The sequence below is a fragment of the Phascolarctos cinereus genome, unplaced genomic scaffold (genome assembly GCF_003287225.1).
Source record: "Phascolarctos cinereus isolate Bilbo 61053 unplaced genomic scaffold, phaCin_HiC Scaffold_5;HRSCAF=322, whole genome shotgun sequence".
NCBI classification, from domain to species: Eukaryota; Metazoa; Chordata; class Mammalia; order Diprotodontia; family Phascolarctidae; genus Phascolarctos; species Phascolarctos cinereus.
Genome location: NW_027555958.1, coordinates 242,132,242 through 242,204,330, shown reverse-complemented (window position 1 = coordinate 242,204,330; position 72,089 = coordinate 242,132,242). Strand labels below are relative to the sequence as shown.

General features: G+C 41.6%; 2 protein-coding genes across 3 annotated transcripts in view; one reads left to right on the top strand and one right to left on the bottom strand.

Annotated features, from left to right (window-relative positions):
• The window catches only part of ANKS1A (ankyrin repeat and sterile alpha motif domain containing 1A), a 244,726-nt gene extending 236,691 nt beyond the window's left edge, over positions 1 to 8,035 (top strand). Inside the window, 3 exon segments of the mRNA XM_078155409.1 lie at positions 1,394 to 1,531; positions 2,331 to 2,501; positions 3,337 to 8,035. Of these exon segments, the coding sequence (XP_078011535.1) occupies positions 1,394 to 1,531; positions 2,331 to 2,501; positions 3,337 to 3,456 (429 nt within the window). The 3' untranslated portion in view covers positions 3,457 to 8,035.
• A 4,452-nt stretch (positions 8,036 to 12,487) lies between these two features.
• Positions 12,488 to 56,412, bottom strand: TCP11 (t-complex 11). 2 transcript variants are annotated; one of them, XM_020999600.2, is made up of 10 exons: positions 56,189 to 56,412; positions 55,436 to 55,576; positions 24,056 to 24,188; positions 22,053 to 22,173; positions 20,098 to 20,318; positions 18,524 to 18,660; positions 18,071 to 18,282; positions 17,790 to 17,971; positions 16,805 to 16,968; positions 12,488 to 13,737 (listed from the first exon to the last, which is right to left on the bottom strand). In XM_020999600.2, exons 2-10 carry the CDS (start codon positions 55,560 to 55,562, stop codon positions 13,505 to 13,507), a joined length of 1,530 nt encoding a protein of 509 aa, XP_020855259.1. In that variant the 5' UTR covers positions 55,563 to 55,576; positions 56,189 to 56,412; the 3' UTR covers positions 12,488 to 13,504. The 2 variants fall into 2 exon arrangements, with proteins under 2 accessions (XP_020855259.1, XP_020855261.1); XM_020999602.2 differs by lacking the exons at positions 24,056 to 24,188; positions 56,189 to 56,412 and having other exon boundaries at positions 12,489 to 13,737; positions 55,436 to 55,516.
• Between the last annotated feature and the right edge of the window lie 15,677 nt (positions 56,413 to 72,089).

Sequence of the window (72,089 nt, the reverse complement as noted above, 5' to 3'; positions counted from 1 at the left end):
GCCCTCGGGAAGAGGTTCTGGGTTTTCCAGACATTTCTCTCATCTGAGCACCGTTGCCAGGCCTAGATCTTCTAAGAGAACACAGTTCCAAACCATCAGTTTGCCTTCTGTTGCCAGAGAAGTAGTAAAGTGGAAAGAATGCTAGATTTGAAGTCAGAAGACCTGAGTTTGAATCCTGGCTTTCTCAGGACCCATTTGGCTCTGAATCTAAAATGCTATCTAAACAGTCCCTGAGGTTGTGTGTTATTAAATTGCCAAGATTTACCCCTACAAGCGAAGCTTTGATTTGTTTTCCTTTCCTAGTAGATACATAATCTAATTTGATTTCCTTAGTGAAAGATGTGCAGTTGCAGATAGCTACTCTGATTTTCTCTAGAAGTCCTTTAGACAGGTATGTAGGTCTCAGACTTCTTGTGTGAATCAGGATATTTGGCTGGTAAGGGGGAATAAACCATATATAATAAACCATGTAATAAATTCATGGAATCCTAGAGGGTCAAACTAGAAGGGGCCCAGAATTCACCCAGTCCATCCTCTTATTGTATAAAGGAAACTGAAGTCCAAAAGGAGAAGTAATGTGCCTTGTCCCAGTCAGCAAGTGAGCAGTGGGAGTTGGACTAAGGTTTGGACTCCCAGTACTTCACTATTTCCACTTTTCCATTGCTAGAGGAAAGAACATCTTTGTGTTGAGGGAGATGTGTGTGCCAGCGCACACACTCCTTGCCCCTTGCTGCTTCGTGACAATACATCTTGTTCCTTTATTCTTGATCTACTCCTTCGTGTCCTGTCTTGGAGCTGAGAAGACTGGGCTGAAGAAGGTTGTGAGGCTAATTGTAGTGAGGAGGGAAGAGATGGGACAGCTTCCCAGGCCAGTCCACTCAGGCCAGGGTATCGGGGAGGCCATTAGGCCCAAGCAGGATCAGCCTCATGAGCCCTTTGGAGCTTCCCTGCCCCAGCCCCAGGATGGCAGAGTCAGAGGTCTTTTCTCCCATCAGAGACAAGCAAACAGTTCCATCTCCCCATGTGGGATCCTCGTTTAAAGGCACAGGAACCCTTCTGCCGCTTTCTTGATCCGTCACGGCTCAGCCTACTTTCCCTCCCTAAGGGTGTGTGTCTGTGTGAGTAAATTAAGATCTCATGTCCTCAGGCCCCGTGACTGAGACAGAAGTGCCCTTTTAAACTTTGGCACCCATCCCGTCCCTGTTGAGGGTGCCAACGATACCGTGGAAAAGGGCAGGTGTGGTCTAGGAGGAGAGGTTCTGGTGAGGGGTAGACAAAGAAAGGTGGTGGTGAGGAGGGAAAACCCAATTCCCCTCTGCCCCAGGGGGAGGTCAGGGTTCCTGAGGAAAGGCAGCAGGCAACTCAGCCGGACTTGTCGCTTCCTTCTTGACAGAACATCATTGCAGAACATGAGATTCGGAACATCTCCTGCGCAGCCCAGGACCCCGAGGACCTCTGCACCTTTGCCTACATCACCAAGGACCTGCAGACTAGCCGCCACTACTGCCACGTGTTCAGCACTGTAGATGTGGTAAGTAGGGGGGGCGGAGGGGCCGGGGCTCCTTGGCCGGGGCGTCCGGTGGGGAGCTTGCCTTAGCATCATAGAATCTGAAAAGTTTAGAGCTAAGGGAGAACTTGGAGCTCATCTCTCTGGCCCCTTTGTTTCATGCACAGAAGAGCGCCATCATTTGTCTAGTCGTACAGCAAAGCAATGGTGCACAGCTGGAGAAGAACCAGGTCTCCAGGCCCTCTCTTCTTTACCCCCGGGTGCCTTTGGGGCACCATGTCCAGCTGGACGTGACCAAAGCTCAAGCCAGACCTTTGTCCTCAGCAGCAGATTCCCTGTTATCTACCAACAGATCCATTTCTGTGCTCCAGGATACTCTTCTGATCTCTGGTGCTCTCCTTGGTTCTAGTGACATTTAATTAGGAATGAAACGTAATGCCTTGCAAAATTGACCGTGCCCAGGGAAGGGAGAAAAATGGGGGGAATGAGTTAAACCAGGGAGAGCTGGACCACATGGCTTCCCCCAAGGTCCTGGTACCCAGTAGTAGGGGCCTGCTCATGCCAGGAACTCTGAAGAGCTGCCTCTGTCCTGAATCCTGAGCTCTTCGTTCTGTCTGTGCTGAGGGACTGTGGCTATTCCACCTTCTCAAAAGCCTTGTGACTCCTAGGAGACCCAGAGATTTCTGGAATTGGGAAGCCACTAAGGACATCCAGGTTTCCTAAACCTTCTCTGCCCTGATCCTTAGCATCTAGATGCTCCCTGCATGGAAAACTTTTCCATTCCAAAGCGTTCACGTGTTTGTTATGCTTGGTTGCCTCCCAGAACCTGACCTATGAGATCATCCTGACCCTGGGACAGGCCTTCGAGGTGGCCTATCAGCTGGCCCTGCAGGCTCAGAAAGCCAAGCCAGGTGGGGCATCAGCAGCTGAGATGATAGAAACAAAAGCTTCCAAACCGGTGCCTAAGCCTCGAGTTGGCATGAGGAAATCTGCAGTATGTATGGCCTGGTTCCTGGGTTCCCTAGCCCCTGTCTGACTCCGGAAGGGGGGTCCTTTCCGTGCACCACCCTGTTCACCTGGTCCTCAGTAGAAACTACCGTCTTAAGGGGACAGATGTCCTCGCCCCGAGAGGGCCAGCGTCCCCTTGTCCAGCAGTGGCTCGGGCAGTCTGTCAGCTGCAGTGTTGGGCAGGATCAGCAGAGAAACCTCTCCCCGCTCCCCCCCATCGTTAATGTTGCCTCCTGTCTGTATCTGCTTTGCCTCCACCTCCCCAGGGGCCGCTGCCACCTGATAACCGCTGTTGTTACTGTCACACCTGCACTACCCACCGTCCTTCTTACCTACCGCTGCCGGCCGTTAGTCCCGGAGTCAAGGTCTTTACATTTCTTGCCATCTTGTGTCTCTTTTCCCCTCCTCCTGGAGCCTGTTATCGCCTGTCTGTGGTGCAGCCTTTGTCGTTCGCTTTGCTAAGTGTTCACCGCTCCTTCGTTGCCACTGTTCTCAGGGAACGTCCCCCGGCTTCCAGGTCAGGCAGCTCCAGTCTAGATGGGTGGGGTGCACTTTTGGCTGAGGGTCCACGCCAGGTCCCCTGCTAGCAATGAGCTGTTCTAGCAGGGCTTTCTGCACTGCCTCCCCATCACGCCCCCAAAAGGAGGGAGAGTTTCCCTCTTGGATCTCCCTTCTGACTCTCAGGCCTTCCCCGATTCAGGTGATGAGGTCACCAGCATGGCCCAGGGGAGGTGATCTGAGGCTTATCCTGGACTCCCTTCAGCCCTGGCCTTGGCATGCAATTGCTCTGATGCTTTGCCTTTCCTCCTCTTGTTCTCCAGTTGGAATCGTCTGACATGGACCAAGATACCCAGTCTCATGGCAGCGTCTCCTGGGTAGTGGACCCAAAACCGGATTCCAAAAGGAGCCTCAGCACTAAGTATGAGACCACTATCTTCTAAAACCAACCCAGCCCCTGCCTCCACTAGTCTCACTGTGCCTTTACCATCTGATCTGTCTGCTGTTTTCAGCTCTCTCCTTCCAGCTGCTGATGGTGAGCCCCCCACCCTCCCAGGGGCCTGCTCTCCTCCCTGGCAGCAGCACTGAGACGCTGTACGCTAACAACTCTTGTACCTTATACCACCAAACACTGTGAATTCTCCTCTCTTTGGCCGGGGACGGTGCAGTGGAGGGGGGGAGGTGCCTTCGAGGTGGGCACCAAGAGGGCTGAAGGGGGCCTCTGAATGGATGGGCACTACAGATCCCTGGGGGATTGGCCTTAAAGCCAACTCAGTGATGGTAATGTCACCCTGGGCTCAGGCGCAGGACACGTGATCTGCTCTGGCCCATCCTTCCATCTGAGCCATGGCTGGGGACTATTGCCAAGAACTAACTAACTCACCTTTCTCAACACTAACCACTGTGACCACCCGGTGTGCCAGGAAACCTACTCCCCATTCTAAACTCAAGTCCTGCCTGCCAGCTCTACCCCATCACCTCTCTGATGTACGGTGCTGGACTCTTTGTCAGCTGACAGCCTACCCATGGCTTCCATGGTTCGGTATTGAGAGGACTGAGCCACTGCAGATGGCCAGAGGCAGGAGATGGAAAGGCATTAATACTGTTTGGTGGTTTGGACTGGTCAGAATTGCATTCTCTGTGTGTCCAGGCTGCATGCCAATTCTTCACATCTGTAGCTGACTCTCAGGAGGAGCTTTTGAAGGGTTGACCTCAGGGGTGACCGGAGTGTTAGGGATTTGATAGTTATCATTTAGAAGGTCTTGTGGCTTACTCCAGCAAACAGGTTCCTTGCCTCATATAGTTTATAACAAATAGAATGGAGGCTCTATCTGTGTGGTCCATCATCCCTGTCAGTCCCATATTTATTAGAGTCCCAGAAGGTTGGGCAGCACCAGCCTCGGGTTCCAAAGTCCAGGTCACTGAATGGAAGGCTCCCTTCTTGCAGGAGTGAGGAGTGAGGCCTGTCCTCTTCCCATATGGTGCATAGTCATACTGTCTGAGAAAGGGGCTGCCATAAGCTAGGGGCTGGTACCCGAGCTTTCTATGGTAACTGCTATCATTTCCCAAGGCATTCTGAAGTCTGCTTCCTTCTCCATAATGTGAGAATTCAAAGATTAAGCATCGGCCTGCTTTGACCTCCTTCTTCCAAGGCCTGTAGTGTGGTAGATGATAGAAGGCTGGACACTGTCATTTCCTATGAGTTCAAGAACCTTCAAAACCTTTAAGAACTGAGATGAGAAAGGAGATGGGGCTGTAGACAAGCAGAATCCACTCTGGTGTGGGGAAGTTAGCTTAGTTGACAGCATATGGGAAGGAAGCAATTTCATTAGGAAATGGTTCAAATGTAATACGGTCCAGTGGGATACAGCAGTTTTAGGGAGTTTTACTGTAAGTTAATATCACCAGGGTAGGCCTCCCTGCCTGCCTGGTTCTTGTGCCTTTTAAGAGCAGATTCCCTGTACCTGAGCTCTGCTGGGCTTTCCCTCTTATCAGGCAGCCCAGGGAGCCCTGGGGATTCTGTGAGGCACCTTCCCCTTCGACTTCAGTCCTCCTCTCTGTGCAATTTGCCTTTGGTTAACCCTTTCCCCTCCCCATTCTGTTTGCTTCTGCCAAGCTGAGCCACTGGGAAACCACACTGCTGCGGAAAAATAGTCCTGGGGGCACAGACTGCTGCCACCACTGCCTCACCTGCCATCCTGAAGATCCAGGCTCAGCCTCTGCTTTCGGGATCGCCTTCCTGCTGTTCAGCACAGGCTTTCCACAACCAGGCCTCGAAAATAGATCCTCCCCCCATCCCTCCCTGCCCCTGGCTGGAGAGCAGCAACTCGGGGTCTCTCTCTGGCAGATGAGATTGGGATTCCACGGGGCCAAGAAGTGACTCTGGGTTTTTTAGCTTGTCCAGAAACACTTTTTTTTTTAATAGAAAAAAATGACTGCCAATAGCTTGGGCCCATAGGGAAGATTGCCAGTCTTCATCCAGAAAGTCATGGGGATGAAGATCTTTGAGAAACTAGAACTGGCCAAAAGGACAATCAATCCATCTAGGCCTTCCTTCCTCAGAATGAGACCTTGGACTAGCATAGCAGGTTTGAAAGGAAAGCAGTTGCTTATGGGAGACAGGTGAGTATAAGAGAACAGAATCAACAGGCTGATCTGAAAATAGCTTGGATTCTGATGTTCAGACCCAGCTGAGTTCCTGTGTTTTGTTAAAGTGCACAAACTCCCCTTAGAACAAAACCATTTGAAGACAAACAAAAACAAAAACAAAAACAAAAAACCAACCCTGGAGACACCTGAAAAGCAGGAGCTCTGGAGCCATTGCTAGGATTTTAGATGTGAAGAGATGATGGTTGTTTCCATACGTTGCTGCCTCTGGTGGATTCCTAGAGCTTTGGTCCCCTCAGTGCCCCCCAACTCCACCTCGTTAGTGACCACGGGTTTTGGTCTTCTTGTTCCCACCAGCTCTCCCGTAGCTCCATATTTTCTAAGTTCCACAGGAAAAACAGAAAAAAAAAAGCTTCATTTGGGGCATGAAGTAACAGAGAGACCAACTGAGGCTGATGCCCAGTGACTGGAGGTCTGTCTAAACAGGTCTCTGCAGTTCGGTCTCATTGTTGACTCTGAGTTGTGACTATGCCTGTTTTGTTCCCTTGCTCACCCCTGGTCGCCGACTTGATTTTTATCATTCAGACAGTGCCCTTTATCCTGCACCAGGTTGGCTTACTAGAGCACTGCTGTTTCTTACAACTCCCTAGTTTGCTTCTCCCTTTAACTTCAGTTTTGTTTCTGGATTTAAAACAGGGACTTCTTCCATTTGAGATGGAAAGGCCGAGCCCTTGTGGGATAGGGAGCAAAGAGGACCATGCCTTCCCATGTGTGCTTTAGCAAACCTAGTATTCTTACGGTGCGGTTTATTCCTGTCCAAGTGCAAATATTCTAGGCTTTGGCAACACTGCTCTTTCCCAGTGAAAGGTGTCAGTTGGAATTACATATTTATATGTATGCAGGGAGGGTCCTTTTAGAAATGCACAAACTCTCTGGTTGGCCAGAAGTTGCAGGCAGTGGTTTCGTACCTTGGGCTGATTTGAGGCTTGGCTTTGTGGGCTTCCTCTCTGTTTATCCATCATAGACTACTGTGGTTCTTCACCCAACCCTGGGAGCAGTTAATCCTGGTCATTCTGGCCCCAGCAGAGCTACTCTGGGAAGAGGGGGTTAGCTCTAGCTTCTCTGTCCTAATAAGGACCATGATTCTCCTGGGCCTGCGAAGGACTCCTAGCCCTTGTGCAGTATTCAGCCTCTGTTTTCCAAAAAAGTTTCCCAAGAAAAATTAAGTTTTCTTCAGTAAAATTGTGCTGTTCCTGCCACGCTACTGGGTCTTTATGTGTGGGGCCCAGTAGCAGCATTTCTCCATCTTCCAGAGCTCCACTTTCTTCCTTTTTTTTCAAGGAAGGTTGTTTCCTTTCCAAGTAGGTATCTGTGGGTAAGATGGTAGGTCCAAAAAGAAAATTCTTTGTAGACACTAAGATGAATTTCTCAGATTTTTAAAAATCACACTTAGGTGTTTTTGTTTTTCTTAAAGCTGCTATGTCCTCTTTATTTATTCAGGGTGTTTTCAGATTGGGAAGTTGGCTGGTCAGCTCTGGTTCTCAGTTATGTTTTTAGATTGGTATATTTTTGGATATTGGAGAAAGGAAAGTGACTGGATTTTTTTTTAAATGGGGATCAGGTACTCTCCCTTCCCTAGAAAGGGATATTACAACTTTAAGAACAGGCTTTGAGTGGGAAAGCCACGGCTATCATACTGTTCTCAGTGCAGTCCATGTAGCATGGTTGAACACATCCACTGTGTTTTTTGAACTGTGAAGGAGCCCATTTAGGTGTGAAACTGCAGCTTTCTTGGAATGGGTTCAGTTACATTAAGCTGTCATCAGTTCCCAGCTCTCTGCTTGAATTTCCCCATGTGCTTGCTAACTGTTCTTAGGCAATAGGATTCTTCTTCCTAACAAGGCTCTACATTCGCAACTCTCCAGGCCCCTAGTGGGCCCTCTAGTACTAAAGATCAGGGGTAGTTTCTCAGAGACAGGTTGGAACAGTAAAGCAAGCACATCTGTGGTTTGTGAAAGTTAATCTGAGTTTAGTCGGGCTTGAAGGCTCATCTAATACTGCCCAGACTGGCAGAATGACTGTCAAATTCAGTTTGCAAAAGGGTGATTTTGCTAATTGTGGTGTGTGGCAATGGGACTGATTTGTAATAAAAATGTTATTTAATCTTTGTCTCTGTATTTTGATACTTGAATGGTTTCCCTTTTTATTTTCCTGTATATATAATTGTTAATCTGTCCAATTTTGTCAGAATTATAAACACCTTGTGGTACCAAACATAACCAATCTGTGCAACAAAATAGACTGACCTCACTACACAGAGAGATTGTAAATATTCCTGGGCTTCCAGCATTGGTTTTGTTATTTTCATAACTGTGCAACTTAGAACAGACTGAATAAATGAGAAGTGACTTAGAACCCTGACTCCAGCTTCATTTCTACATTGGTAAACTCTCTCAGGTCTTGAATTGAATTGGAAAAGGCTTGGTTGGACCTGGAATGGGGCCTTGTCATTTCTGAAAAGTCTGCTGTGTGTTTTGCTCAAACCAATGGCAATGTTTGAAAATTGTGCTGCCTGTATCTACCACACTTTAAGGCCAAAGTGCTATCTTGGTGCTTGTAAACAGATGTTCCTTGTAATAGAGACTGTGCCTTGTATATAGATGTTTGCACATTATTCCTTTATAATTTCCTATATTGAACACCTGTATTAAATCATCAGCCTAGGCGCTCTCATTTTTTTCCTTCTACCTCTTTTGCTTTATACCTAGATGTGTCAGTCAGCAGAGGAATACCTGAATGCCTACTCCATACAAGATGCTGCGCTAGGTATTGTAGGATATCAGATGGATCAAAAGGCACTCCAGGGGCAGCTAGGTGGTACAGTGGATAGAACACCAGCCCTGGAGTCAGGAGGACCTGAGTTCAAATCCGGCCCCAGACACATAATACTAACTGTGTGACCCTGGGCAAGTCGCTTAACTCTGATTGCCTTGCCCCCCCCCAAAAAAAAAAGGCAGTCCACATGTGAGATAAGACTTACATACATGAAAAAGGAACCACACAAGGCAGTACAGGGTAAGCAGCAAAAGAAAGACTGGAACAAATGCTAAGTGCTATTGGTATTAAAAAGAGGGAGGTTCTCTGTGGTCGCTTGCCATCTTTGATGGCTGACAAAGAAAAGGCAGGACCTGAAGTGGGCGATGAAGAATGGGGAGATGGGTCTGGGGCATGGGGGGAATTTTCTGCACTTGGAAGTATCTCCCAGCTGCTGGTGCTCAGTGAGGACAGAATTGTTGCTTTCAAATATTTGAAAGAAGGACTGTCATTTGAAAGAGATTTATTTTGGGTTCACACCAGAGGGAAGAATGCATAGCAATTATATGGAGACTGGATTCAGCTCAGTGTAAGACCTTTCTAATAATCAGAGCTGACCAGTGGTGGGATACGCTATTATTTGAAATAGCTGCCTGCCCTATCACTGAAGTGTTTAAGCAGTGTGAGGATGTAAAGGCAATTCCACCTTGAGGCAGAAGATTGGGCTAGCTAGCTTCCAAAGCCCCTTCTAATTTTCAGCCTCTAGAGCTCCAACCCCTAAGTCTGGAGTCTTACTGGACTTTAGTAATCTGGAAAGGGATCTTAGAAGCCTTAGACCAATGCCTTCATTTTACAGATGAGGAAATTGAGGTCCAGTGTGGTTAAGTGACTCACCTAGGAACACACACATAATAAACCATAGTGGGACTGGGATTCACCTAGTACAACCTCCTAGCCCAGAAAAGAGACACAAGTAGGATGAGTAAGGAGGAGAAAAGAGTTTTTAGGGGTAGGGGAAGTTGAGACAGGAGGACAGCTCCTAATTTCCCTCACGTGGGTCAGTGACCCAGAACAATGGCCTCACTCATCTTAATTCTAGTTATTCCGCTGTGGCTTAGGCCAGGGTTTTTCAAACTTTCCACTCGAGACCCCTTCTCGAGTTTCGGTGGCATTTCATGGCTGCATGGGTGCACGGCACGCACAGTACACACATCTTGTGTTTGGAACCAAGGCTGCAGTGAAGTTGTACGATGCACCACAGGGGAAGCCCTGCCAAAGCCACCTCAATTCATTACGCATTTGATTTTTAGTCGATTTTTGATTGTGCATCAGAACCCTGTTACTGTTATACAGATTTTCCCCCATGTGGTGTCACGACCTACAGTTTAAAAAATGCTGGACTCTAGGCCACTACTTTTTCCTTTTTTCCAGTCAACATGGCTCAGAAGGCAGTTTGGTGGAGCAGTGGCTAGAACTGAGCCTGAGCTCAAAGACTCGAGTTCAGATTTGACTTCAGACACTAGTTGTGTGACGCTGGGCAAGTCACTTAATCCTGTCTGCCTCAGTTTCCTCATCTGGAAAATGAGCTGGAGATAGAAGTGGCAAACCACTCCAGTATCTTTGTCAAAAAAGCAAAAAAAAAAAACAACCACCCCAAAACAAAAAACCCAGATGGGGTCACAGAGTCAGACATGACTGAAAAATGACTAAACAACAACAATGTGATAAGTAAAACCTCTTATACCAGCTCCTTTTTCTTCTGGATTACGGTGCCTGGACTCTGAAAGAACACATGCTTGGGGTTTGTGGGAAAGGCATCTAGATGATCCCCTCTCTTGGCTTCCTTAGCTTATATTTAGGACCTTCCTCTCCAGTCTCTTCTCCCGTCTACTCCTTTCAGTCTTCTCCATGCTGCTTCTCACCCCCACCTCCCCAGTAACTTTCCATTCGTTCGTTGTGTACAATTTAAGACGGAAACTCCTTGTGCATTCATCTACGATTTATGGGGAGAGCTGAAGGGCAGGAGTGCCTCGGAGCCCCAACATAATTCTGCAGATCACCCCCTGCTGATAACAGGGGATCAAAGACAGGGCTGGAATGATACTTCCTTGTCAGAGGTGACGAGGATGAGCCTCTGCTGAGGTCTAGAAGAAAAGATCTTAAGAAGTAAAAAGACTGAAACAGGGAACTCACACATTAGCTTCTACCCACCTACTCTCCTGAGGTATAGTCTGAAGGGGCCTCAAAAGAGTGATCAGGAGATTCATAAAGTTAGAAACCTCTAAAGCACCATAAAATGCTGAGGCTCCCCATCTGCATGAAATGGAGTCTTAAAAGATGGAGAGCAAGCCTTTTCTCTCCATTAGCTTAATAAATGTGAATTCAGTAATCCCTGCAGTTGTAGGGGGTGGCTAGGTTCATTTTGTGATTAACAAAGGGAGACCTTTCTGAAAGTTTTGTGTATAGAGGTTCAGAATTTAACCCGACAGCCCTGGCTAACAGGTTTATTTGCACTATACTGAAGTTCTATAAGTTCTATAGTGAGGTATGTTAAAGCAGAGGTGTCAAACTCGGATTACAACTTCGCCAGGAATGTTTTAACCAAATAATGAATAAACATACAATTCAACAGATAACTTTAATTTGTGGTTTTCTAGATCAATGGCCTGCAGTATCCAGTTCCATTTTACTGTTAGAGTCCTGGATTAGGAGTCAAGCCACCTCCCGGCACTGGTACCAGTCCAGGATTTGCCATAATTATATGACCTCAGTTCTTCCTCTGACTAAAGGTCCCTTCCTGCTCTAACAGTCTGTATGGTCTTTCCTGTCATAACAAGAAATCCAAAGTACCGATTCTCTGCTCCCAGTGAGTACGAGACTTATGCCATTCTGAAGAAACAGCTCTGCTAAATAATAACAAATAATAATAGCAGCTAACATTTATATGGCAGCAGCCACTGTGCTAAGTGCTTTGCAGTTATCTCATTTGATCCTCACAACAACCCTAGGAGGTAGGTGCTATTTGTTATCCCCATTTTACAGATGAGGAAATTGAGGCAAACAGATTAAGTGACTTGCCCAGGGTCACATGGCTTGTCTGAGGCCGGGTTCCATCTCTGAATAGCCCAGCTTACCCACACCTGCAAATTAGCCTAGGTCATCATCCGACTGGGTTAAACCTCCAAAACACCCATGTTCTCTGAATTCAGTGCTTTGCACAGATCTCAATGAGGAAAGCACCCTGTAAAGAATCAATCCATCATCAAGGAATATGGTGCAGTGGAAATGGTGCAGGATTTGTCGTCAAAGAGCCCTGGATTTATATCCAGGCTCTACAAGTTACTACCTGTGTGACCTTGGATAAGTCACTAAATTTTTGTGTACTTCAGTGTCTTCACTTATAAAGCAAAGGGGGCTCGACTAGATGAAGGTCCCCTCAAGCAGCCCATCTCATTTGCAATGCACTTTAAATATTATACCCTTAAAAGTGTTAATACTTAGCCATCAGGTGCCATAATAAATTAGTACTAACTAGGAATACAGAGATTGCACCTGTGGTTTCACTGGTATAGAAAACTCTCATTTGAGGAACCTTCCTCTACCTATGCAAATCTGTACCTTACAGGCTTAAGAGCTTCCTAGAATGCTGAGAGATTTAAGGACTTTTATGGATAACAGCCAGGATGTATAAAAAGCAGGATTTGAACTCCGATCTTCTGGCTCCACAGCCAGCTTTCTATCTACTAGTGCTGCCTCTCACAAGTGCTAATTAATCATAGTTTCTCAGAGCCAGTGGACAAGAGTGACTGGATCTCCTCCCTCTTTACTTTTGTTGTTGAGTTAGGGAGATTCTGATCCACCTCCTCTATATGGATACACAAGAGGACCAACTCAGAAACTCAAGAAAGTATTCATTCCAGGTTTTAATGATAAATGGCAGAATTTTCATTTCAGTTCACTCCCCACCAACCACACTCCTCTCTTTCCTGAAATAAAAACTCTTGCTTCCCCTATCTCCCCCTACTCCCCCACCCCCACCCCAACTCCCCACCTCCTGAGAGACCAAGACTGAATTCCTACCCTGTCAAGGCTGCCCATTTCAAGAAGATGCCCCATCTGAGCTCCGTAGTGATGACGCCTAATTGTAGACATCACGATTAGAGGTGGTACCGTGATGATACACACTCGGGATGCCTGAAGGCCCCTCAGCACCAATTTCATCCTTGGCTGTGTCCTAGGACACTTATCTAGTATGATGCTAACTCTACACGTATCAGTGATGGCCCCCAGATGCCAGAGATTTACTTCTAAGCTAAAGGTAAGAAAGAAAGGAACAGGAATTGCCCCATTGCTGACTCACTTGAGAAGGTTAAAAGTCCCTCACAATTTGAGCCCGTTTCCTCAGCTGACAGCCTCCTTGTAATACCCCTCCCTTCTGTCCTGTTTTTTTCCAGACCACCCAATGGAACAGGAAGATGGAAAAACCCTTGTTACTCAGTCCCTGGTTTCCCCTCCACTGTGTAGCATCCACCTAAGGCCCTCATTGGGTGGTTAGCCTTGGGGAAAAGATTTCCTCACTTCTTCAGAAAAAACCCACTAAGTTGGGTTTCTGATGTCCAGAGGCCCTTTCTACCCAGGACTCTGAGACTGTGAAGTCATAGCTTTCCTGGACTCCAGTGAAATCTTTTCCCCTTGGGATAGACCACCATGTCATCTAGGATGACAGACAGAAACAGAATCTAAGTGTCCTGGCTATCTAGTCCTTCTTGTGGGTTACAAACAAGGGTAGGTTAACAAAGCAATAATACCTGTCAATTTCCCAAGTGCTGTAGAAAGCTGTCCAAGCCCTTCAGCTTCTCAACTAACCAAGAGGTGGGATGGAGCCCAGCAGCCAAGCCTAAAGCTCCAGCACAGGAGCAAATGATTCTTGCAGCTCAAAAATTTATTGGTAAAAGGGCTCAGGCACCTTGGTGTTCACATGCAGCTTGGGTGTCCTGGCTGCAGGGGGGAGGAAGAGGCGCTGTGGCTCTTCTCTTCTGTGCCCCACAGCAGGGCATTCCACTCGAGATGTCAGGTAGAATCCATGCTCACTTCCGACTCTTGTGGAGAGAAGAGCACTTTTTTTAAGATGTCAGCATAGTAGGGCCCGAACACTTGTTGATTGTGAAGTATCAGGCAGGAAAACCTCTGGCCCATTTCTGCCAGCTCCTCTTCAATAGCAGTGATGCCCCCAGGGAGGTCTCTCAGAGAAGGCTGCACACCCCGGATCAGGCAGCCCTTGAGAAACAAGCGGATCCGCTGATCTGCGGACATTGACAGACAGAGAGTTCAAGGAGGGAAATCACGTCTGACCTTGCCCCTCCTGTTCACAGAAGGACACAGGAGCATGAGCATCAAATGTGCACTTGCCCACTCATCTACCCAGGCCGTTAAGACATGCAATTTAAGGTGTTTTAATTTTAGTTTTGTTTTAATATATAGACCCCAAAGATAGAGCAAAGCCAAAAGAAATTAGTGAGGTAGCAAATTTTCAGTTATTTGCAGGATTGATTTAGGTGGACACCAGTTTGACACTGGTGTAATAGCAAGAGTTCTGCTGCTACTGAGCCTCATCAACAAACATTTATTAAGCACTTTATTATCATTTCTTCTTCTTATTATTATTTGTTAGCACTGTGCACTGGAGATACAAAGAAAGGCCACAAACAAAACCTCATTCCCTGCACTCAAGGAGCATACATTCCAATGGGGGAGAGGGTAACATATAAATAACTGGATGTATATAGAAGCTAAATTCAGAATGCATATGAAGCATATGTGTGGTGAATATAATCTCAAAAGGGAGGGGGCTTAGGACCTGGGGCACGGGGGACAGGAAAGGCTGATGCAGAAGGTTTAAGCAGAGCCTTGTAGAAGTCAGGAGATGGTCAGGATGGACTACAAGGTACTACAAAGAGGCTTGTGCTATGGTCTATAGAACAAGTAAAAGGAAGTAAAGTCAAAAGACTGGAAAGACAGGAAGGAGTCAGGTTATAAAGAGTTTTAAATTCCAACAGGAGTTTCTATTTGATCCCAGAGGTAACAGGGAATCACTGAAGCTCACTGAGTAGGCATGAAGACTATTGCAACAATCCAGGCAAAAGGTAAGGAGAGCCCAACCGAGGTATAATGCTGTATGAGTGGAGAGGATAAGATGTATAGAAGAGATGAAAAGGTAGAAACAACAAAATTCAGCAACAGATCAGATATGTGGGGTGAGAATGAAAAACTGAGGCTCATGCCAATGTTGTGAACCAGGATGGCTGTGACTGGAAGCTGGGAAGAGTTTGGGAGAAATGATGAGCTCTGATTTGGACATGCAGAGTTGGAGGTTCTGCTGGACATCCAACGTGAGATGTCCCAAGAGGCAATCAGAGATGCAGAACTGTTAACTCAAGAAAGAACCTGGGGCTGCATATGTAGATGTAGGAATCATCTGCATAGAGAAGATAACTGAACCCATGGAAGCTGACGAGAGTAAGAGAGTGGAGAGTGGAGACTGAGGCCGCGGAGGACAGCCACAGTTAGTGGAAATGGCATGGATGATGAGTAAACAAAGAAGCCTTCAAGGGAGTCAGACAAGTAGGAGGAAAACCAGGAGAAAGCAGCATCATGAAAACATGGCACAGAGAGGCCACGCAGGAGAAGAGGATGACTGGCAGCGGCAGGCACTGTGCCTGGTCCAAGAGGATCAGGACTGAAAAAAGTGCTTAGACCGGGCAGCTAGGAGAAGGCTTTGCGGAGGGCTGCTTCGGCTGAAGGATGAGGTTGGAAAGCAAAATGCAGCATTTAGAAGGGAATGAGAGCAGTGGAGTGAGGGTCTTGACTACAGACGGCCATCGAGTGAACGCCAGCAGAGAAGAGGGGATCAAGTGGGGGCTCTGAGCACGGGGAAGACACGGACATGTTTGTGGGCAGCTGGGAGCGATCCAGTAGAGGGGGAGAGACTCAAGACAAGAGAATGGAGATGGTGGGTACATGCAAAGGAGTTGTCCTGAAGGGCTACTTCATGAAAACAAGAGTGAAGGAGGAGGTGACAGGAGAAGTGGTGTGAATGATGTGACAGCAAGAGGAGAAGGGAAGCTCTCAGGGAATGGTCTCAATTTCTTTGTGATCAAGACAAGTATGAATGAGGCAAAGCCCCAGCTGAGAGGGTGTGTGTGGGGTAGGGGGCAGGGTCAAGAAGGTCTTGAGAGGGGTGATTCAGATTAGAGGGGAAGAGAAGGTTTGCCTTCCTGCAAGGCCCAGTTGAGATTAGATAACATAATACTAAATTCTGAATTCAGTACTAGAAGTTTTTCTAGCATCCTGGGAACATATATTTAGTGCTTGGAGGGCCCTTAAGAACCCCCTGGGCTAAAGATTATCTAAACCCCCTCAGCTAGAGAGTTTGAGAGAAATAGGGAGTTTGGAAAGAAAGATGACTTCTATTTTGCATATACTGAGTTTGGGATGCCTATGAGATATCTAGGTCAAAATGTCCAATAAAGAGTTTACAATGTGGAACTGGCTCTCAGAAATAAGACTAAGACATAAATTTGAGAGTCATCTAAATAGAGATGATGAGATGACCAGGAGAGAAAGGGAGGCACAGAGAGGCACAAAAACCGTGGAACTCCAGCAGTAAGCCGCAGAACTGATATCGAACCCTTGGCCATATCTAGTACTCCTTCTGCTATATCACGTTATCATTACACCCAGGCCTGGGACTAGAGCATATTAAGGTGGCCATTAGGATTGGATAAAATCGGAGAGAATTCACTGTTTCCATTCTAGACTAGGACAGGTGTCTACTCAGAGAACAAACCGTTCAGTGAAGCCGCACTAGATCTGTATGTACCAGAGAAACAGTGGATGATGAGTAGCAGGAAGGATGGGCTTGTAAGCTGCAACGAATGGCCTGAGCCAGTCCCTTTAATGGTCAGCTCCCTGAAGTACAATAAAAATGTTTCTGAGAGGTTATGACAACCAGACTCACACCTTCCATAAAGGACACCAACATGGTGACTGGAGCCAATAAATAAATAATTTCCAATCACGGCTAGCAGTCTCAGTCTCCTGGTGCTAAATGTGGAGAAGCGCTGGGAAGAACAAAAGCAATCCACCGGACGGGCCACCATGTCTCACGTGGAGTGGGCATCATGCTAACTGGAAAGCCCTGGCGTGCACAGAGCACAATGACCCTTCCTCAGGCAGCCTCAGCTTTGCTGATCTGATGACCAAAAGGTCAAAGCAGCACTTCTAAGAACACTGAGCCTTGCAGATTTTAAATGGTTCTCCATCTATTTGCTGGAGACAGGTTATCTGCCTTTATCTACAAGTGTCTCTCACCTATGATGCTGCGGACACAGTTGTCCTCCTTGGCCACACTATGGATCTGGCCTGACAGGGAAGCCACATTGTCTTTGCTCAGGGCGGGAAGGTTCAGGTCTGTGAGGGCCTGCTGTATTTCCTGAAGCACTTGGTCACTTATACTCAGCAAAGCCTCATTGAGCCTGAATCACAGGAAACAGAAAGCCAACAATTTCTGAGTCTGCGCCCTGTGTAAAGCAAGTGTAGAAGGACTCTGATTAAAAAAAAGAAACATCCTAATCCCTCCCATCCAAAGGACAGCAGGTCATGATAGATAGGTATAATGCAATAGTCTCAAGGTCACAATCAAGTTAACCGCCTCATAGATGCAGACAATTTTAGAAGAGTCGGCAGAGACCTCAGTCCAATGCCTTCCCTTTACAAAAGAGGAATTCGGGGTGGCTTAAGTGTCCAAGGCAACGCAGCTGGTCAGTGATGGATCCAGGAATAGAACCCAGCTCTGCGGACTGCCAGGATAATCACAGCACATGATACTTACTTCCATTCCTCCTAAAACAAGAAAAACTGACAAATTTACTTTTACGTCAGTATCTGCTCTAGGAATGCTCATCAACTCTTGTGACTAGTTCCACAAATCTTGTTTATAAGATTTCCTTTTCAAAATGTTCTTGGGTGGCTTCCTAGGACTTCTGCTGTGCAGAGATGAAAGCAGAGGCAGTGCTGTTACCTGACGGGCCATCAATCCCTGAGTAACCCAGCTCTCCCAAGACTAGCCCAGTGCTATCCACGGACAGAAGATGAATCCTTCATACCTTGAAGCCCACTCTGAATGAAAATCATGGTGTTCCCTCATGCCCCAAAGATGTCAAAGAAAAAGCACTAATGACCATTTCAAATGGCCCCTAAGAACATTTATGTGATGAAAAGTAAACAACCATTCACTGACTTGCTGCTTTCCAAATACATCCTGTCTCTGGAAAAGATGGAGATTGATATTACTCACCTTGACTGATTTCCCTCCAAGAGTACTTTGATTATTTGTTTCAGTCTGTCCACAAACTGAGGAGAACTCGGCAACTTGGGGCCACAGTAACTGTTGGTTACTAGCAGCACAGAGGCCAAAATGGTCAGCTGATTTAACTGGAACTGAATCTCCTGCAGCCGGGTCCTGTCCATCATCACAGTCTGATGAGATGAAAACCAGCAGGCAGTCAGCATGGAAAGGACCCCACCTGAAGCCCCTGACACCAAAGAGCAAGGAAACGTTCCCACCAGCAGCCATACCTCGGGAAACTCCTCATTGTCAGGGTCCCAGTGAAGAAGATTCATGTAACCCTGGTTCAGCACCATTGAGGGGCTTATGATAGCATTGCCTTTCATTGTCTCATCTGCAGGTGAAGAAATGATTTGTTCTGGAGGGTCACAGGATGGTGGAGGGGGTGTCACGACTTCAGCAGCTGCCTGGCTTAGCCACTTTGTGGTGTGATCAAGGAAGTCTACAAGGAAACAAGATTTATAGGATCCTCACATTCTGCACACTCCAGACACATTGTCAAGAAAGAAATGATCTGTGAAACTTTTTGCTGTAAGTGCTAAAGTAATTGACCACAATCTACCCTGCTGCCCAGCAGGTGAACCAGAAGCTTGTTCCCTAGCGTCTGTAAAATGGTAGCCACTGTCTCCTACAAGCACAAAACACTCCATTGCCCCTGTCCTGCCCTCCATGCTGGTACATACTGGGCATTCTCTGGAGAAGCTCCTGGAATTTGGCCCGTTCATATTGGATGGAGTGTTCCTGCAGATGTGGTCGTATACTCTGGATGGTGAAGTTCACCATGTCCATTTTCATCAGGCCTAGAACATGGAATATCTCCCTGCCAGAGGAGGAAATGAAAAATTAAACACTGTGAGAGGAAGCATGGACGATATTAAAAGAAGGAGCCCTGGGATAGGTGTCGTGGAATTTTAGAACTAGGAGCAACCTTAGAGCTCATCCAGTCTTAATTCATCAATTTACAAGTGAGGAAACTGAGGCCCAAAGAGGTGAGGTACATTGTCTTGTCCAAGGCCACACGGCTAATAAATAGCAGAACTGGCATTAGAATCTATATTTGTTCAAATGTATTATAAACTTAATAACTACAAACAAAAACAATAAACCTATCCCAAACTCTTAGCCTGTAACAAAATAGACCCAAATGAATTAAGCAAAGAAAATACAGGTCTGAAGAAGAACGTTTTCCATTATACCAGGACACTTCTCAAAAAGTCATATTTCTCATCAGATTCTTTGCTGCTGAGTTGTTTTTCAGTCACGTCCGACTCGTCATGGTCCTATTAGGTTTTTCTTTTCTTTTTTTTTTAATTTTTAATATTTATTTATTTTTAATTTTCAACATTCACTTCCATAAGCTTTTGAGTCCTATTTGGCTTTTCTTGGCAAAGGCACTGGAGTGGCTTGCCATTTCCTTCTCCAGCTTATTTTACAGATAAGGAAACTGGGGACTTTGGTTTTTCCATGCACAATATAGGGATAATTGCTATTCCTACCCATTCATAGGACTTGTGTTTGCATAAAAGAAGGTAATGAATGAAAAATGCCTCTAGTTCTCTGGAAGAAAGACATTAGTGGATTCCATTATGCTCACAAATTGCACGTATATAGAGAACTTAATCGACTGTTTCAGGAATCAATGTTTTTTGTCCATAAAGGTACTCTCTCAACTTAGATCACAGCCCCTGATGTCTTAATGGATGGTCTATGAGAGTTGCTATGACTGAAAAATTAATCACTCTGGCCATTCTGCACATAAGTCTCTCTCAACTTAGCTGGGCTGGTCCTCAAAAATCATAATGACCTAAGGGTCCATCAGGGCACCCATATTTGAAAACGTTTTAGGACCCGCCTGAGCTGCCACAGCCTTTAAGCACCCAGGATCATCTCTTCCACACCACCATCTCCACAGGGCAGAGGACCTGAGTGGAAGATCTATCAAACAAGGGTGAGCTCTTAAAGAGCAGAGGATCAACCCTGCCATACTTTCCTTGAAAATAAAAACCAGGAGGTATTTGAAGGAATCTTAAACTTACTGGTCCTTTAAATGAATTTTTTTGAGACACAAATGTTGGAGTGAACATTTCATTGCTATTTTGTGTCAGGGACTTTAGTCGGAGTTTTTTCTACCCTGGCGAAGAGAAATACATTTTAATCAGGTCTGGCAGAGCTAAGAGAATATAATCAGTGTGACCTCAGAAAATTTTCCTGGCACAGATAAGGCTGCTCTCTGAGGCCAATGCTTCTAGTTGCTCACCTCAGCAGCTGCACAGGATCTGCTATGCTCTCAAGTTTCTGAACCTCTTCGTCTCGAACTGGCGCACAAAGCATTGTCATCATGCTCAAGATGTAGGTGGAGAGATGAGACACGTCCAGTGCTCCATGGTCAGCTTCCTGCTTGAGAAGCTCCACGTCCATCACTTCTTCAATCTGACTTTTGAGACGGCTCTGGCGAGGCAAGAGCAGCGATAACAAAATCTGCCCAGGAGAGAAAACCCATTGCCTGCATTACTGCTTAGCAAAACAAAACTTCTCCACAGAACCATCAATCTTTAGCTAAAACCAATCCTTCCTATGTCTAGTGAATTCCCAGGAGCCTTAAGTTCTGGACTTCTGGAGACTATTACCCCCTCTCTGTAACAGAGTCTATATAGAGCGTGACTTGTTAACTTTTTTTGTGCCATGAACCCCTTTGATAGCCTGGTGAAGCCCTGGAGGGCTTTATGCATTTTTACATGCATAAAATAAAACACACAGGATTGCAAAGGAAACCAATTATGTTGAAATGCAGTTATTAAAAAACAATTTTAAACAAGTTCACAGACCACAGATTAGGAACCCAATGGAGGTTCCTGTCAGTAGTCAGAAAGCATTTAGCAAACCCTGACTATGTACCAGGTGCTGTACTAAGCCCAAGCATACAAAGAAAGGTAAAAAACACAGTCCTTGTCACTCTCTAGTGAAGGAGATAATGTGTGAAGAGCCATGTACATACAAGATACATACAGAATAGATGGAAGAATCGAATAGAATCTCAGAGGGGAAGGCACTAGCAGCTGGGCAGACCAGGAAAAGTCTCCTGCCAAAGGAAAGCTGGGAGGTTCATCTGCATGCTACGACAATGGTGTTGTTTATACATGCTGTCTTCTACACAGACTACATTAGAGTAGTTCTGCAAATTCAGGACACACCCCACCTTGACAATGTGGTGTCCTAGCAAAGCGGATTTTTTTGAGATGCCAACTGAGAGGACTAACACTAGGAGAGGTGAATGAGGATGCTAGTATTCACTTGAAATATTCTATTGAACTGAGATATTTTTATTGTTATAATAAATCAAATGTACAAAACTTGTTATATAAATATAATATACATTGTTCTAACAAATATTGTATTCTTTCCCAGGAAATAAAAAAGTAAGAGAGTTTGCTCAGAAGCGTCTATTTCAGACGTGGAGGAGTCAAGAAACTGAAAACCCTAACCTCCATTACTCCTCTTGTCAGAAATCACTGCTTGTAGAATAAAGTCCCAATTCCTCAGAATGGCTGTCAAGGCCTTCTGCAATCTGGCCTCAGGCAGGCTGATTTATTCTCCCCCTCACCCAGACATAGCCTTCCCACCTCTGTGCCTTTGAAGATACTGTTCCATCACCTATACAATGTACTCCCCTCAAATCTCTGCCGATTTTAATTCTACAGACCAGTGAAGTAAATTGTCCAAGGCTACACAGCCAGTTAGTGCCAGAAGAATGACTAAAATCCCACACTCCTGATTCTACGCCAATGTTCTTTCAGTTACACCATCGGCATCAAATCTCCTATAATTAGGTAGGGCCTCTCCATCAGCAGGGTCTGATGAGATCATTCTGTAGGCAATCAAATGTCACTTCTTTCTCAAAAGTTTTTTTCCTGCTCTTTCTGCCACTTCTGAAATCTCTGGCATGTTCTCTGGTAGTCTCTTATGGAATCTGTGGTTGCACTGTGTACAGTGGCATACTTGTCTTAAAACATACCATTAAATTGTAAAGGTCAAGCTCTTATCTTTGTTTCCACCCAAAGAACCTAGTACGATCCCTTGCACTTTATAAGCCGTCAACAGGTATTTGTTCAGTTTTGAACAAGACATGCTTACATATTAACTGTGATTCTACTGACTAAGGACTCCATCCCCAAACACTGGAGCTGACCCAGTCTTGTGCACAGAGCAGCTCACCTCTTTGATTTCTTTCAGAAGCTGCAGAACATAAGTGTAGTCCGGGGGAGTAGCTGTCAACTGCTCTCGGAGATGGTCCCAGAAAGCATTGTGCATTGTCTCCTTAATCTTGCTTTCCAGACTAGAAGAGGATAAACGAATAATTGAAACTTTTTCATCACTCAATCAACAAGAACTTATGAAGTACCAACTACATGCCACATATATGGTTTGAGGCAGCTAGATGGCTCAATGGATAAAGCGCTGGAGTCAGGAGGACCTGAGTTCAAAGCTGGCCTCAGATACTTTACTAGCTGTGTGACCCTGGGCAAGTCACTTAACCTCTGTTTGCCTAATTCACTGGAGAAGGAAACAGCAAACCATCCAGTCTCTTTGCCAAGAAAACCTCACGGACAGTATGGTCCACAGGGTCATTAAGAGTCAGACATGACTGAACAACAACAAAAAACGTGCAAGGCTCTGTGCTGGACACTGGAGATAAAAAAAGGGGGAGGGCTTGCTTTCTATCACGACCTACACAATGGTCAAAGGGCTAGAACGTCCTGATCTTTGTTTAAGGCACTAAAACTAACAAGAAAAGGACACGGTCTGTATGGGGAGTTATGGCTGTTTCTGGAGACAGACGTATGCCCAGGGTCTAAAAATGAGCTTTACACTTAGCCACTCTCATACGGCCGAGCTAGAAGGAAAAGTCCCTCAGATAGAAAGGTTACAACCATGATTCTTATGAACACCTTCCAAAGGATATATGTGTTTCAAGGGAAGACAACTGAAAGGGCTCTCTTTTGATGTAAGGATTTGGATTTTGTTTGTTCTCTTTTTAGAAACCCACAATTGTAATCAGAATCATCCCATCTTGAGGCTGTGATGAATTGTCAATTTTTAACAGTTTTCTCCCTCAGTCTTTACATTATTAACACACTCTAGTTGAGGTGTTAACAAAACACAAATGAAAACCTGATGTCACCACTCTGTTCTGACTTACCTCTAACACCTCCCCTCTACTAAAATCAACAAACATAGCTTTCTGTAGAATTTCAAGTCAGAGCCCCTCCCTTCTCCTCTAGCTGCTCACTTCCTCAGTTTGGCTCTTTGCTGACTAAGGAGCAGCTGCCCGGTCCTAGGGTTGACTTGGAACTCCAGGGACAGAGAAGGTGGTGAGGGTGAGCGTACAAAGAGTCTGCAGGTGCCAGCCTGGAAATCTCAATAAAGTCTTACTTAGTGCTCTAGGGGAATCGAGTTTGGCACACTCCTCTCACACATGTCCAATGTGACCTACATTAACTCTAATCTAGGCAGTTTGGTCCTTCACTTTCTTGCAAAGACCTAAAAAGGGCCAAAAGGCAGGCAAAATGAAGAGATCTACCAATTTACTAATATTTTGATATCAAATGGGAAAAATGGAAAATACTTTTCAAAAACTCTAACAGTGGAATTAATGCTCACTGACTCTTATTTGCATTGTAAACTAAAGGAGGGGCCAAAATAAGAGTCTTCTAGGGGCTGGAGGTATACGGCCATTGCTTATTCTCAAAATTCTGATTTACAGGATCATTATTAACGGTGCTTTATAAAAACAAAGTGTTCACTGGAATCTCAGACTGTAAGAAGAGTTGGCAACACCACTGGTGGAAAAATAATCTTTTAATAGGTGTATGTTTGATCTACAGTCAATTAAAAAAGTAAATGTGAAACTGCTAGGGGCTACTTCCTCAGGGTCTGTCTGAGAAGATCTGAAATCTACACGAACTATTAACTAGTAACTGGAATTCCAAAATGCAAACTCCCACAGTAATAACATTAGTTTGATCTTGGTTAATATTTCTTCAACTCTTCAACACCAATAATTACACATAAGCACTGAGATTGATATCTTTTCCTGTTTGAATAAAACTTAAGTTCATGTATAAAATAAAGAGTCTTTGAATTTGGTCAAAAGGAGCCTTTTCTCTAGATCTATCTGTGCCAGGGAGAGAAATGAATGAACTTTGAGAAGCATCTACCTATCTGGAGATAAGTCCATCTCTTCCATATGGAAATCCTGGTTCACCACAATTTCATGTGCAATGCTCATCTTGGAAACTCCATTAACTGCCTCCATCAGCTCTGTGACAGAAAGACCTTGTGGAAGGCTACCTGGAAAAAGGAGCAGTAGCAATCCACAGTGGATTTTACACAACGTTAAAATATTATTCATAGAACCACTCAGCCCTTTAGGTCCCAAATTTAGATTGAGTAAAGGGATCTTCCACAGGCTAGCTGAATGAAAATATTGCATTAAAAATTCTGTAAAGACTGACATCTTTCTCAACTCTAATGCTCTCTGTCAGTGTTGACAACTTCATGTGGGAGTATAATGTGGAGAATGATGCTAACTAATGTTCAGCCTCTGAAAACAGAATCATAGAATTTTGAGAGCTCAAAGGCACTCTAGAGGTCATGTAGTCCAACCCATACCTGAAAAGGAATCCCTACAATGTCATACCTGCTAAATAGCCATCCCAGATCTTACAACTTCTGAGAGAAAAAGCCCACTAACCTCCAAAGGCATACCACCTTGGGATGGCTTTAATTATTAAAAAAGGTTTTCCTTTCACCAAGCCTAAATAACAAGTCTAATTCTCCACAATGACATGACAGCCTTTCAAATTCTTAAAGACAGCTAGTATATTCCCCCACCCACCTCCCCAGAGTATTCTCTTCTACAGGCTAAAGTTCCCTGATTCCTCTAACCACTTCTCATAGCACATGGCCTTTCATACCATGCCGGTTATCAATGCTAAATTGCTTGCTAAAATGTGGTACCTAACCTCGATTATACTACCCCAGGTGTGCTCTGACCACATCTGGACTAGTTTTCTGCTCCTTTCTGATGTCCCACACCATAATAAGGATAAGCACGATTTCAACAGAAGAATTTTTAAAGTGTCTGGACATAAATTATTATCACTATTCACCTACTGGGCAGCTAGGTGGTGTAGATTTAAATGCTGAATGTGATGTCAGGAAGACCTATCTGATAACACAACCTGTCTTAGCCTCAATTTCCTCTTCTGTAAAATGAGGGTGATAATAGTACCTGTCTCCCAGGATAATATATGTAAAGTGCTTTGCAAACCTAAAAGCTCTCTATAAATCTCAGCTAATATTATTATTATTAATCATTATCACCCACTCACCTCTTCCTAAATCTGATGCTACATAGTGAAGATTAAAGTTTTTCTGCAGTAGGGATAACTGGCATTGGATATCATCAAAGCTTAACTTCTTTAAATTCATATCACGAGACCTTGAAAAGTTGAGTGCGAAGCAGAAAACTACATATTGAATGATGTTTTCTCACTTCTATTAAAATTTCGTAAACTTGTTCAGAAAGAATTAATCTCCAAGATGTATTTAATAAAAATTACATTTGAAAATCTTAATATTTGCTCCAAGGAATAGTCTGCCTTTGTCATTCACCATCTATGTGCAATTAATTCTCTTATAAGCCTTTGCAATGAAAATTAATGCAATCAATCCACATGATTTTTCCATAGACAGCTAAGCAGTGCAGCAGATGGAGTGCTGAGCCTGGCATCAGGAGGACCTAAGTTTAAATCCAGCCTCAGACACTTTCTAGCTGTGTGACCCTGGGCAAGTTACTTAACCTCTGTCTGTCTCAATTTCCTCAACTGCAAAATGGGGATAATAATAGCACCAAATCAAATAATATTCATAAAGCACTTAGCACAGAACCTGACACATAACAGATGCTTAGTAATCGTTTGTTTCCTTACTTTCAAAATAATACTTAATATATATGTATCACTGAAAAAGCATGATATAATGATCTTATTTATCACAGAAACACATAATTTTTGAGCCATTTGATCCTATAACCACCCTAAGAATTGTGCCGGGTACTGCTATCTCCATTTTATAAATAAACTGAGGTTCAGATAAATTAACTCCTTTTTTCTTATAACAGGGAAAAGAGGAGGTTGAAAGAAAGAAGAGAACAACTCAGAGTGGATGGGGAAATTTTAACATGACGGTGCTACACAAAATTTATTTTGCTCCTATTTTTTCTGCAAAGAGAATGATGTTTAAATATTAAAGAACAAAAATAGCTCATAGGGAGTTGATACCCAAGATAAATAGGGAGATGGTGATCAGTCACTCAAAAAGCATTTATTAAGTGCCTACCGTGAGCCAAACAGGGCGCTAGGCACTAAGGATACAAAGCCCAAAGTAAGACAGTCCCTGCCCTCAAGAGCCTAATGTTTTATTTAAAGGAGTAGGAAGGAAACAATGTGCACAAATAAGTAAAAATAGGATCTATACAAAATAAATCCAAAGTTATTTGAGGGAAGGAAGATCAGAAAAGGTCTAAAAGGAGATTGCCCTTACGCTGAACTTAAAAGGGAGCCAGATGTTCCAAGATGCAGAGGTAAGAAAAGACAGCATTCCAGGAATAAGAACTGGCCCAGGCCAAAGGGCAGATGTGCAAAAAAAGGGATAGGGTATGTTGTTACAGGAGGGCCAGAATATAGTGAAGAGAAGAACTGTCTAATCAGCTTGGAAAGCTGGGCTGAAGCCAGATAGTGAAGAGTTTTAAATGCCAGACGACTTTCTATATTGTTCTTGAGGCTGTGGAGGGAGCCATTAAAGCCTCTTGAGCACAAGAGATGTGAGCTGGTCAGACCTGTGCTCTAAGGAGCAGCGAGGGAAAAGAGGTGAAGATAACTCTAATGTTGCCAATCTAGGTGACTGGAACAATAGTCAGATCTTTGACAGAAACAGGGAAATTAGGAGGTGATGTGGTTTGGGAGGAAGATAAATTGCATGTTGAACGTGATCTTAGAGTGAGTTTCAGATGTCTATGGACATCTAGGTACAGGTGTCTAGCAGACTGGCAGAAACATTGGAATGTAGATCAGGAGATGTGGACTGCATATATAAATATGGGAGTCATCTTCATAGAACTGATAGCTAAATGCACAGGAACTGATGAGACTGACAAGGAAGCATATAGATAGAAGAAGAAAGTGCCCAGGACAGCCCTTAGGTACACCTTACACATGAGGAATAGGGCATGGATGATTATCCTGCATGGGTGAATGAGGAGGACTGGTCAGATAGGCAGGAAGAATCAGAAGAGAGCAGTGGCACAAAAACCCAGGGAAGAGAAAAGAGGAGGTGATCAGCAGTGGCAAATGCTACAGACAGGTCAAAAAGGATGAAGGGAGAGAAAAAGCCACTGGATTTAGCAAAAGGAGATAGCTGGTTACTATAAAGAGTCATTTCAGCAGGGAGTTTTCAGAAGAAATCAAAATATCAATGGTCACATCAAAAATGCTTTAAATCAATACTAATTAGAGAAATGTAAATTAAAATTACTCTGAGATACCACCTCACATCTATCACATTGGCTAATATGACAGATGAGGGAAATGAGAAAGGCTAGAGGGGATGAGGAAAAATTGGGACACTAATGGAGTTGTAAACTGGTCCAACCATTCTGGAGAACAATTTGGAATTGTGTCCAAAGGGCTGTAAAACTATACATAGCCTTTAACCCAGCAATACACTATTACTAGGTCTAAACCCCAAAAAGATCAAAGCAAAGAGGAAAGGACCTATATGTACAAAAATATTTACAGCAGCTCTTTTTGTAGTGGCAAAAAATTAGAAATTGTGGGGATTCCCATCAATTGGAAAAAGGCTGAACAAGTTGTGGTATATGATTGTGATGGAATATTATGTGCTATAAGAAAGAACAAACAGGATGGTTTCAGAAAAGACTGGAAAGACTTATATGAACTGATGCAAAGTGAAGTGAGCAGAACCAGGAGAAGAGTGTATACAGTAAAAGCAATAATGTCACAATGATCAACTATGAATTTTGTTTTAGTGAGGCAATCGGAGTTAAGTGACTTGCCCAGGGTCACGCAGCTAGTAAGCGCAAAGTGTCTGAAGCCGGATTTGAACTCAGGTCCTCCTGACTCCAAGGCCGGAGCTCTATCCACTTTGCCAACTAACTGCCCCATGACTTAGCTACTCTTAATAAATGCAATGATCCAAAACAATTCTGAAGAACTTATGATGAAAAATGCTATCCACCTCCAGAGAAAGAACTGATGAACTCTGAATGCAAATTAAAGCATACTTTTATTTTTTACTTTATTTTTCGGGGGGGGGGTTGTCTGATTTTTCTTTTGCAACATGGCTAATATGGAAATATATTTTGCATGACTTCACGTGTATAATCGTTATCAAATTGCTTGCCTTCTCAAGAAGGGGGGAGGGCCAGGAGGGAGAAAGAGATTTGGGACTCAAAATTTAAAGATAAAGAATGTTAAAAATGTTTTACATTTAATTGGGGAATATTTAACAAAACAAATAAAAATATGTTGGAAAAAAGTTACCTGGAAAGATTTATATGAACTGATACAGACTGAAGCGAGCAGAACCAGGATACTGTACACAGTAGTGACAGCAATATTATACAATGAACAACTATGAACGACTTAGCAATACAATGATCCAAGACAATCCCAAAGGACTTATGATGAAAAATGCTATCCATCTCCAGAGAAAGAACTGATGCCATCTGAATACAGATGGCATACTGTTTTTCATTTTGTCTACTTCTTTCTTTTTTTTTGTTTTCTTCCACAAAATGACTAATATGGAAATATGTTTTACATGATTGCATATGTACAATCTATATCAGATTGCTTACCGTCTCAGGGATGGGGGAGAGGAGAAAGGAAAGGGTAAAACTTGGAACTCAAAACTTTAAAAAAAACCAAATGTTAAGAATTAATTGGAGGGAAATGAAATATTATTAAAAAGATAAAAAAAAGTCATTTCAGTCCATTTAGGGGGAGAGCAGCCAGAAGCTGCAGGGTTGAAAAGTGCCAAGAGTCTGACAGTGAAAATGAAGAGAGATATAGGATGATAGCTAGGGTAAAGTGAAGGTTTCTCAAGGATGTGGGCAATCTGGAAATGTTTTTAAGCAGCAGAGAAGGGGCCAGTGCACAAGAGGCTGCAAAACAAGGAGAAGAGAGAATGACAGAAAGGCAGGCTCCTAGAAAAGATAGGAGGGGATGAGATAAAGGGTATAAACAGAAAGGATGTTGTTGAGGAGAAAGGCCACCTCATTCTCTGAGACCAAGAGGACAGGATGACAGGGAAGTGGGATGATGTCGAGGAAATCTGTAATATGGAATTGGGGAGGAAAGGGAATTCAGGATGAATGGCCTCAATGTTTTCAGTGAATAATGTGGCACGGTCCTCTGATGAGAGGGGGAGGGGAATGGCATAGTTGAGAAGAAAAGTGTTGAAAATCACTACGGGTAATATAAGAGGATCAATCAAAGAAGGGCACAGAATTGGTGGGCAACAGTAAAGGCCCATTTTTGACTGGACAGCATAAATACATAATGGGGCAGGTCAATACAGTAAAGGTATACTTAGGGCTCTAGCAGAGTTCAAGTCACCTGACCCAGATAAACTACATCCTAGGACACCAAAGAATGGTAGATGTGATTGTTGAGCCACTATCAACGGTGTCTGAAAGATCATGGAAAATGGGAGATGTACCACAACAATGCAGAAGAGCAAATGTGCGGGTTTTCAAAAATGAAGCAGAACAGAGTCTGCAAACCAAAGGGCAATGAGCTTGATCCTGGGAAATTCTAAAATGATTAAAGTAATGGTTGGAGAGATAGCATGGCATAGCATAGTCAATGAGGATTAATATGGAGCTAAGGATGGCTCAACATAGTCTGGTTCTGTCACTTACTAGTTGTGTGACCCACAGTATATTACTTAATCTGAACCTGTTTCCTCCTCTATAAAATGGGGATAAAACCATAGAATACTAGAGTTGAAGAAGACCATAAGAAATCCTCCAGTTCAAACTCTTTATTTTTACAGATAAAAAAACTGAGGATCAGAGGAGGTGAAGCATCTTGCCCAGGGATAATATTTATAATACTTCACAAAACTGAATCAAATTAGATAATTAATGTAAATACTTTTGCAATCCTAAAGTGTGGTATAAGCGTAAGCAATTTACCAAATGTTCTCTGTAGACGATAAAGGAGAATTGTCATTCTAAAAAGAAGCCTTTATTTATCCTAATTAGATTATAGTGAGATAGCCAATGGTGCCCTGATGGATAAATCCTGGGGGTGGGGGTGGGAGAGGAACACCTTTAAATTTGGCATACAGCATGTGTAGGATGACAATAGGAGCCATGCCTTGGCCTTCTCAGTGCTGGATCCATCCCGATGACATCTAAGGAGGTACACAGAATTGTTTCAAATAGTCTGAGATCTGGGCTCAGACGAGGCCCGGATTCCCCAAAATTTAGCCATGTGTAGCCTCAGAATAAGGAAGGCTACTCTGTGATCTCTGCATTGCTAGGAAGAAGAGTGGTCTTCAGGGAGCTGGAAGCCCTCTGCTGCAGCTCTCCTCATGGAGAAGGCAAAGTCATATTGCCTGGAAAAGAGTGAGGGACAAAGTGACCAGAGAAGACATTGGCCAAAGGAGTTCTGAGCAGCACCAGTGCAAAATACAACAGCAATGACAGACTGCCTGATTAAGGCAATCAATTGCCTTAATCAAATATTTATTAAGTTCTTGCTGTATACAAAATGCTGGGCTTGGTGCTGCAGAAAATACAAAGGTTAGGTAGGACACACTCCCTGTGTGTAGTAGAAAATGTAGTAGAAAGCCTTGAGACCAACTTCTCATTAAAATACATATTACATTAAAAATTCATCGGTCACAAAATAAGTGATAGGTGAAACCTGAGGAGGAAGGCTGTTATAAACTGGGAAGATTTGGGGAGGCTTCCTAGAGGAGGTGAATGTAATTCTGAGATGGACTTTATTTTTCTAAATTTATTTTTAGCATTCTTTTTAAATTCGGAGTTTCAAATTCTCTCCTTCCCTCCCACCCCTTCCCCACCCACTGAGAAGACAAGCAATGTGGTATCAATTTTACATGTGAAATCATGTAAAACATATTCCTTATCAGTCATATTTTTTTCAAAAAAAGCAAGAAAAAGTGAGGAAATCATACTTCAATTTGTACTCAAGAGTTCATTAGTTCTCTCTGTGGAGGTGGACAGCATTTTTTCATTCATTCACTGGATCACTGTATTGATCAGAGCAGCCAAGTCTTTCACAGTTGATCATCATTACAACATTGCTGTTACCATCTATGCACAATGATCTCGCAGTGCTCACTCCGTGTTGCATCAGTTAATATAGGCCTTCCCATGTTCTGAAACCACTCCCCTCATTATTTCTTACACACATATTCCTATCACAATCATATGTCACAACTTGTTTAACTACATCAATTGACAAGCGTCCCCTCAGTTTCCAATTCTTTGCCACCATAAAAAGGCTACTATAAATATTTTTGTACATACAGGGCCTTTTCCTTTTTCTTTGATTTCTTTGGTATACAGACCCAGCAGTGGTATATCACTGGGTCAAGGGTATGCAGAGTTTTATAGCTCTCGGGGCCTAGTTCCAAATTGTTCTCCAGAATGACCTGTTTTTCTCTCAACCCCTCTAGCATTTGTCATTTCTGAGAGACAGGAGGTGGAACCTCTGAGTTGTTTTAATTTGTCTTTCTTTAATCAATACTAAAGGGCGGGGGGGCGGGGTGGGCAGGGCAGAGTTGAGCCACATGGCAGAATAAGGGCAGGGACTCTCCTGAGCTCTCCCAAATTCTCCTCTAAACAACTTTAAAATAAGGCCTCAAAAAGAATTCTAAGTGATAGAACCCACAAAAGAACAGGGTAAAACAAATTTCTAGCCCAAGACAACTTAGTCAGCAGGAAAGGTCTTTCTCATTAGGGTGAGAGTGGAGCCCCCATCCAGCACAGGCTGGGCCTGGTAAGCCAGCAGCAGGCGTTGGGGACAATTGAATTGAAGCAGCTTCTGGAGCTCTCGGCCCACAAATGGTAAAAGGGTCAGACAACTGGTCAGAAGTCAATTACAGGGGACCCTTTGCTGGTCCTGGGTGAAGTTGTCCCAGTCCTGGGCCACATTCCCAGGGTGAGGAGAAGCACTAACACACTACAGCACATGGTGACAAGGGAACAGACACCACAGTCACAATTCCAGGGCAGAAAAGACCTTGCGGTCTCTCAAAGACCAGAAGAACAGTAACCATACCTCTCCTTATATCATACAACCTTGGAAGAACTGAAAACTTACAGACCCCCAGAATTGTTTCTGAAAACAGCAGAACAAAAAACCAGTGGAGGGACAGTGCTCCTCCACTCCGGGAGCAGATTCCAACCTTAACATAAAGTTAAAGTCAAGAAATAGGCTAGAAAAATGAACAAACAAACAAAAACAAGAACCCGACCATAAAAAGTTTCTATGGTGATGAGGAAAGAGCAAAACACAGACTCCAAAGACAACAAAGTCAAAACAGCTACCAGCAAAGCTTCAAAGAAAAATGTGAATTGGTCTCAGGCCCAAAAATAATTCCTGTAAGTACTCAAAAATGATTTTGAAAATCAAATAAGAGAGGTAGGGGAAAAATTGGGAGAAGTGAAAGTGATGCAAAAAAATCATGAAAAAGAAGAGTCAACAACTCAATGAAGGTGGCACAAAAATCCACTGAAGAAAACTACTTAAAAAGCAGAATTGGCTATATAGAAAAAGAGGTACAAAAATTCACTTAAGAAAAGAACTCCTTAAAAAGTAGAAGCGACCAAATGAAAAAGGAGGTACAAAAGCTCACTGAAGAAAATAATTCCTTAAAAATCAGAATTGGACAAGTGGAAGCTAATGACTCCATGAGACATCAAGAAACAATAAAACAAAGTCAAAAGAATGAAAGAATAAAAGAAAATATGAACTATCTCACTGGAGAAAACAAGGAGAGATATGTTAAGATGGGTCCAGGAGAGATAATTTAAGAATTATTGTACTATCTGAAAGCTATGATCAAAAAATGAGCCTGGACATCATCTTTCAAAAAATTATCAAGGAAAACTACCCTGATATCCTAGAACCAGAAGGTAAAATAGAAATTGAAAGAATCCACCAATTACTTCCTGAAAGAGATTCCAAAACAAAAACTCCCAGAAATATTATACCAAATTCCAGAGCTCCCAGGTCAAGGAGAAAATATTGCAAGCAACCCCCCCCCCAAAAAAAAATTCAAATGTTGTGGAGACACAGTCAGGACAACACAAGATTTAGCAGCTTCTACATTAAAGGAGCAGAGGGCTTGGAAACTGATATTAGAAAGGGCAAAAGAGCTAGGATTACAACTAAGAATCACCTATCCTGCAAAACTGAGTATAATCCTTCACAGGGAAAAAAATGGATATTTAATGAAATAGAGGGTTTTCAAGCATTCTTGAAGAAAAGACCAGAACTGAAAAGAAAATATGACTTTCAAATACAAGTGTCAAAAGAAATATAAAAAGATAAACAGGAAAGAGAAATTATAAGGTGTTCAATAAGGCTAAACTGTTTACATTCCTACATGGGAATATGATATTTGAAACTCCTACAAACTTTTCATTATTAGGGCAGTTAGAAGGAATATACATACACAGAGAGCATGGGTGTGAGTTGACTATGATGGGATGATATCTAAAAAAAAAAATTAAGAGGTATGAAAGAGGGGTGCACTGAGATAAGGGGGAAGGGAGAGGTAGAATGGGGCAAATTATCTCACATAAAAGAGAAGTACAAAGGAGCTTTCACAGTGGAGGGGAAGATGGGCGGGGGTTGGACAATGCTTCAACCTTATTCTCACCGGAATTGACTCAAAGAGGGAATAACATACATACTTAGTTTGGTATAGAAATCTATCCTACTCTACAAGGAAATAAAGAGGGGAAAGGGGATAATGGGAGGGAGCGGACAGAAGGGAGGGTAAATTGGGCGAGGCCATGATCAGAAGCAAAACACTTCTGAGAAGGGACAGCATGAAAAGAGAGAGGGAGAAGGATAAATGGGGAAAATAGGATGGAGGTACGTAATCATAATTGTAAAACAATTTTGCAGCTGGCTTCTCTGATAAAGGCCTCATTTCTCTCTTTTTAAAAAAAATTTTATTAATTTATTTTGATTTATCAACAATCACTTCCATATGCTTTTGAGTTGAAAATTTTTCTCCCCCTTCCTCCCCCCCACCTTCCCCAAGACGGTGCACAATCTGATACAGGCTTTACATTTACATTCCTATTAAACATATTTTCACGTTAGTGAAGTTGTAAGTAAAAATTAAAACCAACAGGAGGAACCATCAGAAAGAGGAAACAAAACTCAACAGAAGGTAAAAATAAGTGATAGCGATTCGACTTCCATAGTTCTTTCTTTGGATGTGGACAGCATTTTCCATCCCGCGGCCTCTGGAGATGTCTTAGATCCTTGTAATGCTGAGAAGGGTTCAGTTTAACAATATTAGTCATCACACAACGTGGCTGTTATTGTGTACAGAGTCCTCTTGGTTCTGCTCACTTCACTCAGCATCACACCATATAAGTCTTTCCAGGTTTTTCTGAAGTCAGTCTGTCCATTATTTCTTATAGCACAACAGTATTCTGTTACATTCATATCCCACAATTTGTTCAGCCATTCCCCAATTGATGGGCATCCTCTCAATTTCCAATTCTTTGCCACCACAAAAAGAGCTGCTATGAATATTTTTGTACATGTGGGTCCTTTTCCCATTTGTTTGATCTGTTTGGGATATAGCCCTAGAAGTAAAAGGCCTCATTTCTCAAATATATAGAAAACTGAGTCAAATTTATCAGAATACAAGTCATTTTCCAATTGATAAATGGTCAAAGGAAATGAACAGGCAGTTGTCAGAAGAAGAAATCAAAGCCATCTATAATCATATGAAAAAAAATGTTCCCTTCCCCCCCCCCCAGCCAAAGACAAGGTTTATTAGAACATCCACCATACTGGCCAGACTCTTAAGGAATCTGATCATTACTGAGCTATTGGCTAGATTATAAGAATCTGAGCAGTGGCTAGATTTTAAGAATCTGAGCAGTTTAATGGAGATAAGATGGACCTTATATACAGAAAGACTGTGGGAGGGATCCAGCAGTGGCCAAGTAGTTTGGGGTGACTGGAGGAGGGGTCTCAGGAAGATCTGGATGGGAGTGGCCAGTAAGCCGGGGTGAACAGAACACCTGGGACCTGGACCATTTGGCCAAGGGAGAATGGAGATTAATAGTGGAAAGTGGCAGGGGACCATAGGGAGATAAGACAATGAAGGGCTAGGCTAGGTTAAGGGTAAGAGAATTGAGAGATTAGGTGTAGGCAATAACAAAAAGCCAGTTGATGGGATTATAGCCTCAGGCAAAATCCAGAGATTTGGCCTTGTGGGAAAGTCCATGGTTTTTCCTTTCTGGGGTCTAGAACCCAACCCCATCATTCCCCCCTAAAACAAAAGGGACCCAAATTCTTTTGGGGTAAGGGACAAAGGTCTTAGCTTCTGAAACTCCTTCTTGCTAGCAAGGGGTGTAGAGCTGTCCCTGTCTCGAGGGGGTCCCAAAGAGGAGGCTGACTGAAACCGAGCACAGGCTGCATCCAGGGAATGATGGGGGGACATTGGCTGGTACCCTCTGTTTGCTACCAACTCTGTTTGGTACCCTCTGTTTGCTAGGTCAATGGCCTGTGGTCTGGAAGACACAAATCTGACAGAAAAGACCGCAGGGCCCAGATATGACAGGATAAAATATTGTTAGCTGTGTTTGGATTCAGATAATTCAGTCTTCCAACCATGCAGTATCAAATCCATCTCACAGTCAGACCCAGGAATAGCCAGGTGGGTAACATTCCTTTTCAAAGGAACATAATGGGGAAACTGAGCCAGGAGGATCCCATCTTAGACTGAGGCTAAAATTGTCCTCTCAGCTTTTCCCAATGCTGACTTCCCACCAGTAGCACATTCTCTGAGTAGCTTGTGGCATTTCTTTCAGATGGTAGATTATTGATTATCAACAGATTATTATGATGCATCAGACATCTCAAAATAAAAGCCTATGAGCTTTTACCTGAAACAGCAAGTTCCACTAATCACAGCTTAGGTAAAACTTTTCCAGAATTTACATCTCAAACTTAAATGTATCCTAGTGTAAAAAGCCAATCGTTAGAGATTATTTCTATATACTTGCAAATTCTCAGCAACAGACAAAACCCAAACAAACTTTTTGGCAAGTTTATACATTAAAACAATAACCAACAATAGCCAAATTATTTTAGCAGTAACCAAATTATGAAAAGTTGCTTGACATAACTGATACAAAAAGTTCACCAATTTGAAACTTGAAACAAACTCATTACCAATCAGTTGACTTCAATTTTGTTAAATGCAATTCCAAATTACTTTACACAGAGAATCAACATCTCATCATTAACAGTTAAAACTACAACTTTAAAAGAGAGGGCTTACCCAAGTTCTGAGGCTGAGCAGGATGTGCTGAACCTGGGTGATGCTTCTAGGCAAAGGTTGCCCCAGGGCCCAAGGCCATTGTCAGTGGGGCCCATGCTGTAGCTGCTGCCCCTCCGCCCTCTTTCCTTTTGCCAGGTGGAAGAGGGCAAATTCAAAGGTGGGGTGCTGGCGAAATTCTCTTCTTCAATGAGAGGGATTAACAAATACCCTCTTGACTCAAGGTAAGGGAGTGGGAGAAGGGAGTGACCAGGATTGTAAGGAGGTGTCTCAAAACTCCTTAATGACTGATCACAAAACTTCCAGAATCTGCTAAGACGTTTTCAGCTGTTCTAACTTTTCCTTGTAACCTCCGTGAAGGAGGATTCAGAGGTATAGAGGTAAGGGAGTAAGTAAGCCTCGTGGAACCAAAAAGCACCTGCAGTTTTCCCAATTCCCTAGCACCAAAAGAACTGACAGAACTGGGCATATGATTCCAGATAGGGTGTCCATCCTTGTCCTCTACGCCAGGGAAGCTGTACCCAGATCCATAGCCTCAAACTGAACCAGTGGACCAAGAGCCTGAGACCATCAGGCTGATTGCGAGACAGCCTCAAAACTGCCTGCCTGAAAAGCACCTCCAAGCCTTGGTGCTTAGACTGTGACCCCAACTGCAAGGTAAGAAAGTGGGGGGGGGAGGCTTACATACTTTCTAGTCTTGGCTGGAGAAGAACTTGGGGTTAGGCAGCTTCCCCATATGGGCCACCAAAATGTTGAGGTTTAGGGGTGCTGGGACCCCAAAATCACAACACATGAATTCAATCCAAGCCTTCTTTCAGTCAAAGGCAAGGTTTATTAGAACATCCACCATATTGGCCAGACTCTTAAGGAATCCGAACATTACTGAGTTGTTGGCTAGATTATAAGAATCTGAACAGTGGTTAGATGTTAAGAATCTGAGCCAAAATGTTACTTTTGATGAGAGATTATTAGATTGGTTAGAGAAATGCAAATTAAAACAACTCTGAGACACCACTTCACACCTATCTGACTGGCTAATATGACAGAGAAGGAAAATGACAAATGGTGGAGGGGATGTGGGAAAACTGTGACACAAATGCACTGCTGGTGGAGTTGTGAACAAGTCCAACCATTCTAGAGAACAATTTGGAACTATGTCCAAAGGGCTATACAACATATTCTTTGATCCAGCAATACCACTACAAGGTCTATATCCCAGAGAGATTTTTTAAAAAAGGAAAAGGACCTACATGTACAAAAAAAATTTACAGCAGTACTTCTTGTCACAGCAAAGAACTGGAAATTGAGGGGATGCCCATCAATTGGGGAAAGGCTGAACAAGTTGCAGTATATGATTGTGATGAAATACTATTGTGCTATAAAAAATCATGAGCAGAATGCTTTCAGCAAAACCTGGAAAGACTTATATGAAATCATGCCAGGTGAAGTGAGCAAAATTAGAACAGTGTGCATAGCAACAGTACTATTATACAAGGACCAATTGTGAATGGCTTAGCTATTCTTAGCAATACATTGATTAGCAATACAAAGACAATTCTGAAGGACTTATGATGAAAAATACTATTCATTTCCTGAGAAAGAACTGATGGAGTCAGAATGCAGATTTGAAGCATACTTTTAAAAAATTTTTCTTGGGTTTTTTGGTCTGTGTTTTCTTGTGCTAATATAGATATGTTTTACATGACTACACATATATAATCTATATCAAATTACTTGACTTCTGAAGGAGAGGGGACAGCAGGAAGGAGAGAAAGAATTTGGAACTCAAAAATTTTTTACATGAATGTTGAATGACTGTATATGTATAATCTTTATCAGACTGCTTGCTCTCTTGGGGAGAAGGAAAGGAAGGGAGGGAGGAAGAAAAATCTGGAGCTCAAAAATCTTACAAAGATGAATGTTGAAAACTATCTTTACGGGTAATTGGAAGAAATAAAGTACTATTAAATAGAATGAAAAAAATGGATGTTGAAAATTATTTTTACATGTAACCAGGTAAAAATAAAATATTAAAAAGTAAAATAGTGATTTAGATAATTTTTTTTCATAAAACTATCGATGGCTTTTATTTCCTCTTCTGAAAACTGCCCGCTCATTTTTGTTGACCATCTATCAATTGGGAAATGCCCCCTATTTTTATAAACTTGACTCTGTTCCATACTCAGTATATATCTGAGAAACAAGGCCTTTATCAGAAAAACTTGTAAAAAAATTTTTGATATTACTTCATTGTCTAGGGTACCTTTTAGCAAAATGTAGTTTTTTCTGATTATCTCTTAATTAGGTCTATTTTTGCTTTTTCTTTGTCTGAGATCATGATTGCTACTCCTGCTTTTTTTCACCTCAATTGAAACATATTAGATTCTGCTCCAGCCCTTTAAGTTTGTCTTTCTGTTACAGGTGTGTCTGATTTCTAACCCACTGTTACCTGCTTCCCTTTTATAGTTGAGCTCATCCCATTCACATTCATAATTATGATTACTGTGTATTTCCCTCCATCCTATTTTCTTCTGTTTTTTTCTTCTTTTTTTATCCCATTGCTCCTCAAAAGTCTATTCCACTTCTAACCACTGCCTCCCTTAATCAACCCTTCCTCTCTTATTTCCCTACTGGGTAAGTTAACATTTCTATACTCAACTGTGTATAAATATTCTTCTCTCTTTTACAATTCCAAAGACAATGAGGGTCAAGCATTGACTACCAACCCCACCCTCCCATTTTCCCCTCTGTAAAAGCTCTTCCTTACATGACTCTTTTATGTGAGAAAATTTTCCCCGTTCTCTCTCTCTTCCCCTTTCTCCCAGTGCATCCCTCCTCACTTCTTCATTGAGATGGACTTTAGAAGACAGAAAGGAGTTCACAAAATTTCAGACTTGAAAAGGACTACCATGGCTCTCTTATCCAACCTACATCTACAAAATCACTTCTACCATATACCAGACCTGCTCATTCAATCTCTCCACTAAGAACTGGTCTGTGACTATTTATTCTCTTCCCCTTCTGGACACCCTCTCTTCCCTGGGTTTTAATAGCACTGCTCTCTCTCTGGGTTCTCCTCCCACCTGTCTGACTACTCCCTTCTCAGTGTCCTTTGCTGGATCTTCCTCCTCGTCATTCTTCCTAACTGTGGGGCGCCAAGGCTCTCTGGAGAAGAAAATGGCAAACTACTCCAGTTATCTTTGCCAGGAAACCCTCAAATGGGTCAGTAAGAGTCAGATACGGCCAAAACAACTAAACAACCACCACCAAAGGCCCTCTTCTCTTCTGAACTTCAGTTCCATAACTCCAAATGCCTATTGGACATGTGAAGTGTGTCCACAGACATTTCAAACTCAGCATGTCTAAAATACTATCTTTCCCCAAACACCCTCTTCAAAGCTTTCCTAGTGGGGGCAGCTAGGTGGCGCAGTGGATAGAGCACTGGCCCTAGAGTCAGGAGGATCTGAGCTCAAATCTGGCCTCAGACACTTGACACTTACTAGCTGTGTGACCCTGGGCAAGTCACTTAACTCCAGTTGCCTCACCAAAAACAAACCAAAAAACCCTTTCCTAGTGATGCTGAGGGAATAACTATCTTCCCAGTCTCTCCCAGATTTACAATCCTCACTCTCATGTCCCTCACATAGTCAACTGATTGACAAACCTTGTTTTTATCTTCCTATCTCCCTTTCTCTCCACTCTCATCATCTCACTCGAGGCTTAGTTGCCACTTTCTAAAGGAGCTTTCCTGGTCCTCTCCAACCTCTGTCACCTCCTTCTTCTCCATTCATATGTTTTATGTATTATTTATTCACATATCTCTCCTTTAACAGGTTAAGTTCCTTAAAAGAGCAGGATTTTTGCAGTTTGGTCTTCTCTACATGCCTAGAGCTTAGCAGTTCCTAGCCCACAGCAAGCACTTAATTGCTGCCTATCCTGATGTTGGATAGCTCTAACTGTAAGGAAGTTTTGCTTACCTCAAACCTAAATTTGTCTCTTTGCAACTTGATTCTTAGTCCTGTCCCCTAGGGCCAAGCTGATCAAGTCTAATACTTTTTCCAGGTGACAGTCCTTTAACTATGAGAAGACTGCAACACAGCTAGCATGTGCCCCCAAGTCTTCTCTGAATTAAACCTCTAGAGTTCCCTCAGCCGATTCTTACATAGGAAGAACTTGAAGCACTACTTCATCATCCTAAGTGCCTACCTCTGAATGGTCTCCAGCAATGGCCTTCTTAAAATGCAGTCCCTAGAACTAAAGACAAAATTCCAGATATGGTCTGAGAGTACAGTAGACTAGTGCAGCTGGGTGGTGCAGTGGATAGAGTGCCTGGAGTCCGCAAGACTCATCTTCATGAGTTCAAATCCGGCCTCGGACACTTACTAGTTGTGTGACCCTGGGCAAGTCACTTAACCCTGTTTGCCTCAGTTTCCTCATCCGGAAAATGAGCTAGACAAAGAAATGGCAAAGCATTCCAGTACCTTTGCCAAGAAAACCCTAAATGAGGCCACAAAGAGTTGAACTCAACTAAGAAATGACTAAAGAGTGGGATTATCACTAGCACTATTAAATCATATTGAGTCACTAAAACCCCCACTGGTTGTATCTTGTACTTATAAAATTTTTTTTAAAACCCAAACATAAGACTTTCTATTTATCCCAATTACATTCCATCTTTTCAGATCTGGCATACTATTCTAATTTGTCAGGATCTTTCTGCATCCTGAACCAGTCATCCAAGGTGTCAGCTATCTCTCCCAGCTCTGTTATCAGAAAATTAGATTTAAGTATGTCATCGATGCTGAGTCATTGATAAAAGTGCCAAACAGCAGAGGGCCGAGGACAGATGCTTGAGGCACTCCCCTGGAGATTCCCTTTCATGATAGCAGAGCATTAGTGACTACTCTTAGGGTCTGCCCATTTAACCAATTTTGGGTATATTTAAATGTACTGCTGTCTAGCCCACAGCCCACTATCTTTTATACCTGACAGACATTATGAATGTGTGAACGAAAAGGTATTTATTAAGCATTTATCACGTGCAAAAGCACTATGCTGAGTGCTAGGGATACAAATAGAAGATCAAGAGTCCCTGTCCTCAAGGAGCTCAAGTTTTAAAAGGGAGAAACAACACATGGGAGGCATCAGCTGCTACTCATATGGAAAGGGCCAGTGAATCTCAGGGCATAGCAGCAAAGCAAATGGTAATGTATCTTCTTTAATGTCATTTCCATTTACAAAGCTCAATGTGTTTCTGATGTTGAACCACCTGACACTGCCAAGGACTTTGGCAGTATGGCTAGAGCTCCAAAGGAGGTGGGCACAGGCTGCAGTACCTGCAAAGGCAGCTTCAGACCACATATCCACAAGAGTTTCTCCCTTCAATAATGGGTAGGGTATGAGACTATAAGTGCTGGTTGAGGGCCAAGGTGGGGGGCAGAGGGAGGAGTGGGTACCACTATTTCTGGGGCTCTTGAGCTCTGAGTCCTGGGCTGTCTCTACCGCAATCAAAGAGGATGTGGCGATGGTAGCTTAACCCACCTGGCAAATGCCACTTCCCACAGGATACATTGCTGCTTCAGCTAAGGCTGGTGTGCCTGCTCAGTTGGTAGCAGCTGGTGATGGTGGGACAAAGACGGTGGACCCCCCTGCTCCCCTGGATGGTGGCTGTAGGGCTAAGGTGAAAGCAGGACTGGAAGCTTTGCTAAAATCTAAGTTAATTATATCTACCATTCCCTTGAGCTACCAGCCTAGCCATCCTGTCAAAAGAGAACATGAAGTTAGTCTGGCATGGTATGTTCTAGATAATTCCATGCCAGCTCTTTGTGATCACTGCTTCCTTTTCTAAATATTCACTAAATATTCCTAATCATATATTTAAGATATCTGTCCAGATCTGAAGGGTCAACTCATTGGTCTTTACTTTACAGACTCCATTATCTCACCTCTAACATACTCTCTCTTGCAGCACACCTCTCCTATTTTTCAGTCTTTCAGGTATCACTGATAATGTCTTAAACATGAAGTTTTACCGTAGCTATTCCTAAGAAGTATCTGCATCAGTGGCATGAAGAATGAACTGGAGGGGAGGGAGGATAGAGGTGGAAAAACTCTATGAAGTTAATACTGATTATCTAGATGGTACTGAGGAGGGCCTGAATTAAAGTGGTTGTGAGAATGGAGTAGAGACAGATGGAAGGGTAGGGTATGGTAAAGAGGCTGAGGTAAGATAAAAAGTTAAAGATAACTCTGAGGTTAAGGACATGGACGCTGAGGAAATGGTAGTGCCACAGAAAAGTGAAATCAGGAGTAGGTTGAGGTTTAGGGAGGAAAGGCTTTAAAAAATAAATTTCACAGGGGGCAGCTAGGGGGCACAGTGGATACAGCACCGGCCCTGAAGTCAGGAGGACCTGAGTTCAAATCCAGCCTCAGACCAAACACTTGACACTTACTAGCTGTGTGACCCTGGGCAAGTCACTTAACCCCAATTGCCTAAAAAACAAACAAACAAATAAATAAATAAATAAAGATAAACTTCACAAATAGAGAATGGGGGAGGTGTGGCTCAACAATGTTTCTCATGAAGATCTAGGCAGCAAATTTTGGTAACCAAAAAAAACTCTCATCCTGAGTTATGCCGAGAAGCGTGTCTTTCTGAGTTCAAATATGGCTTCAGACACTTCCTAGCTGTGTGACCCTACACAAGTCACTTAACCCTGTTTGCCTCAGTTTCCTCATCTGTGGCTCCGAGAAGCTATATATAACATGAGCAGTGGCCATAGCCTAGTAAGCCATCTCAGCAGCCAGGCTAAAAACCAGGTTGAGAGTTGCCAACAGACTTTTTATACCCATTGGTGAGTTAAGGGGATGCCTACCCCAAGCATATAAAGATTTCTCCCAGTGGAATGGGTGGATGAGAACAACTTGTTCCAATGGCCATGAAGGTGGCTAAAGCAGGCACCGCGGAGCACTTGGAGCTTGGTAAGACATCAAAGATGCCAAGATCATCCACTGCATCCTGGGGCATTGCCAGTTGTCCTGACTTGTTTTGCCACTGGACTTTGATGACTGTGGAAGAGAGAGCGAGGCCAACAATCTGCGTAACTCCGCCTCACTTAAACCAACTCATACACAAGTCAAGACATTACTCATTCGTGATGTCATGAGTCTTCTTCAAAAAACGAAGGATGAACAACAAAATGAGCTGGAGAAGGAAATGGCAAGCCACTTCAATATCTTTGCCAAGAAAACTCCAAGTGGGGCACAAGGAGTCAGACTACAGAACAGCAAAGTTTGCTCTATTTGCTTTGTTCAGGCCACATTTGAAGTACTCTGTTCAGTTCCAGACATGACATTTTAAGAAAGACTTAAGCTGGAAATGACTGAAATGTCTTCTCCCTACATCTTTGCTTGGTAGATTCCTTTGTATCCTTTAAATCCCAAATTAAATGTCATTTTATCTAGTTTCTGATTCCCACCTTGGTAATAATTTTTCTGTCTTAAGACCTCATCTAAAACTTTTTTATCCTTTATTAATGTTATCATCTATTGTTTTCCATTAGAGTTATCTCTGCATGTCATATTTCCTCACTGGACTTTTAAGCCACGCTCCGCACACAGTAGACAACCAACAAAAGGTTTACTTAATTCTATGAAACTATATGAGAGAGGAAACCATGTAGAAACACTTTCCACTTAGAACCAATAGCACGTCTTGACACAATTCTCAATTTGTCACTCACATGTTGATGTGCTCACCGAGCCAATGTGGTAAAGATGAAAAAGTGCTGGATTTGGGTCGGATCCAGAGGACCTGGGGCTGAATCCTGGGTGACATTAACGGGACAAGTCAGAACTTCTCTGAGCCGCAGATTCTCCATCTGTAAAATAAAACTGTCCCTTCCAGCTCCGAATCTATGACCTAAATATGATCTTTGAAAGAACGAGATTTTGATGTGGCAGAGAACTGGAAGCAAAGTAGATGCCCATCACGTGGGAATGGCTAAAAAAAAAAGGGACATGAATATAATGGAAAAAATAATAAATATGAAGAAATCAGAAAAGCATGAGAAATCTTAGTTCAACTGATGTAAAGTGAGGCAAAGAGAGCCACAAAAACTATACACATAACCATAACAATGTACGTGATGAGGGATAGAGCTATAGATAGGAACTAGACCTCTATCAATGCAAGTTGGCCCCTCCTCTGCAACTTAATAGTCTTAGAGAGTTGCCAATGCAGCAGCGCTTCTTAAAGTGTGGGTCACCACCCCTTATGGGGTCACGACCCACAGTTCAAGCACTGAAAGGGTCACAGGTAGAAAAAGTTTAAGAAGCTGTGGCCTAGAGCACTGAGAAGTTAAGTGATGTGTCCAGGGTTACACAGCCAGGACGTATCAGAGGTGGGACTTGGACATCATCTTCCTGACTCCAAGGTCAGCTCTCCAGCCACCTCTAGACATTTGTCCATGGGTAAAAACAAAAAAAGTCTAACACTGTAATTGTAATGTTTAAGTCTGGCCTTGATGAATAGATGAGAAAAATGTACTTTGACCCTTCCTCTGCACCCTGAACGTGCAGCACTATATGTGCTGTCAGACGTGGTTGATTTATCAGTTCACTGGCTTAGATTCGGAGCTGGAAGGAATTTCAGAGACCATCTGATTCCCGCCCGCCCCCCCCCAAAGGTGAGGAAATACAGGCCCAGAGAAGTCAAGTGCCTTGCCCAGGGTTGCACAGGTATGCCCTTCCCACATGATGCCTCTTAAGTTTGTTTGCTTAACTGCTTTTTCTCTTCTTTTTCATTCTTTGCTACAAAAGATATCTCTCTGGATAAAGACACACACACACACACACACGTATATATGTGTGTGTGTGCATATCTTCTCTCCTTTAGCATTTTGTTCCCTCAATCATTCCTTCCTTCTCTCATTTTCAATCTCTCAGATCCCACCACTTGACTAAAACAGCTCTCTATCTGTTTTTTTAAAACATTTATTTTTAATAAATTTTGAGTTCCAAACTTTCTCCTTGACCTCCTCCCTAAAACGGTAAGCATTTGACTTAGGGTATATATTTGCAATCATGTAAAACATATTTCCATATTAGTCATGTTATGAAAGAAGAAACAGACCAAAAGGGGAAAAAAACCACAAATAAAACAAAGAAAGTGTGCTTCAATATGCATTCAGACTCCATCAGTTCTTTCTCTGGCTGTGGATAGCATCTTACATGATGAGTCCTTTAGAACTGTGCTGGATCACTGAATTGCCTGAGAAGAGCTAAGCTATTCACAAGTGATCATCGTGCAGTGTTGCCGTTACTATGTACAATGTTCTCCTGGTTCTGCTCACTTCACTTTGCATCAGTTCATGGAAGTCTTTCCAGGTTTTTCTGAAATCTGCCTGCTCCTGACAGTCTCTTAACCACTAAATCTAATGGTTTCTTTAGGCCTCATTCTCCTTGGCCCTTCTGCAGCTTTTCATAGTGAAGAACAACGCTGTCTCCTGGATACTCCCTCACTTTGGAGTCTGCAGCACTCCTTTGCTTAGTTTACCACTTGTTTCACCCCTTTCCTCAGTCTCCTTTTCTGGAACATGACCCATGTCCCCTCCATTAAGTGTGAGTGTTCTTTGAGGCAATGTCTTGGTCCTTCTTTTCTCCCTGAGGAATATCATAAGCTCATAAATAAACAAACAGATAAAAAAAACCCCAACAAATAAATATGCAGATAACACCAAGTTAAGTCCTATATATTTGCATATATGAACACCATATACACAATATGTGTGTATGTGAATATACGCATATGTATATGTGTATTTGTTCATTAATTTTTTTGTTTATACAGTGCTCATCTTTCCACTGAACTTCAGTCCTGCATCTGCCTAGTAGACATCTCAACCTGGATGTCCCTGTCCCACCAGCATCTCAGATTCAAAACACAGGATCACAGAATTTTAGAGCTCAGAAAAGATCTTACAGACCATCTGGTGCAACCCCCTCATTTTATAGATGAGGAAACTGAGGCACAGGGACATTAAATGACATGTCCCCATCACACAGGTAGTAAGCGTGGTAATGTTTGAACCTGGGTCCTCTGGTTCCAAATCCATCATTCATTCCACTGCCTTATATGGATTCAAATTTGTCCCCAAACCCATCATTCCTCCAAACATTCTTATTTTCTGCCTACAGAACCTCTCTGATACCCATCTCCTTTTCCCACACACACACAGCCACGACCTTGGTGTAGGCCCTAATCACTTCTAGCCTAGACTATTGCAACAGCCTTCTTGGCTCCTAATCAATTTCCCTCTCCAATCCATTTTCACATAGCAGCCAAATTAATATTCCTATGACACCACAAATATAACTTATTTTACTCTCCTTTTCAAAAATCTTCAGTGCCTCCCCAATTGCCTTTAGAATAAAATACACACTCCCCATCCCAGCATTTAAAGCCCTCCACAATCTGGCCCCTGAGTATCTCTGCAGACTTATTTCCCATTACTTTGCCTTTACATATTCTACGTTCCAAACTGCCTTACTTAGCTATTCTCCAACACTGACATCCCTCTGCTGCTCTTTCCGTGCATTTGTACCGGCTGTCCCCCATTCTTGGAATGTACTTTGCCCTCACCTCCCCCTTTCAATCCCTCACTTCCTGCAAGGCTCTGCTCAGACAGCAATGCCCACCTGAAAGTATTTCTTCATCACTTCTCCAGTTTTTCGGGCTCCCTTCCTCCCAAAGTTATTTCATATTTCCATATCTATATATACTTTGTGTACTACCCCCACCTCCATTAGAATATAAACTCCTTGAGGCAGACATTATTTCATGTTTGTTTTGCATACAGTAGGCACTAAATGTGTGGTGAATTGAATTTTAATTTAATAACGATAAGTATAACATCCTACACTTGGATCAAAAAAAAAATTAACTTCATCAATGCAGGATGAGAATGAGCATGAGGGAATAGCAAGTTTGAAAAAGTTCAAGGGATTTAGTGACCTGCAGACTCAAAGTCAACAGTGTCATACGGCAACACAAAGCAGTTCCAATCAGAGGCTGCACTGCTCGAGAGGTTTAGTATCCAGGGGAGGGAGGTGAGAGTCCTCCTGTACTCACTCCTGACTCACACTGACAACACTGTGTTTTTTTCTGGGCACCATAATTAGGAAGAGAATCTGACTAGGCTGGGAGAGGCACTGGGAATGTCAGTTGAAGGGACTAAGGAGGTTTAGCCTGCCGTAGAGAAGGCTTGGAGTGTACATGACAGTTATCTTCAAGTTCATATAGGGTTACCATCTAGAAGCTGATTAGCTTGTTTCTGCTGACCCAAAGAGAAGAAGTAGGCATAATGGGCAGAAACGGCAGTAGATTTAGGTCCAAAGCAAATCTGATCCAACAAGAATTTATCTAGCACCCACTACTGGTCAAGCACTGTATGTGCTAGACTCTGGGGATACAAAGACAAAGCAGTCCCTGTCCTCAAGAAGCTTACATTCTGAGGAGATGCAAGTAACTAGATAAGGAGATAAACATCATAATTTGAAGAGAAGGGAGAGCTCACTAACAACTAAGAAGATCGGGGACGGTAATTTTGAAGGAATTTGGGATTCTAAGAGGCAGAGATGAGGTGGAAGTACATGCCAGGCACGGGGTACAGCCTGTCCCCACGGGAAGGAAAACGGAATGCAGAGCTCAGAGAACAGTAAGGGGGCCAGTCCACATAGAACACAGCGTGCATGATGGAGAATCATTTACAATAAGCCTGGAAAGGTAGGCTGGAGAAAAACTGTGAAAGGCTTTAAATACCAACCTGAGGAATCCTAGAGGTAACTGGGAGTCGCTAAAGATTCTTGAGAAAGGGAGAAACAAAGTAAGATTCATGCTTTAGGAAGATGATTTTGGCAACTGTGTGGATGAAAAAACCCAGAAATAGGGAGTCCAACTGGAAGGCTACTGCAATAGTCCAGGCAAGAGGAGATGAAGACCTGTGGGAGTGAAATCCAGAAAAATAAATGTCACAAAAAGCCAAGGAACCAAGGTTGGAGGGGCTGGGGTTAAGAGGGGGGAGAGGGGGGAGAGGGGGAAAGAGAGGAGAGAGAGAGAGAGGAGAGGGAAAGAGAGAGAAGGAGAGAGAGAGAGAGAGGGAGGAGAGGGAGAGAGAGAGAAGGAAAGGGAGAGAGAGAGAGAGAGAGAGAGAGAGAGGAGAGAGGAGAGGAGAGGGAGAGAGGGAGAGGGAGAGAGAACCCTTCCTAACAATCAGAGCAGTCCAAAAGTCGTGAGTTCCCCTCCACAAGAGATCTTCAAGGAAGGCTGGATTACCTGTTGGTAACAGTATAGCTGATTTCTGTTCAAGAAGGGGTTGGGGGGAGGGGGAACCAAGAAGGCAGAGTAAAGACAGAGACACACCTGAGCTCTCCCAAATTCTCCTCTAAACAACTTTAAAATAACAATTCAAACTGAATTCTGTAATGGCAGAACAACCAAAAGGATGGGGTAAAACAATTTTTTGAGCCCAGAGGAACTTAAAAGGTAGGCAGCAAAGGTCTGTATCAGCGGGGTAGTGGTCAGACTGGGAGCCCAGCACGAATGGTGCAGCACAGGACATGGAGGCAGTTCAGCAGCAGCAGAAGCCGCTCTGGGAGCTGTCAATACACAGAGGGGAAGGAGGTCAGACAGCCGGTAAGAAGGAGGTTACGGAGGACCTTTGGCTGGTACTGGGTACAGAATTCTGTCATACTGCCAATATGCAGTTCTGGCTTGCAGTCCAGGATGAGGAGCACTACCTCTTTAGCTCTTGAGGCCCCAGGACCTAGGGTCCTGGTCACAGTTCCAAGGCAGAGAAGAATGCTTGTGTTTACGCACAGGCCAGAAGAGCAGTGATCACACCTCACCTTAAATCACACCACTTTGGAAGAACTGAAAACCTATAGACCTCCCCCCAGAACTAGCTCTGAAAACAGCAGAATTAAAAACCTGAAGCTTAGGACAGTACCCACTCCACCCAGGAGCACAGCCCAGCCTTAACATAAAATTAAAAGTCAAGAAACAGACTGGAAAAATGAGCAAACAAACAAAAAAGAACTCAGCCAGAGAACACTACTATGGTGACAGGGAAGATCAAAACACAAACTCAGAGGAAAACAATGAAGTCAAAACAGCTACAAGAAAAGCTTCAAAGAAAAATGTGAACTGGTGACAGCCCTCACCCCCTCAAAAAAAAAAAAAAGAATTCCTGGAAGAGCTCAAAAAATATTTTAAAAATCAAATAAGAGAAGTAGAGGAAAAACTGGGGAAAGAAATGAGAGTGATGCAAGAAAATTATGAAAAGAGAGTCAACACCTTGGTAAAGGAGGCACCAAAAAAAAAAAACCTGGAGAAAATAAAAAATCAGCCTAGTTGTATAAAAGGTCAAAAAAATACAATGAAGAGCAGAACTAAAAAAGTAGACATGACCACATGGAAAAAGGCACAAAAGCTCACTGAAGAAAATGAAAGTTTCAGAAGGAAATGGACAGTAAAACTATACTAGTGGGGGCCCTCAGTTTTCCCCTCTCAGAACTAGATAAATTTAACCAAAAAATAAACCAGAAAGTAGTTAAGGAGATGAATAGAATTTTAGAAAAGTTAGATATGATAACCTCTGGAGAAAATGGAAAGGGAATAGAAAGGAATATATCTTTTTTCAGCAGTACATGGCACCTACACACCACACACACACACACACACACACAAAACACAACAACCACCACCTCACAATCAAATGCAGAAAAGCAGAAATATTAAATGCGTCCTTTTGAGATCAGAATGCAATGAAAATTATGCAGGGATGGTTCAATATTAGAAAAACAATCAGCATAATTGACCATATCAATAACAAAAACAACAAAAATCACATGATTATCTCAATAGATAAAGAAAAAGCTTTTGACAAAATACAAAACTTATTCCTATTAAAAACACTAGAAACCATAGGAATAAATTGAGTTCTCCTTAAAATAAGTAAACTAGAAAGCTTCTCAATAAGATAAAGGGTGAAGCAAGGATGTCCATTATCACTACTATTATTCAATATTGTACTAGAAATGCTAGCTATAGCAATAAAACAAGAAAAAGAAATTAAAGGAATAAAAACAGGCAATTAGGAAACAAAACTATCACTCTTTGCAGAAATCAACTAAAAAATTAGATGAAACAATCAACAATTTCCGCAAAATTGCAGGATATAAAATAAACCTACATAAACCATCAGCACTTCTATATACTACCAACAAAACCCAGCAGCAAGAAACAGAAAGAGAAATCCCATTTAAAATAACGGCAGACAATATAAAATATTTGAGAGCCTACCTGCTAAGACAAACTCAAATATTATATGAACACAATTACAAAATGTTTTTCACAGAAATAAAGACAAATCTAAACAATGGGAGAAATGTTACTTGCTTATGGGCAGGTCAAGCCAATACAATCAAAATTACAATTCTACCCAAACTATGAAAGAATTATTTTATAGAGTTAGAAAAAAATCATGACAAAACTCATCTGGAAGAACAAAAAGTCAAGAATATCAAGGCAATCAATGAAAAAATCGTGAAGGAAGGTGGCTTAGCAGTACTAGATATCAAACTGTATAAAAAAATGGTAATCATCAAAACAATCTGTTACTAAGAAATAGAGCAGTGGATTACTGAAACTGATTAAGTACACAATACACAGTAGTATATGACCATAGTAATCTAAAGTTTAATAAACCCAAAGATTCAAGCTTTGGGGGCAAGAACTCAATATCTAATAAAAATTGCTAGAAAAACTGGAAAGCAGTTTGGCAGAAACCAGACACAGACCAAGACTTCAGAATGTATATTAAGATACGGTCAAGAGGCAGCTAGATGGTGCAGTGGATAAGCTCTGGCCTTGGAGTCAGGAGGATCTGAGTTCAAATCCGGCCTTGGACACATGACACTTGCTAGTTGTGTGACCCTGGGCAAGTCACTTAACCCCACTGCCAAGGCAAAAAACAAAACAAAACAAAAATTAAAAAAATGATAAGGTCAAAATGGGTACACAATTTAGAGGATGATACCATAAACAAATTAGGGGACCACGGAATATTTTACCTGTCTCATCTATGGATAATGAAGAACTTTTGATCAAGCAAGATTCAGAGAGGATTATGGGATATAAAATGGATTAATTTTGATTACATAAAATGAAAAGGTTTTTGCACAAACAAATCCAATGTAGCCAAGATTAGAAGGAAAGTAGAAAACTGAGGGGGAAATTTTATAGCAAGTTTCTCTGATAAAGACCTCATTTCTCAAATACATAGAGAACTGAGTCAATAAGAATATGAGTCATTCCTCAATGGGTACTTTGGTGAAAGGATGTAAACAGGCAGTTTTCAGAAGAAATCAAAACTATCTCTAGTCATACGAAAAAATGCTCTAAATAATTATTAATTAAAGAAATACATTTCTGAGGCACTATCTCACACCTATCAGAGTGGCTAAAATAACAACAAAAAATGTTGGAGGAGAGGGAGTTGAGGAAAAATTGAGACACTAATGCACTGTTGGTGGAACTGTGAACTGATCCAACCACTGCGGAGAACAATTAGGAACTAAGTCTAAAGAGCTATAAAACTGCATACCCTTTGACCCAGCAATACCACTACAAAGTCTATATCCAAAAGAAATTTTAAAAAAGGGAAAGGACCTATATATACAAAAAATATTTATAGCAGCTCTTTTTGTGGCAGCAAAGAATTGGACATTGAAGGGATGCCCATCAAATGGGGAAAGGCTGAACAAACTCTGGTACGTGATTGTGATGAAATACTATGTTGCTATAAGAAAAGCTGAGCAGGATGATTTTTTAAAAAAACCCAGAAAAACTTAAGACGATCTCACGTCAAATGAAATGCGCAGAGCCAGAGAACAGTGTACATAGTAACAACATTATCATGATCATCAACTGCAAAATGACTTAGCTGTTCTCAGCAATCCAACGATCCAAGGCAATTCTGAAGGACTTACGATGAAAAACGCTATTCACCTCCAGAGAAAGAACTGATGGAACCTGAACGCATACTGAAACACACTTTTTTTTTACTTTATTTTTCTTGGGGTTTTTTTTTGGTCTGTGTTTTCCTGTGCAATATGGCTAATATGGAAATATGTTTTGCATGACTGCACATGTATAATCTATATTAAATTGCTTGTCTTCTCAAGGAGCAAGGAGGGGTAGGAAAAAAGGAGAGGATCTGGAGCTCAAAACTTTTAAAAAAACAAACATTAAAAATTGTTTTTACATGTAATCAGGAAAAAATATAAAAATTTTTAAAAAAAAGAGAAGGGGTTGGATGAGATGACTTCTGTGTTCTTCCCTTCTAACTTAGAGATTTTATGAAGTACATCAGAATTCAGTAGCCCCAGAAAAGAACTATGCAAATACAGGATAAAGTGGTGCTTAAATGGAAATTAGTAACATAGTGTGGCAAGATCAAATACACAGAATAGTATAAATATTTTAACTGGTGAAATGATGCCTACCATTATGATAGGAACATAATAAAAAAGTACATATAAATACTACATCAAGTTAGGTTATAGATAAGAGCACTCCCTTATCACTAGAGTCACAAGTTAGAGCAAGTCTGTATACATGTTCCTAGTTCTCTTTCCAGGGATTTAATAGCAGTATTATACATAAAGAAAGGCAGCATGGTGTAGTGAAGGCTAGTCTTGGGAAGACCTGGGTTCAGGACCTGCCTTTAACCATACTAACTATGTGACCATCCACAAATAATTGACTTAACCTCTCTGAACTCCAAGCAATTAACTCCTTAAGACCATGAGCTAAAGATAAGTAGCCAGTCTGCCTCAGTGAAGAAAATTTCTATACAGGATGTTCCCTATAGTGATGAAATCTAGGTCCAGCCTAAAACAATTACATATTCAAAAAAGAGTTTGTATATGTATATTATGAGATAAAGGAGAGTTAATGGTAAACAGATTTTTATAAGCAAATAAAAATTTGCCTTAATATTTTATTCATGAGTGCATAGAATATTCATTTGGAGGTAGAAAAACCTATATGAAAGTTTAGATTTTGACCTCTACTTGCCATAATATAAGTCCATTTTTGTCCCACAGCTGCCTTCTGTTGTAGCTGTACCCTAACAGTTTGACTTCAGCTGTAGGCTAGAAGATGGCTATGTCTGCTGAGTGGAATGGAATCAGCCACCAGAGTACCTGGCATAAGAGTTAATCCCGGCTTGAGGAAAGATATTTTTGACCTTAAAATGTTATCTATCATTACTAGATGATCAAAGTACAGTAATAGTAGTATAATAATATGACACCAGAATTATTGGAATAGAAAGCATTTTAGAGTTTGTAAAGTATTCAAAAGGACTAGAAGAATTTTTTCTTTCCATTTTTCCTCTGGAGAGTGACAATAGTATTCCCACCATGCACCATGCCCTCCAACTATCTCCTGCATCACAAATAGCCTGCTGAACATTTGAAGTCCTATAGGTTACTAATTTCCATTTACGCAGTAGCATAATCTTTATGGGGAAAAAAAAGCAACTAACTAAAAACCAAGTCTCACTAATGTGACAATGCTGCCCTTCATTCTTAAATCACTCATTATCCTTCAATAAGAAAATGCTCACCCATTAAGAAAGTCAGGTATTGGTGTGTCTTGGTTTAAACAAAACCAAAACATAGACATTTGAACTTAATGAAAAAAAAACTTGATGAATTTTATAAAAATATCATTTGCTTTATATGAGGATTCACCATTGCATTCCTTTAAATAGCAATTTCCCCTATAGGGTCAATTTAGAAAGTCAATTTCTAGCCAAGCTTTTTGGAAAACCACTATGGTTATGGATGTTCCAGCGCACCACAACCCAATAAATGCTGAGTTAGTTGTTTCCTGTGATCTAGTAGTGACACCAAGTGGCCACATAAAAAAACAAAACAAAAAAATCCAGAAGTATAATTCAACTCATCTGGGGGACAATTAATACCTTTACAATTTCATGAATTCAAGCTTGATTTTCTCAAGTCTTTACATTTTTAGCTCAGGTTCAGATATTTGCTACAGTTGGCAAACCTGACAGGCAGATTACAGAATCACTGAATCTGAAAGTTGGAAGGGGCCATCTAGTAAACCATCACACAAAAAAGGAAGATGTTGTTTCATCTGGAGAAGACAAGCCTGAGGTTTAATTTAACCTGTCAAAACAAAATACCAAATGACCTTCATTTACATATGGAAAGGTATAGAAGGGTCTAACAGGCCTAACAACATACACATAAAAATCTGTGTATATTATATAGTAAGCAATGTAGTGTAGAGAGGGCTAGCCTGAGAGTCAGCTAAAACTAAGTGAAATTGTTAGTTCTTGTGTTAACTAAACACTATTAGAGATACTCCGTTTGGAGAATGGCCCAAGATATTTTTATTCTCATAAGATTTAGGCTTTTTCAAAGCTACCACAATAAAAAAGATTTAGCTACGGCTAGTTTTGGAGAGAAGGGAATATTTTCTGAGCTCTGAATCAACTGTACTGGGCTATCAACCTCAGATAATTACAGGTTACCTTTTTCTCTAGAAAAGATCAAAACTTTTTAGATCTGTACTACTAATCAATAAGCACTGAAATCCTCATACTAGGAAAAAGGAAAAAAAAAGACAAATTAAGAGAAAAAAACGAAAATGGGGATAAAATAGAGGAAAACCAAGGAAGAGGAAAGAAAAAAAAACTAAATGGGTGAAAGTGGCGATTGGCACAGATGCCCCCTTGAAAAGGCACTTCTTCCTTCATTATCTCATTATTAAAAGCCAGGTGAAGCACTGAGTCAGTGCCTTGACCAAGAAACCTCGTGATGGACAGAAATCCTAGACATACAAGCAGTCTGATCTGGGCGGCCGCTGTTGTTTTCCAGATAGGAGCCTGGTACTGCAGTGTTACAGGCCCCATTCTGGCCTTCTGTGGCATCACCATTCTGCGCATCAATTTTCTGGACGTCTGGCATCCTAACGGTGTTATCTGGGGATGGAGAGAAAAGCGGTGAGAGGTTGCTTTCAGATAGACACAGAAAGGCTACCGTGTCCAAGTTCCAGCCCAGGTTGTATCGCATCCGCGGCACTCGCACCCCTTCCCCCCTTCCCCGCCCCCCCAGAAAGGTGGGCCATTGGGAAGCTGAGCAAATCCCCCAGAGGCAGAAGGGACCTTAGGGGTCACCTGGTCCACCCTCTTCTTTTTACAGGTGAGGAAACTGAGGCCCAGAAGGGGTATTAAGTAGCAGAGATTGGAACTCGGCTTGACCCCAAACCAGGCACTCTATGCACTACGTAAGGATGAGTCAGAGTCTCCCTAAGTCCTCAAAGGGATGAGTCTGGGGTCCAGGGGTGGGCTGTTTCCTTGCTCTGGCCCTGCTTACAGAGGAGTCCCCAGGACACTCTCCTCCCTCCACTACCCTACTTGGCTGCTGCCGAAGAGCTAAGAGGACGCACAGGCTGGGAGCTCCAGCTCCGCCCCCTCCTCCCTGTATGATTCTGGACTAGTCGCTCGCCCTCTGTGGGCCTCAGTTTCCTCCCGACGGATACACTGTCCCTAAGGCCCCTGGTGACCCCTAATTCCTCGACAGCCAGCCCTCACCTCCACCCCACTCCGACCACCTGCCCTGACGCTGAAGCTGCTTCTGCCGCCCGACCGCTCCGCGCGTCCGCCAGGAGACTGGACCGCACCATCGCGCCCCTGACCCGCCGCCAAAGGGGGGAGCAGCGGTCGAAAAGCAGGCCGGGGACTGGCGGGGAAGCTCGGCCGCCGGTAGCGCGCCCCCGCTCCCGGCCGGAGCTCCAAGTGGGAGAGTCCGGGGTTTGAAAACAAACCGCCGCCAGTCGCTCGGGGCAACGAGCTGGCGATCACATGGCCAAGAAGACCAGACCGGCTAGGCGAAGCTGGACTGTTCCATTTGGGCTGGAGAGGATGGGGGTGGGGATGGTGGCGTGTGGACGGTTCCATAGAGCATCGGGCAGGGTAGGGAGAGTAGAATCCCGTGCCTGGGTACAGTTCTAGGCAGGCAGACAGACGGCCACAGCGACCGACAGACACAGAGATAGATACAGAAACAGACAGACACATCTTAAACTCAACATGTTTATTATCTTTCCCCCTAAATCCCTACCTTTCTTTAAGTCCCAATTAAAATCCCAACTTTTACAGGCAGCCAAGCCCTACCTGACCCCTCTTAATCACATTGCCTTCCCTGTTAATTATTTCCTATTTTTCCTGTACATAGTTTGCCTATATTTGTTCGTATGTTGTTTTTCCCATCAGAGTGTAGGGACTCTTTTTAAAAATTATTTTTATTTATTTAGTTAAATATTTCCCAATTACATGTAAAAAACTTTTAACAATCTTTTTTAAAAAAATTTGAGTTTACATTCTCTCCCTCCCTCCCTTCTTCCCCTTACCCCTCCTTAAAAAATCAATCAATTTTATATCAATTATACATGTGAAATCATGCAAAACACATTTCCACATTAGCCATGTTGCAAAATAAAACACAAACAATAAAAACAGAGAGTAGAAAAAGTATGCTTCAATCTGCATTCAGAGTTCATCAGTTCTCTCTCTCAAGGTGAGTAGTGGTTTTCATCACAGTTCCTTTGGAATTGTCTTGGGTCATTGTCTTGATCAGAGTTGCAAAGTCTTTCACAGTTGATCATCCTTACAATAGTGCTGTGAGGTCCTCTTCCAGAAGGAAGGACAAACAACAATGACAACAACAGTGTACAAAGTTTTCCTTCCTGGTTCTGCTCACTTCACTTTGCATCAGTTCATATATGTCTTCCCAGGTTTTCCTCATTTCTTATAGCACAATAGTATTCCAGCACAATCCTATACCACAACTTGTTCAGCCATTCCCCAATCAATTTCTATTTTAATCAGTTTCCTGTCAATTTCCAATTCTTTGCCACCACAAAAATCACCACTATAAATATTTTTGTACATATCAGTCTTTTCCCATTTTCTTCTCTTTGTGATGCAAAGCTGGGTCAAAGGATATACATAGTTGTATAGCTCTTTGGGCTTAGTTCCAAATTATTCTCCACAATGGGTTGCATCAGTTCACAGCTTCACCAACAATGCATTAGTGTCCCGATTTTTCTACATCTCCAACATTTGTCATTTTCCTCTTTTTTTTTATCATATTAGCCAATCAGATTGGTATATTCCAATCAATAGTAATTTAGTAATTTAGAGCATTTTTTTCATATGATTAGAGATAACTTTTGATTTCTTGTTCTGCAAGCTGTTCATATCCTTTGACCATTTTTCAACTGTGGAATGGCTCTTATTTTTACAAATTTGGCTCAGTTCCCAATGAGGCCTTTATCAGAGAAACTTACTGTAAAAATTTCCCCCCAGTTTTCTGTCTTCTTTCTACTTTTGGCTGAATTAGTTTTATTTGTATAAAAGCTTTTTAACTTCATATAATCAAAATTATTCATTTTACTTCCCATTATGCTCTTTATTTCTTATTTGATCATAAACTCTTCCCTTATCCATAGATCTGACAGGTTACATTTTTCCATACTACTCTAATTTACTTATGATATCACCTTCTATGTCTAAATCATGTATCCATTTTGACTTTGTCTTGATATATGGTGTGAGATGGTCTATGTCTGGTTTCTGCAAACTGCTTTCCAGTTTTTCTGACAATTTTTGTCAACCATGAGTTCTCCCCAAAGCCTGGATCTTTGAGTTTATCAAGTTTTAGATTACTATAGTCATTTACTACTTTGAATTGCATACCTAATCAATTCCATTGATTCATGACTCTATTTCTTAGCCAGTATCAGGTTGTTTTGATGATTACTGCTTTGTAATACAGTTTGACATCTGGTACTGCTAGAATATCTTCCTTTACATTTCTTTTCTCACCGATTCCCTTGATATTCTTGATCTTTTGTTCTTTCAGATGAGTTTTGTCATGATTTTTTCTAACTCTATAAAATAATTCTTTCATAGTTTGACTAGTATGGCACTGAATAAGTAAATTAACTTTGGTAGAATTGTAATTTTAATGGTATTGGTTCAGACTGCCCATGAGCAATTAGCATTTCTCCCATTGTTTAGATTTGTCTTTGTTTCTGTGAAAAGTGTTTTGTAATTGTGTTTATATAATCCTTGAGTTTGTCTTAGCAGGTAGGCTCCCAAGTATTTTATATTGTCTGTCATTATTTTAAATGGAATTTCTCTTTCTATCTCTTGCTGCTTGGTGCTAATAAAGTGTGTGGGTTTATTTTATATTCTGCAACTTTGCTGAAGTTGTTAATTGTTTCAACTAATTTTTTAGTTGATTCTCTAGGGTTCACTAAGTATGCCATCATATCATCTGCAAAGAGTGATAGTTTTGTTTCCCAATTGCCTATTTTTATTCCTTTAATTTCTTTTTCTTGTCTTATTGTTATAGCTAGCATTTCTAGTACAATATTGAATAATAGTGGTGATGACGGACATCCTTGCTTCACTCCTGATCTTACTGGAAAGGCTTCAAGTTTATTCTCATTATAATTAATGCTTGCTCTTGGTTTTAAATAGATATTGATTGGTAAGTTAGGGGGATATCTACCCCAAGCATGTGAAGACTCTCTGCCTTGGAATGGGCAGATGAGAACAATTTTGTTCCAAAGGCCGTGAAAGCAGCTGAAGCAGTTGCTGTAGTGTTTAGACCTTGGTCAGACATCAGAGACACCAAGCTCATCCTCTGCATCCAGGGCCATCACCAGTCATCCGGACTATTGTTTTGCCACTAGACTTAGATGACCCTGGAAGAGAGAGTGAGGCTGATGATTTTGCGACTTTGCCTCGCTTAAATCCAATATCACATACCTGTGAATTCATTGGTCCTTCCTCTTTGAAAATAAAGGACAGGGGGCAGCTAGGTGGCGAGGTGGAGAGAGCACCAGCCCTGGACTCAGGAGGACCTGAGTTCAAATGCGGCCCCAGACACTTGACACTTACTAGCTGTGTAACCCTGGGCAAGTCACACATAACCCCATTGCCTAGCAAAAAAACAAAAAGGAAAATAAAGGACAAAAGCAGGGATGATTTCTAGATAGATATGTATTTTTTATAGGTGGGAGCAGGGTTTAATTGTTTCCCTCCTCCAAGCTTCCCAGTATAAAAGAGGTAGTAAGTTATAGATATATTATATATATTACATTATATTATAGATATGATATATAGATATATTATTAATGAAGTGCAAGCATGCTGATACCTTGTTATACCTTTAATCAGAAGGGGAACCTAGGATTGGCCATGCTACTGATGGCCTTTTTAAAAGCTGAAGTCACCAGCTTTGAGAAAAAGTTCAAGGTGGAAGCAACCTAATGGAGGAGATCACTGTCTGTGCCTATACCAGAGCATGGGAGAAGAGAACATTTTCTCTTTTACTTTGGACACCAGTTTGAGAATCTATAGTCAGTTCAACAAGGGAATTTGGGACCCAACTAAGAGAGCAGAGACACACTCTGCAGATGGGCACACACACAGAGAGGCAACAAGAAGTAAATTCAAGGAATATGGCAGCAAGGGAGAAAACAGAATATGTACTCCAGAGAGAACTAACCTGGCAAATGAGAGTTAAACTTTTGGAAAGAAATAGACCCTGGAATTCCAGTTGAGAAAGCATGCAGCAGAGATGCTGCTCTCAATGAGTGGTAGCTGAAGGACTACAAAAGGAGAAAATGGCAATGAAGGCTCTACCATAATGGAAGCAAGAGTTGTCTTGGTCCTGTGTGTTCCCTACAAGAGTACTATCGTTGTATTTTAAATTTGTTCCCATTCTTCCGACAGATGGTGTGTGTATTTGTGAGAAAGTGAGTCCCCTTAGTTTATGGGAGAAATATTTTGTAGCTACTATGATTTTGTGTTATTTTATTTTATTATTTATATTATTTTTAATTTCATTTTATATACAAATTATATATTGTGATATAATCTATAATATATTATTACCATGTAACCTTAGTAAATATCTTTGCTTTGAACTAATTGTGTCTAATGTTTGACTATTAAAGGTAAACTCATCAGTGGTGGCTTTGGAGATACAATTTTAGGAGTGTGGACTCACAGAACCCTAAAATTTAAGATTTTCAAATTCCTATGGACTCAGCCATTCCTCTTACTCTGTTCTTAACTTTCTAAAGTCTGGCTTCCAGTCTCATCAACTCAACTGAAATTGCTCTCTCCAAAGTTACCTAAGATCTCTTAAATCTAATGGTCTTTTCTAAGTCCTTATCCCTCTTGACCTCTCTGTAGCCTTTTGTACAATCACTCTCTTCTCCTTGATACTGTCTTCTCTCTAGGTTTTCATGATATTACTCTATCTTGGTTCTCCTTCTTCCTTGTGAACCACCCCTTCAGTATCCTTTGCTAGATCTTCATCCAGATCACAACCATTAACCACGATTATCCATCAAGGCTGTATTCTTAGCAGTCTTCTCTCCTTCGTCTATCACTTGGGGATCTCATCAACTCCTGTGGTTTAAATGATTATCTCTAGGATTCGTATCATACTTATCTAGGCCTGAACTTCCTCCTACTCTCCAGATTCATATCACCAACTGCTTTTTGGACATCATAAATTGAATGTCTCATAACCAACATGTCCAAAATGGAACTCATCATCTTTTCCTCCAAATGACTTCATCTTCCTAACTTTCTTAATAATATGGAGAGCACCACCAACCTCTCATTCACTTAGATTCAAAATGTAGGTGTCGTCCTTAACTCTTCATTCTTTCATCTCTCCATTTCTATTTTTACAGCACCTCTCATATAGAGCGTCTTCATCATCTCAGTCACTCCTGGACCATTTCAATTATCTGCTGGTTAATCTCCCTGCCTCAAATCTCTCCCCACTCCAGTCTGCCCTCCACTCAGCTGTCAAATTGATCTTCCTAACACCCAAATCTGGCAATGCCAACTTCCCTCTCCCTCAATCAATTACAGTGGCTCTCTATTGCCTCCAGTATCAAACATAAATCTCTGTTTGGCTTATGTAATGTGTGTGTGTGTGTGTGTGTGTGTGTGTGTGTGTTGTATTTTGTCCATGCAGGTTAATGTGTATCCACTTGGGTCTATCAAGATGTGGCTTATAGGAAAGCAAGGGTATCCCTAGAATCTCCTCTGCCCACCCTTCTTCAAGGAAGACTTTGATTCCTGCCAGGAGGAGAAGCAGGAGGTTGTGCTTAGATATTATCTCACTAGGTCTTCCAAAAGAAGTCTTATATATTGTGACATGGGCACTACTAGTATTATTATCCTTCTTTTACAAATGAAGAAACTGAGACCCAAAGAAGTGATTGTGAACTCCTAGAGGACAGAGACTATCTTTTGACTCTTTTTGTATCTCCAGCTTTTCGCACAGTGCCTGGCACATAGTAGGTCCTTAATAAATGTTTATTGATTAATCAGTTGAACTTGCCCATAGACACATAGCCAGTTATTGTCTAAAGCAAGTTTGAATCAGGGGATTTCCTGACTCTGACTCTAATTTCTTGACGTAAAATCTTTTTAAAAAATTAAATAAGTTACATTAATAGTTTTTATCTTTCTACCACATTTGTTTCTGAATATACCCCAATCCTCCAAATAAGCCCTCCCTTGTAATAAAGGAAAAAGCTAAGCATAAAAGGCTCTATATCTCTGGTCTCTCACCTCTCTAGCAAAAGGAAGAAGATGCTTCCACAATTCTCTTCTGAGCCAAAACTATTCATGGCCAAATACCATTTACTAAGCCCCTCCCTATTATTTTAAGAAAAATCATATTATTACCAATAATAGTTCACCTTAATGTTGTAATCAATCCATCGCATTTATTAAGTATTTCTTCTGTATCAGACACTGTGCTAGGTACTGAGGATACAAAAACAAAAAGGAAAAATGTCATCCCCTCAAGGAACTTGAATTCTGTTGGGGGCAACATCATGTACTTGTATAGTATGTATGAAATAAATACAGGGTGATTTTTTTTGGAGGGGGGCAACTGGGGTGATCAGGAAAAGCTTCATTTAGAAAGTAGTGCTTAAGCCAAGTTTCAAAGAAAATTAGGAATTCCAAGAGAAAGAGGTGAGAAGGGAATGAATTCCAGGATTGGGGTATACAGCCAGTGCAAAGGTGGGGAGATGGGAGACAGAGAATTGTGTATGGGGAATGATATGAAGGTCAGTTTGGCTGGGTCATAGAGTACACGAGGGGGAATGATGTATAATGACGCTGGAATGGTAGGATGGAGCCAGGTTGTAAATAAAGTGCTTTAAATGCCAAAGACAGGAGTTTGTAGTTTATCCTAGAGCCTCTTGAGTCAGACCTGTGCTTTAGGAAAATCACTTCAGCAAATGTTGTGAAGGAAAGATCAAAGAGGAGAGAGATACAAGGCAGGAAAACCATGGAGGAAGCCAAATGGCTTTAGGAAGTGCTTTTCTGTTAATAAAGTTGGTGTGTTTTGGCAAAGGGCAGTGAATGGGAAAGAGGAAGTTAGTTACTGCAATAGTTTAGGTAAGAAGAGGAGATGAGCAACTGAACCAGAGTGGTGACCATGTGAGTAGAGAGAAGGAAATGGAGGTAGAATCGATAAAACTTGACAACTGATTGTGTATATGGGAGAAGTGGAAGGGAGCAAGCATTTTTTAAACACCTACTATGTGCCAGGTACTTTAAAAATGTCATCTCACTTGATCCTCACAACAACCCTGGGAGGGAGATGCTTTTATTATCCTTATTTTACAGTTCAGGCAACTGAGGCAGAGGTTAAATGACTTGCCTCAGAGTCACACAGCCTGTAAGTGTCTGAGGTGAACTCAGTGTTCTATCTATTCCATTACTTGACTGCTTCATGTGGGATACAGGACAATGAAAAGTTAAGGTTAACGTGAAAGTTTCAAACATTGATGAGTGATAGGCTTGGAAGATAGCTCAGTGTATACAGCCTTGGACCTTGAGTCAGGTACCTACCTCTTAAGGTTCTTGTAAGCATAAAACGAGATAATATTTGTAAGGTACTTTGCAAATTTTGAAGTGTTATATAAATGCTAGCCACTGTTTTTGTTATTAGTACCCCTAAAATTAATTTTCTGGAATTGGAAGTTTTTCTGAAAAATTTTGGAAAATTTGGAAATTTTTTGAATTTGACATTGGAATTCCAAATTTGGAAATTTAGTAAAAGTAATGGGTTTTGTTTTGGACATACAATCTAAGTCCCCAAACCTATTAATATGAGATTCTCTCCTTGTTGGTAGAGATCAAGGTCCCATGCCTGCATGGGGGGAATGGGGCACAGAGTTGATTGAGGGTGATAGTAGGAGTGGGAAAGAGGAGAATGCTAGGCTCTTTGAGTTTGTCTGTGAGTCCTTCCAGTCACTGGGGGCTTCTGGCTTCTGGCTTTGAGAGAAGATGGACGATGCCACCCTATCTCAGGTTACTAAAAAAAAAAAAGACTCAGGGAAGAAGGTGACTCCTCTGGGAGGAGCTGGCAATGTCTCCACCACGTCCCTATCCCCAGCTTTGCTGTACTAGAGACTCTGGGGAATTTCCTCTTAGATGAGACCTTGGACTTTCTCTTGGTGGAACAGTTATCTCATTCCCAGTGGAGAGCTCCTTCACTCTGCATTGTCTGGTATATGTTCTCCTATGTGTACTTTCTCTGATTTCTGTTTTGCTGTTGTGCATAACTAGTTCACTCGGCTACAGAGCCTACCTAGGACCTAGGATTTCCCAAACATCTGAAGAATCAAGACCAGCTTGATCTTTCACTCCGAGCATGCATTGATGAGGCAGGAGAAAAGATGGCAGCAACTCCCTTTATTTTTAGCAGAGCACTTACTTATATAGTAAAATAACAGGAACTCTTTCTCAAGTTACAATGACGTATAACCCATGCTGTGCTCAAGGACAGTGCATGCACAGTCCGTGCACTTACCTACCACCAATTACAAATATACTGTTAATGACTAATGAGTAACAAGGGAAGTTAGAGATGCATAGGACGGAGCACCGAACCAGGCAACTTGCCCATAGATCAGTCACCCCGAGTGGGGCCTCCGCCCATCAGTGAGACCTCATGAACAGCTTGTGGCCCTCTACATCCTTACAGATCCCCAACAATTCCTCCTTTTTGTTTTTGCTGGAGACGGAGCATATGAAGCTCAGTCCCAAGGTCCTTTATCCGATTAGCAATGCACCTGAGCAAACACGGTCCAAAACACAGCATGGCCAGCAATATCAAACATAATGGCAATAAGGAAGACAATAGAGATATAAACCAATGTCCAAGGTTATCAAAAGGGTTATGGATTTTATCTATCCAATCAAGTATATGTTGGGCAGTCTTATCTGGCATCAAACCTTCATCCGCCGCCTTCACAATATCATCAACAATTTTGTATAAATCATCAATATCCAATGCAACAGTAGAATTCCCAAACAGCCCATTCAGATGTTTATGTATTCTCTGCCAATCCCATTGGGAGTCATTGTATTTAACATTGGTAAGACAAATAAATTCATACCTATAATCACATTTCAAATGTGTTCTATATTCTAAAATATCCAATTCATCATCTATTTCAATAATGGTTTCCTTCATTCCCTCAAGTATGTGGTAAAATCCCTCATCTATCCTTTTTTGTGCTTGAAAACCCTTTGATACATTGCGAGTTAATTGATTCATAAAATCAGCTTGAACCATTTCATTTCTTGCGATAGATATAGATTGAGATAAAGATACAGAAGCAGTTATAATAGCTATAAGTGATACACCTAACACTACACATGAAATACATCTCTTCTTCCTAACAATTGCTAATTGATTTCTTTGGCCAAATTCCAAAAATATGATCAGAACGTGACTCATACCAATCTTTGAAAATTAAACTTTACTGTAATTGACCCATTCTTTTGAGGTGTAAAATTAAGTTCCTTCCCCAATCCTGCAGGTGCATTCTCTTGTAAAATAACCTCAGGTATTGTCTCTCCCCATGTAGCCAGTCTTGGCCGTGGTGATTTTGTCACAAAAGTCCATCTTGTTGTATTTCCTGTCTCTGCTGCTGTGTTCTGTACCACTGCCACAATAACAAGAGTCACAGCTTGGTTACAAGTTCGTGTAGTGCCTTCTTCTTATTCTTTTGACTCCTTTGATTCCTGGCTGGTCTGTGTTTTCTTTTCTGCTTGCCTTGTCCCTTCTGAATGGATAATGTGGACATCCTTCGTTCTGACCCAAAGTTCTCCATCACCTGTGAAAATAAGAACAAACCCTTGCCCCCAGGTTAGCACTTGCCCTGGGCCCTGCCAGACACCATCAACGTCTCTCCACATGACTTTCATATTGTGTTTAGGAAAAAGGAATTTGTTTGATTTAGTGGTGTCACTAGTACTGTTGTCATTTCCTGCCAGATATTTCATTGCAGGAGAGAGGTTACAACTGTCGAATTTTAAATAATTTATAGTATAGAGTGCAGTGTTTAATTGATGCCACGGGGATCCCTTAGCTCCCCCTTTTTGTTTTTGGAGCACCATCTTTAATGTACGATTGGCACGTTCAACTATGGCCTGACCACGAGGATTATAAGGAAGGCCAGTAGTATGACTAATAGAGAACTCAGTACAAAACTTTTTAAAACCCTGCAAAATATATGCAGGACTATTATCAGTCTTTAAGCATTGAGGTGGGCCAGCGAAAGAAAAACAATGAAGCAAATGATTAATAACATAGCGGACAGCCTCACCCGCTTGAGCAGTAGCAAAAATAAAGCCTGAATAAGTATCAATAGAAACATGAACATACTTTTGTCTTCCAAAGGGAGAATAATGAGTAACATCCATTTGCCATAAGGCATTAGGTGTAAGTCCCTTGGGGTTGTGTACATCAACATGAAAAGGGGTCTGAAAAGGCACACAAGTAGCACAGCGCTTAACAATTTCACGTGCTTGTGATTTTGTTATGCCATATAAAGTTCTTAAAGACCTAGCAGATAAATGTAATTGATTATGACTATTCCTTGCTATTTCCACATTCATTGTTAAAGATTTATCAACAAAATCATTACCTTCAAAAATTGGTCCTGGAGCAAGAGTATGGGACCGAACATGCAAAACATAAAATTTTTCTGTCCTATTCTGTATATAATGTTGTATATCATGAAGCAACTGACAGATATTATTACCAGTATTTTTTATTATTGCAGTCTCTAGGTGTTTTAGGATTCCTTTTACATATTTACTATCTGTGATGATATTCATTGGCTCCTTATATTTGTGAAAGGCACAATAGACAGCATATAATTCATTCTGTTGTGTGGAGGTAAAAGGTGTATTAATCACCTGTAATTCCTTTCTTTTAGGGCACCAGATAGAAGCCTTATTCATCTTTGTGGCATCAGTAAAGACATTAATTCTGTATACGGGTTCACCTGATGTATGTGTGGGTTGTATCCAAGGCCAATTCTCAAAGATTACATGATATTTAAGGGGTTTTCCATACACAAGCTTCAAATTGATATTCACTTGCCAGTTGGGCATTGTTTGTATTGCCATTTCAATTATTTGTTGAGAAAATGGAAGGTATATGACTTCCGGATGCGTGCCACATAATTTTAAACATCTGTTATCAATTTTATGTATTAAGTCCCCTATCAGGACCATATAATTACTTAAAGTGTTTTTTGACTGAGATGGTAAATATACCCATTCTAAAAGCCTTTGTTTCTGATGTATTACTGCTGTTGGAGAATTTGGGGTGTTAAATATAGAAGCTTCCACGCTTTCATGCCTATCAATCCTGTTTGTGTGCTCCAACTACTTGTTCCTGAATATACAACAATGTTTGCTTTGCCTCAGGGGTCAGTATCCGGGGTGAATCTAATTGAGGATCACCTTTAAGGCAATCATACAAGGGTATCAATTTATAATTTGGAATGCCAACCTGTGACCGAAGCCACTGTATATCTCCTATAATTTTCTGAAAATCATTAAGTGTTTTCAATTTTTGTAGGTCTGTTGTTGGTGGATGTAAAACTATTTTCTCTTGAAGTATTTGATGGCCTAAATATTGAAATGGTGGATGTTTTTGAATCTTTTCTGGGGCTATTTGAAGCCCATGACTTTGCAACAATTCTTGTGTTTTTTGTAAAATTTCTTCTAACACTTCAGGATTAGGATGAGCACATAAAATGTCATCCATGTAATGTATCATTTTTAGCTTTTTGTAATGGAATAGTAAAAAAGCAATCTTTTAAATCAATAACTATCAAAGGCTGGGAAGTCATAAAGCATCGTTAATTTTCCTGACTACTTTGCAATAATAAAAGATGAATTTTAAGGAACCCAAACAAGTTCATTAGATTTCGTTTTGTATTTTGTCAGTTTTATGGATAGAAAAAGCACAAACAGTGGGGGAGAAATAACAGCTCTCAGTAAATGTAAAATATCGCCCACAAATTAAGGGGAAATGAATTGAGTTTTAGCTATCTGTTATCCTAGTAGTTTAAATTCATCTTAAAATAATTGATTAGTGGTGATTTATTAGACAAGCTAAAAGTAATTAATATCTAAAAATTGTATGAAACTTATTAAAAATTATCAAGGAATCTTGATTAATTTGTAACATTTTGGTGGTATGCTTGTAGACTGTAGAACAATATACCTAAAGTAAGCAAAGGGTGATACCTTTTGTACCTTGTCAGGGGTAATTATAAATCTATGAGACTGAAAGGCTTGTTAAAACTTGGGCATTAATAAGGAGAGTTTGGTAGTAGTAGGACAACTGCAAAGTTTATCATCCATATAATAAATTATTTTTGTCTGGGAATATTTCTGACTAACAAGTTTAATAGTGTTATGAACAAAATTTCGGCACATGGTAAGAAACATTCCTCCTTAAAGGATCACAATAGGAAAAATGGGAAATACTGATTTAATGAGACAACTATACCCAAATTCAAACTCAAAACAAAATTAATTATAGTTCTAAGAGTCTTTTACCTCAAGCAGTAAGTTTCACTGATTATGGCTTAAAGCCAGATACAGTTAATTATTTTCATAGAAATGCAATAAGCAATAAAGATTTACTAGGTCTCACATATATAAGAAATTTTACTTAACATCCTTTCTTTCCCACATTTAAACTTGTCTTGGTGAGAAAGCCAATTATTAGAAATTATTTATATAAAGTTGCAATTTCTCAGTAAGCTAAATGAATTGTTTAGGAACTCAATAACATAAACAAATTCTTTTCTCAGAGCAGACGACCTTGGCACACAGCTGGTAGGAGCTTTTGGCAAGCTTACAAAGTTAAGGGAATTGCCTTGTGCCCCTCCTTTTCTCTCAGAAGTAATTAAAAATTCTAGGTCTTAACTTTAAAACAGTAACTTCAAATAACTTAGTTAACAATTTGGTAATTTTCCTGAGTGATAGTTAAATTGTTTTAGCTCTAAGCTGTTCTTTAATCATAGGTAAAGACAGAAATACCTGATTTTCTAAATGACAGTTATAAAAAATCATAGAACAAGATTAACCGGACTTGATAAAATAATTTAGCTGAATTTACACAGTTATCTCACTACCTTTCAGTTTCTTTTAGTTCACATTTTAATAACATCTAAATTATTAAAAATTGCTTGACATAACACATAAAAGTGTACCAATTTGTAATGAGACTAGATTTTTTAAAACTTGAAACATGCATATTGCTAATGTGAATGAACTAAATTATCTTTAGATTGTGTTCCAATACTTAAAAACTTTTCTTTTTGATCTGAAGAGGAAACTCGTCCTCCTTATCTTCTCCCTCTTTCTCCCCCACCCCAACCTGGCCAGGGTTGGAATTCAGAGAAAGGAAGAGAATATTTTTCAACATAATCTTTCAATCTTACACCCAAAGCTTTGGCCAGAGCCTTAGAATGCAAAAAAGAAAGAGAATTTTTTCTCCAAAAGTTTCCAAATCTTTTACTCTCAAATCATCTATTCCTGCTATTCATGCAAACAGATTATATTATTCTTTCTATCCATACTTTTCTTTATTCCTGTATGCTTAAACTTTCTTGCCTTTTGTCAAATTATACCTAAATAATGAAGTACTTTTTCTCCCATTCTCTCCCCCATCCACCTGCTCCCGGGAATGTGGCTGGTATTAGGGAGGGGGAAGGGGAGAAAGTCACTATCAGCATTTCAGAATCCAGTTGCAGCCCTTGGCTGCCTGGCAGTGAAAGATCAAATAAATTATACATTAATCACAGACCATCATTCACACAGACACAGACAAACATAGAACAAAATGACAGGGAGAATCCAAAAGCGAGAAACTTGTCAGAAATTCCCTACACAAATGAAATAATACTATTTTTATTTTATTTTATCTTTTCTTTCCATGGTATTCTAAAACCAGGCAAAATCTTTCTTAAGGTTTTGGTTTTTATAAAAGGCAAAACAATCTGTAGTTGTATAGGGACCTCTCGTAATGCTGCTTGAGTCTATCTAACAGCTCAGGGTATGGAGAGTGTGGAGGGGGTTTTGAAGCTTCAGCTAAGTCAGGATATAACCTATAAATCTTAGGTCTGTTCTCTCTCTCAGGAGAGCCTGCTCTACTATTGTTAGGTGAGCACAACGAAGAAGTTTGAGTACAGGCAGGGAATTTTCTCTTCTCGCCCTGTATGTCAGCTTGTGAGCCCATTTTTATAAGATTATATATAGTGAAAGTGTCCAGGGGAACTGATTTCGGGCCTTTGGTATTATAAAATTCTGTCAGTTGTTCCCCCACTATCTTCCATGGTTCTAAATCTAAACTCCCTTCCCTTGGAAGCCATGGAGATGTTATATCAATAATGTCTAGAAACTCTTATTTTCTTGGGAGTTACCGAGCACCCCTGTTCCTTGATCACTTGATATATTACTCTAACATTTTGTTCCTTATCTGAGAGTTTACCTACATTTTGCCTCATGGTAAGAAATTCTCTTACCACTCCGTAGTCTTGCAACGGGATACGATTCAGAGACCTCTCACAAGGAGGCTGCCTGGCTCCAACAGACCTCGGTGTCTTGATGTGGGTGTTGCGTCTTCTTTATCCAGACGTGTCCCAACTGTTTCATGCAGCTGTCTTACTCTCTGTATCTTCAGTGCAGCCCCCACGTTGGGCGCCGGTTTGTTGTGCACAACTAGTTCACTCGGCTACAGAGCCTACCTAGGACCTAGGATTTCCCAATCATCTGAAGAATCAAGACCAGCTTGATCTTTCACTCTGAGCATGCATTGATGAGGTGGGAGAAAAGATGGCAGGAACTCCCTTTATTTTTAGCAGAGCACTTACTTATATAGTAAAATAACAGGAACTCTTTCTCAAGTTACAATGACGTGTAACCCATGCTGTGCTCAAGGACAGTGCATGCACAGTCCGTGCACTTACCTACCACCAATCACAAATATACTGTTAATGACTAATGAGTAACGAGGGAAGTTAGAGATGCATAGGACGGAGCACCGAGTCAGGCAACTTGCCCATAGATCAGTCACCCAAGAGGGGCCTCCGCCCATCAGTGAGACCTCATGAACAGCCTGTGGCCCTCTACATCCTTACAGATCCTCAACATTTTACTATTGACTTGCATAAATGAGTTTCTTTAACAATTGCTATATGTGTTCATTGTGGAATTGGTATTTGTTTGAAAGGGAACCAAACTTGAATATAAAGACTGAGGTCCTTCCTTCCCCATTAAATAAACAGTGATTAGAAATTTAGCTTGAACCTAAAACTACATCCCCTAGACTAATACTATTTATAAGAGCAGTGCCTTGGTACCCTCTTTCTCTGAAGAGAGTGGATTGGCCAGACTTCAGCTCAACCTCTTGCTTCCTTTCACAGCAGGGATCAAAGTGTCCCTTGGAGAAGGGTATGAGGAAAAGAGTCTAGAGATGTCTATTGTGCCTCTCTTTGAGCCATACAGTGATGCCCCCATGCTACATGGGAAGGTTAGCCCTCACTATAGCTACATTGAATTTGTGAACATCCCGTTGAAAATGCCTAATAAACATTTGATGATGCAAAACTGGAACTCTGAAGAGTGAAAGGAGGGTTGGATATACATAGCAGTATGTTGATCAATTTTTAGCAACCATTTCTCTGAAAACTCACAACTTACTCAAGTTTAATCTGCATTATTGACATTTGTTCCATCACTCTCATAAGTCTAGGCAATCAACAAGATAATAAATCAAGTCCTGATTTGTAGAATTTGCTGATTTCTGAGGTATAAATGCTCGCACTGAAAATTTAGCAGCTGGTGCTTGGAAGGCAGTCCAAGCTGACAGCCTTGGATATACACATCTGGGGTAATTTAACTCATGAGGTCAAGTGAGAGAGTGTGGAGAGAGAAGGGAAGACCCAGGGTAGAGCCTTGGGGACATCCAGTGATCCAGCAGAGGAAACTGAAAGGGAACATGTCACTTTCCTCATCAGTCAGGTAGAAAGAGAATCAAGAAAGAGAGCAATGT

Coding starts and splice junctions, on each gene's coding strand:
- TCP11 (XM_020999600.2), bottom strand. CDS start 55,562: ATGCCAGACGTCCAGAAAATTGATGCGCAGAATGGTGATGCCACAGAA. Junction 18,661..20,097: donor GATCCTGTGCAGCTGCTGAG/GTGAGCAACTAG, acceptor CTCCTCTGGCAG/GGAGATATTCCATGTTCTAG. Junction 16,969..17,789: donor TTGGAGGGAAATCAGTCAAG/GTGAGTAATATC, acceptor CCTGTGATTCAG/GCTCAATGAGGCTTTGCTGA.